The sequence below is a fragment of the Anas acuta genome, chromosome Z (genome assembly GCF_963932015.1).
Source record: "Anas acuta chromosome Z, bAnaAcu1.1, whole genome shotgun sequence".
Classification (NCBI taxonomy): domain Eukaryota; kingdom Metazoa; phylum Chordata; class Aves; order Anseriformes; family Anatidae; genus Anas; species Anas acuta.
Window position 1 is genome coordinate 57779773 of NC_089017.1, and position 72089 is coordinate 57851861.

A 72089-nucleotide genomic window follows, 5' to 3' on the forward strand; every position below is an offset into this window, starting at 1 on the left:
TTCAAACGCACTTGTAGTCTTGCACATCCACCAAGGTCTTGTCTGTGCTCTGCCCCCCAGTTTGGAAGTGCGACAGCACACAAATGTGCACCAACATCTCCGAACAGCACAAAATCCTTGAGACATCATCCTCACCCCACCTCTAGGGAAATGAGGCATGAGGGTACAAACTGCAGAGCTGAGAAGAGGTGGCCCCGTGCAATGGCTCAGTGAGCTGAGGTGACCACAGAACCCAAAGCTCTCCCTGCTGCCGCTCTCCCTGGAGCGCAGTTGCCTTCTCCCTCATGTGAGGCACTGCCACACCTCTGTCCAGGCTCAGCTCCCCTGGCACGCTGCCACGCAGGCTAAAGGGCACTCGTCCACCTCTGACTGGTTACTCATTCGCTCCTATAATTATTCTGTTCGCTCATGGCTAGCGATAAGCCTGCCCAAGGGCTTAGCCGGCCTGCTTTACATAAGGTAAATGTCAAATATTACCTGTCTCCCCGATGTTTTCCTAGAGAAAGGCACATCCTTGCTGATGTAATGGAGTAAAAGGCTAATTCAGCTCAGCTGATGGATGTGATCAAGTTTCCGTGAAGTTCCTTTGACAAGGTGACTCGTGGCTTCGTTTTAAAGCCCCATAAATGGAACTACAGCCTTGTTACTCAAACTGACTTTACAGGTAAGCAAGCAGAGAAGGGAAAGAGGTAAGAGTCCAAGATATTGCATAAGCTGCAGAACTGTGGAGAAGAGGAGGGGGCAGGGAAAAAGGAGAAGAAAAGAAAATAAAACTGAAAAATAAAACCCTTTTACAACAGTTGCCTCATGAAAATAAGTTTTACAATAAGCCCATGCTGACTAAGGAAGGAAAGGCAGAGGTTGCAACAGGCCGAACAGTCAAATCTCACAGATTTCTGACCAAGCATACTCAGATGTAAACTTGAGCCAGGCAGGCACAATTACAGATTACATAACACTGTCAGCTGCCTCCGCATTACATTATTCATCTGTCATCCCTCAACAAGGAACCACTTGAGAAAATTATTAATGTTTCCTTACAAGAGGTAACTGAAATGTGAGAGGTTCCATCTGAACAACAGAAGTTTTTTACTGCTCAGCTGACAGCACTGGTACAGGCTGCCCACAGATGTTGTGGTCTTCCTCCTCGGAGATACTTAAAAGCCACCTGGACGTGGTCCTGGGCAACCTGCTTGAGCATGGAGATGACCTCCAGAGGTCCATGCCAACCACTCTATGCTACTGCAATTCCTACACACGCTGGGGGGGCAATTTTCTTCTACTTGTTTTGTCTTCCCACACGGGGAAGACCTTGGGTAAAACTGAGTAAGTGGAAGCACACAGGCAGGATACATCAGTACTTGGTACTACATTCTGCATGAACTTTGTGTGGTGAGGTATGAGCCTACTCAGATCATAAGCCTTGTGTTTGACTAAAACTGATGGATGGAATTGGGATGATCCAAATTATAGTACTGAGGCATTTGTTTTTAAAAAAATTTATTTAAACAAAGTAAGGTACATTTCACAGAAATGGTCATAAAATGCATAGCATATATAAACAATACTGTTACTTTACATATACTAGTTGTTATTATTTTAAGTATTGCTTTTTTAAAACCAACCAGCCTGCTTGATAAATCAGAAAGCTAAAAAAAGTTATCCCCACTTCAGGACACTGGATAAAATAATGATATGACAAAGCAGATGTTCACTTCTTCATTCAGTCTACTGGAATTATTTTTATTGCTGCTTTACTAATTTGTCAGTTTCTGTTATGTGGAAACATGGCATCCCTGGAGTCACATACCAAGACAAGACTTCTATCAACTGGAACATGAATTGCACTTGCTCAGACAACCAAGACTCCATGCAACCACAAGGAAAGGTGACTGAGGTCTTCATGTTGATTAACTTAATAGACAGAGACTTTATGTGTGGACAGAAAAATCATCATTTTTTCCAAGTTGTGCACACTTGTCACACCCATACTGCTGTTCATAAGCAACTTGATTGTAAGTTGGCAAGTCCATACATATTTCAAGCTTTACTTTGATGTAAAATTAATGCCCGGTAGAAACAGACCTTACCCTCAGCATTAATGCAATGCGGAACTGAGCCTATTTACAGCACCTTAGAGCCTGAGCACACATCAAACATTCAGAACTTCATAAAATCAAATCCAGAGGTGTCTGCTTTTTGATCTTTGGGATGCAAGGGCAGAAAAAAAAAAACAGCACTGATTCATTACACAGCTGCATGCCAGATACCAACTCATTCACACAACACTTCAGAATATGAATTATAACTGAAATTCTTCCCATTCATACATGACAATAGACAGAAAATAAATGCTGAGGTAAGAGGAGTTGCACCGGGTTTGCACTGGTATAAGGAAGTCTAAAATCAAACAAGCTGTAAAATTCATTAATTGCTTCACACAGAATAGAGAAGGAAAAAACCTCTTATTTTCAAAACATACAGATACATGTATTTGCTCAAGAATAGAATGACTTTCTGTATTGTGACATAAGCTTTACAGTAGTTTAACCTTGGCTTGGACTGAAAACAAAGAAGTTTGAACTCTGGCCAGCGGAGCTCCTTTGGAACTGTTTGTCAAGCGAAATAAATGAAGGCTCAGGCAGTCCAAGAACATCAACATTTTATTCACCATCTTCAAGTAGTTTTTGTAAGTTGTTCTGTATCTAAAAAAAGAGACAAAAATTAACTGGGCAACAAGAAGTGTTATACTGCATTTTTAATAAAAATCTAGACATTCTTCAATATACTTTATGTGTGCCCGTTAATTCTGCCACAGCTATTTATACCACTGGTATTCATGTTAAGTGCTTTCTACACTAGTCAGAGGAACAACTAGATATGATCAGCCAGCAGCAAACCTAGCTGACCAACTGAAATCAGGCTGATAAAATCATCTCCTCCCATGGATTCTCTTCTTCATTAGGTCTGAGAAAACAAGAGAACAATACCAGAGCTAGAAAGAATGGACAAGAAATGCAATTATTTTGAACTTGAGCAAAATCTACTAAAAGCCTCAAACTTACAAGTCACAGCTTCTAGGTATCAGTGGGTTATTGAAAGAGCTTTATAACAGCTTAAGCTACATAGACTGCTGATGTGCACAGAAAAATAAAGTTTTCTGAACAAAAACAGTTATGTCCCATGTTCCAGATTTAGTGTAGTGCTTGTGGGATACATTCTGTCAATTACACTGAAGGCAATTTCAAGTCAGTCACATCCTCAAGATTACTTATGCAGATCAATTTTACACAGCCTATTTATCTACCTTCCATCTCACTGTCCTTAAAAGCAGCAAAGGGGGAATACACTGGGACACACCCTATCCACACGCGTCCTATACATCTTAGTAGTCACCGGCCAGATTTAGTCACAGCTACTTTCAGACTTCAATTTGAGGATCAGTTTGAGGAGACATTGTACTTCCTGTTCTAGATACCACTTCTTAATCCTACCTCGTGATCTTCTGGCCCAGAAGCACACCTTTTCCAAGAACAGTAAGAAGCAGGTAGTTTTATAAGAGCCTTACACATGAATTTCCATTCATCAAGCTACATTAGAATAAGGGAATGAGTAACAACATTTTCCCTTCCCTTCTATCCTAATAGACATGGTGCATTTTTAACAACTTGTTAAAAACATTAAAAAACAAAACAAAACAAAAAACAAAGCCAACTTCCACTAGGCCATGGAAATTTTGTGACTCCAAGTATAAAGTGGAACTGGTAAAAATCACAGGGTTGCATTGAAAAAGTCATTGCAACATACTTTTGTGCTTAACATTTGCTAACTGAAGAGTAATTTTTAGTTTTTAACCTAGTTTCTGCAGTGTATCTTACAATGCTGCAGTCCCACAGGAAGGGAGGGGAAGAGATGAGAATTTGCACAGAAATTTTTATGCTAGTTTTGCTTCTGAAGCCAGCTGCAGTCAATTACTAGCACTTTTCACCAAGACATAAAACAAACAAGCAAACAAACAAACCCCAGTTGAACAGTTACAGAAACTTTGCTAGGAGGACATGGAGCTATTAGACTTCCACCCGTTGTGCAGTACATGAGTAGGGTCAAACACTGTTCTAACAACTGCTGATCTGGGTTAGGGACGTGGCGATACGCAGCTGCAGGCAACGCTCAACTTGTATGAGAAGCAAGTAATAGTGTCTTGAGTATTTTGCAAAGACAAAGTAAGGCTTCAATTCTGCAGGCACTAACTGAAAAAAGCACATGACTTAAGACTCTAATTCAGGACAGAGGGTCACTTCTCTGGGAATAGCTGAATGCTCTGACCATCCGGCTGCCTTTTACCATGGCTCCTAGCTCAGACTATATAAGGGACTGTGAAAGTGCCTAGGCCTGCTACAAAAGACTGGCTGGCTTCCCACTGAAATGAAATGAGGTCTCCCATGAACCATCTCGCCAGCCGAAAGCCTGCCCCGGACAGCTGGAAGGCAGTAACCTCTAAAATGGCCTAATATGGCTAAAGATTGTAACTAGTAATCATCTGGTAAGCATTTTTCTCTTGTATTCATAATGCTATCACCCAGAGCATACAAAGGGGTTATGCTGGTATTACTCTAGATTTCTACAGACAAGGGGGTGGCCGTGTATGGGGGAAAATCTGATTTTGGCAGAGGCTCTATGAATCCTATGCCACACAGGTAACAGTGATATTATATAAACGTAGCTTTAAGCTATTTGGGAAACCTACTTTGGGGATAAAAAGGCACTGAAAGACTTTGGCAAACACCCAGTTTTAGAACAGAGGCAAAAGTATTCCATGTGACTTAAGCATGTAGGAATTTCAAAAAGTTTTGTTTTCACTAATCCTTTTTTTCTGTGTTTGGTGAGTGATACTGACTTCTTCCCAATATACATGTTTCATATGCTTATACTAGGCATAGGTGTCAAGATTTTGGTGGTGGTAGGTGTCAAGATTTTGGTACTGCGGGGTGACCTCTGTGAAGAGAGGCTGCGGCTGTCCCATGTTAAATGCAGCCATTCCAGCTGACTCCAGTGGACCCACCTCAGGACACTGCTGAGCCCAGCAGAAAAGTTGTCTGCACCTCTGGACAAGCACATTTAATACATGGCAACGGCACTAGACAGAGAGAGTAGGAAAGAAAAAGAGTCCGAAACAACACAGGGAACATCAAGGCTGGAGGAGGGGGTGGAGGAGGAGAAAGGAGAAGAGGAAGGGTGGAGGTGCCCCAGTGGCAGAGCAGATATCCACACTGCAGCTCATGGAGAGCCCACGGCAGAGCAAGTAGGTATTTCCTGAAGGTACTGCTGCCCTTGGACGAGCCTACTCTGGAGCAGAGGGAAAATGAAACAAAGGAGTGGCAGAGACAAAACTGCCTATACACCAACTGTAACCCCCCACTGATCCCCAAGAACAGCTCAGGGGCAGGGAAGGAGGAGTCAGGAGTGAAGATGAGCCTGGGATAGAGGGGTGAAAAAGTGATGTTCCAACATTTGTCTTGGTTTCTTGCTACCCAAATCTATTGTAAACGGCAATAACTTACTCTGATTTTCCTCAAGTTGAGTCTGTTTTGCCTGCAGTAGTAACTGTTTTGCAATTTACCTGTCTTTATTTTGACCCACAGACTTTCTCATCCTATTTTCTTCCCCAGTCCTGCTGAGGAGGGGGAGTGAGAGAGCCGCTGAAATGAGGGGTCTGACTGCTGCCCAAAGTTAACCCACCACAACACCTAAAGCGGAAATAAGGTCTCCCCACCCACTCTTGTTTTGCATAGGATTCCAATTTCAGCAAGGGCATTTAGTCTTGCAATTAGAGAATGGTAAAGTGTAAAGGTCATGTACAGGGAATTACACAGCTGGTGAAGCAGCATTTGTGTTACTGAAGATAAATAGGCAGATTCTAGCCATTCTGTATAAGGAGGATGACTATTTGTGAATGCCAGCATGTTTTTTGTTTGTTTGTTTTTTTAAATCAAAAATACAAAAATGCAAACAAAAGCTACAGACAAGGATCTCCTGTTAAAGAAATTGCCTGAACAAATTCTTAGCCCCAATGGACAAAGGAAAAAAAAAAAAAAGATCCATATATGTAATAATCACCTCCTGAAGTGTCTGGTTTACTAGTGTTCTTTATCGTGGGTCTCAACTCAAGACAAAACACTTTATATATACTAATGTATGTACTTGGGCTAACTTATGATAGAGAAAACCTCAGCCTTTTGTCTAGTAAACATGCCAGTTCTGTGTACCAAATCTGGGAGTGACTTGACATTTTCAAAATAACAGACTATAGAAATTCAGCAAGAACCTGATTAATGTATCAGCATTTGCATCATATCGTATGAATTTACCTTTTCCAATTTTATAAGATTGGCAGTTAATTCATCACAGAGGGCATCAGCATTAATTTGCAGATGAGATCCCAAACCTTGGCGCACTGGATGGCTGTCAAACAGAATGGAGAATTCAGTATAATGGAAGTGAAAAAGTAGAAAACAGAACTGAAAGACACATAGATAGAAATACTTTGAATGGTAACATTGTGAACTGTACTTGTTTACAGAAGCAAAGGCCTAAGTCACTTTTGTACTCTTGACTGCATTCTTTGTATTGTCTCATTCCCCAGAAGCTTGGATGAAAACTTTACAGCTATTTCCACTAGAAGTTAAAGAGTTGCATAAGTTCTGTGCCTTGTGACTTAGAGGAAACCAAAAAGCCCAGCCTATTGACACGGTTGAAGTGCACATTAGGTCATCCTGTATCTTGTACTGTTTTATATCAGAATGACAGAAAACAGGACCTTCCTGTTTAAGAGTGCTTCTGAAGAGGGGAAAGTATCCTGCTAATCAAAATGTGCCAGAAGTGGGAAAATGTTTTTTAACATTGCCTACTATTTGGTAAATTTACCCTTCTCCTCGTATTATTGGTGAAATACAGATTCACGGCCTTTTTATAGGATAAAGCCTTTTTAATACAGCCAAATACAGCCTTTTTAAGATAAAGAACCATTTCCTTTATATTCCTTTTTTTCAAGGACATAAATCTATCTTCTAGCACAAGCATGCCTGTCATGCTGCTTTCCACAGAACACACGTGAAAGCAGCTGGATCCTAAGCAGCAGCGTCACCGTTCAGCATGACCAAGATTGCATTGTCAGTGACATATTTGTCTTGGAGGGGATGTCAAAGAAAGCTGAGTTAACAAGCAACCACACTCAAGGATTTGCTACAAGTCTGAAACACTTTGCAGACAGTTCCATCCAGCCTGGTACAGCTGTCTCAAATTTTATTTTCTTCTGTTTTTCAGGTGGTGCTTCTCTAGTTGTCAGCATTCCTAACTGTGTGTCACTGCAGGCTTTGCAGTGAGATTTACAAATGACTTTAAGTCATGTTTCTCAGAGAAGCTCAGAAAAAAAAATCCATTGTAAGCAGGGGAGAAGAGTTAATGCAAAATGTAATACCAAATAAGCTCATAGCATTCTCAGCATACAGCTGAACTGCCTTCTGTTCTAAGAGAAGAATCGGAAACTACAATGGCATACTGCCATGGTGCATGCCCCTGAACTGCCTGTCCATTTGTTGTTTACAGATTTCCTGTGCATGCAACATGGATAAAAAAATAACATCAGGGGTAGATCACATTCATGACTTTGGTTCTTCCATAGCTATGGAATAAAATTACTGAAGAATTGCTAGGAGAATTCTAATAAAAGATCAGCAGTCCTGCACTAGTCCTTCCCTAAACTTATCATGCAATAACACCACGTTTTCTATTTTTATAAAGTTTGAGTATTTTTTACATGCTACCAGGAAACACGATTTGATGACTATCTTTCTACTTTATATAGAGAGCAGTCCTTGAACCCTTGGCATATCTTTTTGCCATTCCTCTTCAAATAAACAAAGAATGCTTCCTGGTTGCAGATTTTACTATTATTACTATTATTTATTTTAGCAGGACAGGACATCAGTTTCTAAAGATGATCTGGGCAGCCCAAAGCTTTGGAAAACATCCTACAAACAAATCAGATGTATTAGTCCAAACACTATGAAATATGTTCTGTCATCTTAGGCTAATACTATGACATTAAGACTGAAGTCATAGCTTTTTAAGAGAATCATCAATCCAGAAAGAATTTCTCTTTATCTGTTTACACTTAAGTTACTCACAGCTATCTGAAACATGCTGAAAGTAATATTACTTAATGCAAGTGTAATATGTCATGATAACCCTTGAACAGAAACCTGTGAGATGAGGTTTGGCAGATACAAGAACTACAGTACACAAAGAATCCCAAGGGCACTACAATATCACAGGAGTTTCAGAAGAAAACAGATTGAAGCACTGGAAAATAAATATTTTTTTAAATTAAAGTAGCTACAGAGTGTATCTTACTCTTTAACATGTGAATCAAAGGATGTGATGGAAATAAGACGTTCCTCCAGGACATTGATTTTATATCTCATGTAGAAGGTAGAAAATATTAAAACACAGACACTGTAAGAGAGAAAAATAAGGTACATTAGTTAAGTTTGTATGAACATGGAAACTTCAGAAGTACCTGAAAATTTTAATATTAAAAGGCAATTAAATCATTATTTGTACTTGTTGAATAATAATGTCATCTTTTAAAAATCTTTTAAGTTTCTAAAACTCAGGAATACCCAACCAATGGCACTCAGACAGATCTGAAAGTCTATTCCTTGAATATGGCTTTGATAAATGCCCCATAAAATGAACTTGCAAGTTGTTAAACTCCAGCGTTTCCTGAACCAAAACATCCTTTACTTTTATAAGTAAAAGGCACATTAAATAGGTCTGCCCTGGCATTTCTATTTCTGAGAAGGATAAAGGCCAAAATTCACAACAATTTCCTCCTTTTCAAGCAAAGCTTAGAAGATACTAATCTATGTATACATAAGAAAATCCAAGTATTTTGACAATCTTTATATTAATTGTTTACTTACAGAACTGCATAAAATATAAGTATGTGGTTCAGCGATAAGAGCTTCTGGGACTTCATTTTGTGGAAGAATCTGAAAGCTTCAGAGTGACCTGCTAGGAAAAGAACAAAGCGTTATTTTGATCAAAACACAGCAGGGTACACAAATGGTGTTCTGAAGCATGCAACAGACAATATAAATTATATGAACTTAAGTAACTCCAACTGAAGATCTGCCCTTAATTCCTTACCATTTCGAAGGCTGTTTCTGGCTTTTCCATCAGGTACGTGTTTACTGTGTGCATCTGAACGGGCAGACTTTGCTTCGGTCTTTGAAACTTTCAAGTGAGTCTGTGTCTCGACGACATGATAATCTGTCAAAAGCAAGATTTTGAATAAAGCCAAAATATGAAGTCAAAGGAAACTATTAGTATCTTAGGTTTATCAAGAAACAGGAGGATTTTAACAAGCATTTCTGGACATGGATAGAAAGCAGCAGTTGGTTTACTGTCCTTAAAACAGTTTGCATAATAATTCAACATAATGACAAAACAGAAAGAGGCAATTGGACAGGAAGAAGATTGTGTATGGTAAATTTACATTTCCAGATCCTTTGAGAGATGGCAGCCCATGCAAGCTCCACAGATGATCAATGAATTTCCAGTTAGAAGATTAAACAGACCCAGAAGTAATCTCTCAAAAGGACTGAATATACTGTAGTGATGATTCCAAATTACTTTAATAGCAATTTCAAATGGAGATAAAACATTGTTACTTTAAAAGGAAAGACTATAGCTCCCTTTCCTGCCTTTTTTTTTTTTTTTTCCCTAATTGCAGATGATATCTTGAGTGAGATAGGACAGAAAAATCATGTCTCACACAGATTTGCTCATGTTTTAATTGTACATTCTGGACTGATCTAATGATACCAAGAAACAGAATCACAAGGGCCCCTCAAATGATTTTCCTTTAATTCCTGGTGATTCTTTAACTGGATATTGCTTTTTTTCCGCTGTGTAAAAGAAAATTGAAAGGTTTGAAGTAGTTATCAGCTTTAAGGAAGAAAGACAGCAAGTTAGATCATTATCCAGAATCATTCACACTGCAAGTAATGACACTAAAATTTCTGCTCCACAAACACCAAATAATTAAAAATACACACACACTAAATACGAAAGCAAATAACCTCAAATTGTACTACTGAACAAAACTGACATTGGAAGAAAGAAGAGTTAAATAAAACTAACCCAACTGAAAACTACTATTAAAAATATGTATTTATAATGTTTCATTTGAAAGTAAAGGTAAAAATTTCTAATTATACAAATTCACTGAAGTCCAGATGGAACCAGGAATAAAAATGGAACAAAACCACATTAATATGCTAATATATAGTAATTGCATAGCAGACTAATAACCTAGATTTTGCTGTTAATAACATTCAGCATGTGCCACATTAAATGAATTCTGCAATATTTATGAACTTATGCTCATAAAACTATAAAACCAGGGTTTAAAAAAAAAAGGAAAACCATTTCAAAAATATTTTTTTTTTGTTGACCAAAAGCCTGTGAATGACAGAGCACATAATCTTTATTCCTATAATTATACACGTAAGACATTACTGTGTAACCTGAACAACTTCAAAATAGTTCACTAAAAAAAAAAAAAGAAAAAAAAGAAGAAAAAAACAACAAAAGAGAAGAATAAAGGACAAACATCTCCTAAGTTGTAGGTCTGGTAGCATAACTGATAGGGAGTATAGGGAGCAGACAATGCATGCAACTGGAGGCAGTAGTGATAAATCAAGTGTGATGCTTACAAAGTCATTTCTTAACTCACGGGATGACAACGGGATATAATAATGGAAACCCAGTTATTGTGACTTGGAGGAAGACCTTAGATAAAAAGGACTCCACAGGACTGTGGAGAACATAGATACACCTCCACATGGGAAGGGGATTGCAGAAGTAAAAACTGAGAGCTAAGCTCTATCCATTTTCTTGGGGCCCCACAATCCCACTCACCTTGAAAGCATTCAAGCTCTGGGGTCTGTGAGCCTGTGCTACTGGACTCCTCCATCTCTTGTCTTCGTTGCTGCACTATTCTATCCAGATCAGAATAGTCCTCATTGAAATCCTGATGGAAAAAGAATCACAGCAACATTCAGCCCTGTTCTAAGTCTAATTGCTCTTACTTCCCCTGACCTCCCTTTAGAAACCGAATAAGCAATTACAGACTTAAAACTGTCTGACCAGGAACAATTTTTGATACCAAGATGTTAAGATCAATGTCAGCAAAATAAGCCCCTTATCACCAGAATTTAAGCCTCATTTCCTGCCTTTGTTTAAGTGAAGAGATTAAGCCTGTCAGCAAAAGAAATGCTATTAGACAAACACTGAAGTCTAGAACAGGCATTACTAGTTAGAATCTGGTCATCACATGTGGCTAACACAAACCTTTCAGTTGTCTGAGCTGGTTCAACAAAGGAAGAATTGCAACAAGAAACACTTCAAAAATAGCTAATGGCAGAGGAAGTGGCAACTCTAAGTTAGTACTGAGAGTTGTGAAATCTGTCAGCTAGAGAGAAATATATAGGGCATACGCACCTAATCAGATCAAACTGCACCTTTGCTAATCATTTCCATCGCTTCTTAATGTTAAATTAAGGATGTTAAATAATGTTTCTGAAGCTTAGAAGCCTCAGAAACAAATGTCACAAATTCCTTTGGTTTCCTTCCCTCAGAATTTATAAGTAGGACTTGCAGCGAACAGTGCCATGCAACAAAAAGAACAAACACTGAAACTGTTTACCAGGGTCAGAGTTGTAGGACGATCAGCCCTGAAGCTGTTTTCAGCAGAAGATGGATTGGAACTGTTGCCTATACTTGTATCCTGAAAAAAAAGCAGCAGTTTTAACAAGGAACACATTTAACAACTGCCTAGCATTTAAAAGCAGTAAAGCAGTAATAATGAACACAAAGCTACATACTGTTTTCATTCCCATTAGTACTTACCCCAAGATGTCTACAGATAGATTTTAATAGCTTGTAGGTGGTATCTCTGGAGAGTAAGGACACAAACATGTACTGAAAAACAAAATTTCCAAAACTGAGAAAAGACACACAGTACCAGCTTCCTTTCATCTAACTAAAAATAGTAGGTGGTTTTGTTGATCACATAACTATTTTAAAGAACCTTCATATAGCAGGGAAAACGTCTGCTCTTTCTAAACCTATGAACTGAGGTTAATCACATCGAACACAGAGGAGGCACAGAAAATTCACCATGTTCTGCTGCAGGAACCGGAGTATAGCCCAGATCTATTATTCAAAACAAATTTTCTTCTTTGTTTTAAAGACTTTGCATACTGTGTTATCCCTAACTTAAAAAAAAAAAAAGCAAAAAAAAAAGCTCATCGTTTGTACATTCTCCCCTGATGTCCACAAAACTATTCTGTGGTGAAAATGGGTCATTTCTAAAGCTGCTGATAGGACGGATAATCACATTTTCTACTGATTGATGCAATTACTACAGAGAATTACTGGGAGAAATTGTATTTTGTTGCAGCTGGGGTGTTGCTGATCAGATGAGTCACTCTAATCAATGTAGGAATACTGTAAAGAGCTGCCAACAAGGTAGATAACCCTCCCTGCATGCACATTCCGACCCAATTGTTTTAGTTCCCCCAGTGCCACTACAGAGCAGTCTTGGAGAATGAGGAATGACAGATTACAAGCAACAAGTTGCAACTAGAGATTCCCTTTCTCTTCTCCTCATCAAGCTAAATATAACTTTGTTTGCTGCAGGTCCGAAGAAAAAAGACAGGAAGTTAGCAGGAGGGAAAAGATTGTCCTTGCCTGTCACCAGAGAGGAGGCAGAAGCCCAAATTATCCCCTAAGAAACCAGATCCTACAGGGTCAAAACTCTAAATGATGACAGTTTACCAATTCTTCTAGCTGTTTAAATGACCACCTGGCACCTTCAAGAATCCCTCATGGTATTACTGCCTGTAAATAGTGAGGGCAAGAAAGCAAGAAAAAAATGAAAAAGAAAGCAGTGGGGTATGAGAGTGTTGTCCTCTACCAGTACTTACTCTATCTGTGACTGTTGCTATGATCAGAGCATTTGGCACAAGAAGGGCAGTTTTGGTTTTCTTCAGAAGTGTCACTGAGAGCACAGGTATGCTAATCTGAAACAAGACCATTGTAGTGTTAGTCCCAATACATGCACACAAATCTGCGTACACAAGGAGAGAGTCTATCAATTGCAATAAATCAAATCTTCAGTGCTCTACACATAAAGATTTATCTGCTACGTCCCTGATTATTAACAACTCATTTGGGCAGGTATGGTTTCAGAACAACGCTATTTCTTAACTATTTTTATTTTGATCAGATGCTAGTCTAGGTTTTTGCTCCTGTTTTCTTTTTCTTATTCCTTTCAGCTCTTAAAAGACTACAGGTTTAGTTCACTGTAGATCTGCAGAACAAACTAGTCTTAAAGTTAGTCTTCCTGTTTAGGAAAAAAAAAAACACATTTCAGAACACATCAAACAAGAGGCTTGTTGAAGAATGAACCTATAACTCTTCACCACTTACTTTACAGACCCCTTAATTTGCAACAAGCAACTGAGTAAACAGCTTGTCCTTCGGTATCACTGAAAAATTCAATACCCACATACCTACTGTCTCATTTAAATTGATTCTTATGTGTACCATCCAAACTTCAACGTTAATGTTGAAAAGTTCTCAATTTTGCCTCATTTGCATTTATATCCAACTGCATTAGTGATATGCCTGCTACGTTTCAGAGTATTTTGATTCGGATATTCTTTATGGGGTCTTGTAAACCTCATGTAACAAAGGACTGAATAACTGGTTTGAATTGCTGTTGAAAAGCCTAGAGCTTAGGGAGTTAGACAAATTGGTAAATCCAGGATACACAAGAATAGACTACTGTTTCTGTTAAGAATTCCTTTGCTTCAACTACCTGAGAAAGTCAGAATTTAAATTGTCCAAAGATTGATTAATGAGTGATCAGAATGCCAAAATGAAAACATCAGTTCAGGAGAATTAAGTTAACTCCGTGCAGTTTCATAAAACCTTGTTAACTTTTTTTTCAGAATAACAAATGCAAAGCAACATCAAGTCATGAAATGAAAAATTATCATTTTTTCCAGGTAAAAAAAATGCCCTTGTGTACATGTATCTGGATGCAAGATTTCCAGACAGTGTTTAAGCACAGCTAATCACTTCCCTGATTGTCATCTAAAGGCCAGAAGGTCACTCAATTACTCAGTAATTTAGTTTCATTTAAAAAATCTGTGCTAGAGGGGAAGGGGTGAGGGCGTAAGACTACCAAAACAAAACCCAATTTCTGTAATTTCATATTTTTAGGCCTAGGCCCGTAAGTCTGGACAACATTTTTCTATCAATTCTTGATATGTCAAGTCTATTTGTCCTGCTTCAGAGGTCAAGTCTTTTGAAAAGCAGTTATTAAGCAGGTACTCCACTATACTCTTTCCTGAAGTGGATATTTTCTTGTTCCACAAAGTTTTTGTAACGCTTTCATTCCAAAAACTCTTTTTCTGGGTGGAAAGAAGGGAGTAGCTATGATGTGTGTTTGACTGGAAAAAAAACAACTGCCACGTAGTCAGAAAAGAATTTGCATCACTTTTAAAAAGCAAACAAAGCCAAACTAAACAAAATCCAAAACCAATACAGATTTTCCAACAGTAATTCTGCTAACAGTAACAATAAAAAAATGTGTTTTAGAAGTTTTTGAATTGGTTCAGTCCACCTCAAAGATCTTTAAATAAGAGATGTTAATGGCATTCTGCTGCATGCAATTTTGATGGATAATGTTACTGTAATCAAGACTAAAGAGTACTTAAGTGGGATTAAGTACTTGCTTACTGCACTCTTACTTCAGCATTAGATTAAAATGGGAAAATCACTGCAAAGTATTTTATTTCTGTCTGGAGCAATAATTCTTTCATGAAACAAAGTTTTCCTGCAGGCATCTTGGAAAGCAACTAAAACACTATGATGATGCTTAGCTCCAGGAAAGATCGCAGGCCCATACATATAGGCAAAACAGAATGATGTGGAAAGAGCGAAGTCTTTCAATGCCTATTAAGTCCTGCGGAAGGAATCTGTTTTTCGAACATGCGAAGTGTTTGTATTGCAGATTCAAGTCTCCTGACCTGCATAGCTATTTTACCCACCAAAGATTTTAACAAAGATTCTGTAGGTAGAAAACTAGTGTTGAAAAATTAAATAGAACATGTAGACCTGCTACTTCTCAAAACAGATGGGTTCTGAATACGTTTAGATGGTTCCAAGCAATAGAGATCTTGCATCTTGGCAACTATGTCAGTATGCGTGACTGCTATGAAGGTGGTTCTTCCTGTCAGGCTTGATTTCCTCCTCCCTCTTTTACATTATTCTTTATTATATCCCTGATTTCCCTGTTGTTTTGTTGGTGGTATTACTAAAAGTCAGTGCATGCTCTACGTGACTGAACCTAGCTTTAAAGTGTGTGTGTTGCGGGGGCTGAGGAAGACATACGGAAGTGAATGATCAGGCCCATCTCTTTCACTCTTCATTTTTTCCCCTCAATATTTTCTAAAAAATATTCTACAAACATTATTTTCTAGTACTACATGATTATAATTTTGCACCTTTTTAAAGGTCTTCCAATTCTACTTGGCAGACTCTTACTAGGTTTTAGTCATAAACATTTAGCTTAGCTTGAATTTTAGAAAGCTGTCCCTCAGCTTGGAATAGACCCATGCACATTTCATTTGTGCTGAGCAGGAGATTACTTACACAATGACTTTAACGACAGGATAGGTGCTACTAACTATGAATGAAAAGAGTAAATGATGAGCTAGTGCCCAACCCTTTGTTAATTTTGATTTCCTTGTAGTGCTACACAGCTTTCACTAACATGCACACTATTCACGTTAACATACTACCTATAACTAATACAATCCATCAACTAGGGAACAACCATAGCTCAGTTCTTGGGCCAAGCAGTAATATGCAATAAGCCATGAAGTCACTCTCAGCAGTGTGTTGTTAATCATTTTAATCATTTTGTAAACCTATTCTACCGTCATAAAAGCCATTTCAAAGACATACTGTGTTCCATCACAATGTTTGACAGAAGAGAAATAAGATATTGCAACTACTAAACTGGTTTCAGCACCTAAATTCACTGAGAAGGGGCTGGATCAGAACAGGAAATCATTCAAGGAAGTACTTGAGAAAGAAGGAAGCAAAAATCAAGCTGTTTCCCAATAAAAGCTCAAAGACAGAGCAGAGATTACATAAACAAAGAAAAAGAGCCCCAAACCTCCAAACCAATAAAAACAGAACACACTTCCTCTTCGACACAGTTTTTGATCTGTATAAATAACATTTGCCACAGGGGCCGGCCTAAAACCTTATGTGGGTCATATCTATACCGAGGAAGGAGTAAATGATGAACTAGTAAATTAGGATCTTCCCAAGGGTTCATGTCCTATTTCTGTTCTTCACATTAGACTCGCAAGTAAAAACCTTGCAGCCTGTTTTTTCTTTCCTACTCATCTGTTCATGCAAAACCAGAAGGATCAGCTAGAAGAGCACCTTTGCCACTCCACTCTGAAGACAGGTTTAGTTTCTTCTTTAATTGTTACTGAGCATGCTTGATCCTTCCCTACATTTTCCCAATGTAGTCGTTAAACTTTTCAACCTTGCCTCCTCCTCCTCTTTTTCAAGTGTTTTCAAACCCAAAAGACACATTTTTTTACAGTTTCTATTAAGTCAGCTTGGCATCATTACATTTCATATCCTTTCCTTGCATTGTTTCTTTTTTTTTCCATACAGGAAATACTTGACAGACACTCAATTCTAGAGTGATTTTTGGGCTTAGATTCTGAACAGTCCATGTATCCAGTCAGTGTTTTCTAGCCTTACATAATAGATTGAATTTCTAGTGATGACCAAATTCCTAAGGAACGGCATTACTATTTCATACATAATGATTTTACAAACCTTAGTGTCTTTACCAAAAACCTTGGAATGGAAGCAAATCCAGTTTTCAGAAAGGAATAGCTTTCCTTGGTACAGAATTTCTTTCTGCAGAGCACAGGTAAAACCTAAAACACAAAGATATTCTATAACATTTAAGGTAGCCACAACCCACACTAAAACTCTGGCATCTTTTTTTGCTTTTTTTTTTTTTTTTTCAAGCCATAATTTGTTTGGGTATATGCCTTTTGATAAACATTGTCAAACCCTGAAATATTCAAAAAGTTTTAAGAATATAAAGAAGCTCAGAAGATTTCACAAACCTAAATTTAATTCAAAACATCTGAAAAAAGACTGAAATGCGTAACTTGGCTCCCGTAAGCCGAGAATCTTTTCTGAAAGAGTATCAGCTAGGCTCCTACAAAATTTTAGACTAGCTTTCTGTAACTGTATTATGTAAATATAAAAAACATAAATTAAATGTTTAAACTTTAAAATCTTGTAGGTCGTCAGCAGTTGTCTGGACCAGATGACCAACAGAGGTAGAACACATGAAAATAATCCTGCTTTTACTTCACAGCCACTGAGCAAAGCAATTCTCATTCATGAACTGCTATCCTTGTATTCCTTTCAAGAAACATTTGCTCTTCATCTCTATGTAGAATTCTCTTGTTAAAACTATCACAGGAAACAGCAGAATCTTTTAAGTCTTCCTCCTAACAGTGCTTTTAAATTTCAGAGCACCATCAACAAGAAAGGCCCAAGCACCTGACTGGTGCTGTCTCAATTAGGCAGTGCCTTTAGTGAGGGAGTTTCAGTACTAAAAAATGTTGCACTAGGTTACTTTGTGAAGAAGTGCAAAGTAAACTACAACTCCAAAACATGCCCAACACCTGAAGAATAAAGAAATTATGTTTTGCAAACACCCACTGCATTATGTTTTGGAAACGCCCACTGCATGCAGGTGAAGGCCTCGAAGCTACAGGCAGCTGTAGTTTAAGGATTTTAAATGTAGGTAGTGCCTTTTATATGTTGCCACAGTTGGCAGGTAACAAGAGTATTTTGGTCCACAGCCGGCAGTGACAAGGGTCTTAATACTTACTTTGTTTCAGTGGCTCATCAATGGGAACATCCAGAAACAGCTTATGAAAGTGTGCATTTGCCTTCAGCTAAAAAACAAAAAGCCCCACCACCAAAGATACATGCCTTATTAGATATTCTTATGATCAAGTGACCCATTCCACTGCATATTCTCCCAGTACCTTCTCATTTTGCCCATTTGCTTTTAGTAAATCCTCACTTTCACTATGTGGTTATAAAATCATTACCCTACACATATGAATAAAGGAAGCTGTATTCTTATATAACTGTGAACTATAATACTAGTAAACAAGGGTGCTCTTGTGGCAGTTATGCATTTATTCTTATTAGTCATAAACAAAGAAGTCCATCCTCTGCCCTACCTGATTTGAGGCACGTTTTTTCCTTTCAATCTTGGAATCATTCTTGATATCTGTTGTCAGGACTGGACTATCCGAACTGCTTTTTGTCCTGAAAAAAAAAAAAGAAGACGTGAGATACTTGATCTCATTTCATGTGTCTTTATAAGTTATCAACAGGACATGCTTGTCTACAAAACACATTAATCCTTCAGTAACAATTATCCAATTCTTCAAGGACTGTACAGCAATGAAGAGGAGTCTGTCTTAGTCTTAAACCATGCCAGTCCTCACTGAAGGTCTTTTTTTAATTTGGAAGGAATATTCTAAATTACTAATTGTAACAAAAAAAAAAAAAAGAAAGAAAAAGGCATTTTTACAAACTTAATCAGAGTGTATAGCTCCACATTTGTTTGTTTCTGGTCAACACATAAAATACTAAGCATGTTACTTAGTAATGTATGAAAAATAAGGCAAAAAATAGTAGTAGAGCATGCAAGGCTAGAACTGAGGTCTCCAATAAATGGAGTTATGATTGACAGTTGGATACAAAATTGTTCCTGTACACCTTTAGCCACCCACACTGGAAAAAGAGAAAACAACTATTTCTGAGTTGTTGGGTTTTTAGAATGAATACAGAGGAAAATCTCTGAGGATGAATGGGAAAATAAGTTCTGTTTGTTTGTTTTAAACAGGAGAAATTAATGACATGAACTGTTTAGAAAAACAAAACCAGAGGTGGGATAACACTGCAGAAATGAGAAAGAGAACATTATCCCTGAGCTACACTGCACGCAGAAGAAAAGTGCATAAACAGGCTATAAAAGAAGATAGCTCTTTTTAGAGGCCTTCAGATGCAGACTGGTGAAGATCATCAGGAAGGATAAAACACAATACAGCAACTTTGCTGAATGACTGGAAGAATGTGTTGTGCTGAGCAATGCTAATACCCTAGGGAAAAAAAGATGCTACAAGTTTCCACTACTGCACTGCATCTTGCATGGTAAGTCTTCACTATTTCCTAAACCTGTGAGGTTCACGGTTTCCAGTCAAAACTGTAAGGCTTTCTCCTGAAAAGGAGAGATCCCCACAGGTACTAGAAGTATAGCTAGGTTTAGGAAAGATTACACAGCAGGACTGATTTAGTCAGCAGGAGAACTGGCTGCATTTATCAGCTGGTCCCTAATAGCAGAAACAATACACACGGATAACCCCATATATGTTTCCATGCAATGTACCAGTCAAAATGAACAGCCAGCCTTACACAAAACCTATGCCAGCCCCTCTGCAGCACACAGTTAAATTGTATGAGAGAGATAAAACTAAGGAAGGTTTACATAACCAAGTAATCATTAATTTCTTTGTATTACTTCAAATACCTTCTCCTTAAAGATGCTTGAGGAAATTAAGCGATGCTTTGCAACTATCTGACCAGGTATCAGATATCTGAACAGATATGACCAACTATCTGCGACCAGAACCACGGTGGCAGGTTGACTGCTGCCTTTCGCACTGGCTGCTCAGCTGAGAGTGAAAGGGATGCAAAATCTGTATTTAAGTCCACCATGTGGTGGACTTCTGCTTGTCAAACTGACTGTGAAAGCGATGTAACCAGCAGAGGCACTGAAGAGTGCAATGTATTTGTTGTGGTTTAGCCCGGCCGGCAGCTAAACACCACGCAGCTATTTGCTCACCATCCCCCCTCCCTCTCTGGGATGGGGGAGAGAAACGGGAAAGTGAAGCCCGTGAGTTGAGATGAAGACAGTTTATTAAGACAGAAATAATAATAATAATAATAATAATAATAATAATAATAAACAATAATAATAATAAACAATAATGATGATAATAGTACTACTTCTAATAATGTGTACAAACAAGTGATGCACAATGCAATTGCTCACCACCCACTGACCGATGCCCAGCCTAACCCCAAGCAGTCCGGCCCCCCCACCCTGGCTAGCCACCCCTATATATTATTCAGCATGACCCCATAAGGTATGGAATACCCCTTTGGCCAATTTGGGTCAGCTGTCCAGGGTCTGTCCCCTCCCAGCTCCTACTGCATCCCCAGCCTGCCCGTTAGCAGGACAGAGCAAGAAGCTGGAATGTCCTTGGCTTGGTGTAAGCACTGCTCTGCAAGAATTAAAACATTGGGGTGCTATTGGCACTCTTCTTATCCTAAGCCAAAACGTAGCATTCTACCAGCTACTAGGAAGAAAGTTAACTCTGTCCTAACTGAAACCAGGATAGTATTTTTCCCTAGAACAGGAAAACTGAGACACAGCCCAAAAGTTCATATTCCCACTATTTTGGCTGCTTCTGGGGAATGACGTATCAGACCCTGGACATAGGCTCTGATCCCTGTTTGCTCACATCGTGTGCAAGGTAACCCACAACCGAGATGTCTGATGAATCTCGCCGTTCAGTTTAGCTTCTTGAATAGATGGTAAACATTCTGATTATCTCACTAGCAGAAACCTGACAATGCTCCTGACCATTACCTAGCAACATCAACTTTCTTCCGGTCATCAATATGTTCCACTTCACCAGTAGGAGTCTGAAGCAACAGAGTAGGTGATTTTCCTGGCTTTCTTCTTTCATCTGTTCCATTTTCTCCATCTGAACTGCAGAGGGGGAAAAAAAAAAGAAAGCAATGTGTTTTGCAGGATTCATAACAATGTCAAATGCCACTTCAACATGTTGACATTATTGCATATACTAAAGAACAAAATTATGACATATTTTGCACTACGGTCCTGGAAAGTGTTCATCTACTGACTTGACAGTGTTATACATCTGAACAGGTATGAGCTCCCGTACTGGAATTTCAGCAATGAGTAGAGACTCAAAAAACTGAAATACTGCCAAGGATATTTCAGTGCTTATAACATTTGCAGCTCTAGCTTCCTTTCCAAAGATAACATACCGTTTTGGAAAAATGCATTCCATGTTCAGTACTTAGAGTCAATGACTAATGGAAATTGATTTGATTGGCACTTTGGGAGAAAAACATCCTGCATAACAATACGCAGTGCTTAACAGAGAATTGGTGGTTCCATGCTCCAAGAGGAAGCTGGATCCTATTTTGCCTCTTTACCTTTTCCACGAGAATTGACTGGCATGTTTTTCACAAATGAAGGGTCCTCTCAAAGTGTCAAAAGCACTGACTTTACCAAGGCAAAACTTCTGTCACAGTGTGCTGTCCTTTCAGGGCACGTGGCACTGCCTCACATAGACTAAGCAACGAGAGTGAGCGCTAACAGATGTGTCATCAAAACACATCAAAGCACTTTCTCAGAATCCCCTTTTAATCATTTTCAAATACAATTTTTCCTCTAGATTTTCTTGAAATAAACATCATTAATAGCAGAGTATGAAGAACGGCAATACTTTAAAATAAGACATCACATGTATGGACATACAGACACACACACACCCTCTTTTGGCAGACGAATGCCTCAGCAAGATTATAGGATGATATCCACATTAGAGACAGACAAACTATGTTACCCATTAACTAAATGCCTGGTCTGAATGAGCCCATTTGCAGAAGTCTTCCATTGCAGTTTTTAATTTCTGCAATTTTACAGCAACAACACAGCCACTGCCATTAAGGGACAATGTCGTGACAACAAACAATTTATTCTTCCTACTAAGACAAAAGTTTTGCTGACACAGGTTTCGAGAGTAATTTAATTTACTTTGAAGGATGGGCATAATAAAATCCATTGCTTAGATTATACTTTGGTAAAAAAAAGATCAGAAGACACTCCTCGCATGGTCTTAGTGGAGATCTAGTGAGTTCAGTAATATCCTACTTAACAGCTACACTGGGGTTAAAGCAACAGGACCAAAGCTAGGCAAATTTTGCCTCGTTAGTCCCAGGATTTGTTCTCAAGGGGTCTTAAACTTACGTACAGCAATTATTCTCCTTCCTAATCCTTCCCCACCACTTACCCCTCCTCACAACAGGGAGACTGAGTTGACACATGCTAAGTCACATTTTTATATACTTGAAAAGGTTACAGCACTAATAAAAATCTATGAGGAAAAAAAGAAATAGTTTCCCTGTTGCTTCACTCCTGGATTGGACCTGCCTGACCACCAGGCACCAGCTTTAGTCTCAGCCAACATCAACTAGAATTAAATGGGGTGATTTTAAGTGGAATGCAGTCTTTTGCCTGAAAAACCCAAATAAAGAGATTTTACATCATTTGAGATTTTAAATGGATGGACCTGTCAAGCCTACATAGCAAAAACTTGCAAATCCTACAAATGTCTTAGCTAAGGTCTTGCTGTCTGTTATTTTTCTGTTCCCCAAATTTGTAGGATTCAAGGAAGGCCAGAGAATACCAGGCATTAGTGCTACGAGGAACAAGGTGAGGCAAATTTGTCAGGTTCAATCCCACCTGTGTTTGAAAAGAGCAGTGCAGCACGGAAAATCCCATGTGAATAAGGCTATGACACAGTGATATTCTTAAGAGGTGGCTGCTTGAGCCTAGAGCCCGACCAGCATCCTTCATCATTGCCATGGACAGCTGGCCTTTCTGACCTGGCAATACTCCTGGCAGGTCAGAGCAGCCTGTGTCACACCCACAGTTGCCTCCGAAACATCTCAAAGGTGAGGAGACTCACCCTCCTAAACACATTTGGCTAGTAGTAGCAATTGGGTACATTCCTACCAGCCGACAGTCTTGCTGTATCTATCCTTCACCCCTCTCCCGTGTGCCCACTTCAAAAACTACATAAGGATTTGTCCTCCTATTTCTGATATTTGTAGCTCCACATAGCAGCTGATTCCCTAATAGCTATTTTTAAAATATCAGAAGAATCTTATTTTAGTTGACCTTCTGGAGGAGGCAAGATCATAGGTATGACCTAAAAAACAGCACACTATCTTTTGTCAAGCCACAAGCAAATTAAAGCACTCCTTACATTTTTCGCGTCTAAGTCTGGATTCATAAACGCTTTCTGAAAAGACCACGGAAGTCAGCAATCCATGCAAAAATGAAGATCAAGGGCACTTAAGAAATCATATGGTGCTTAATACAACTGTTGTTGTAAATGAATACATGCAAATATCAGAGCAAAGCATGTAAGCTTTGAAACACTGGACTTTGCTGATATGAAAATAAACATTTTTCAAATTGAATATGTATCGTAGACTTGACACTACTACTAAACCTATTTAAAATAACAGCCGAAAGAAAAAAGTTGTCTCCAGTGTAAAGGAAGTTTGTCACAGGGAGTATTTTCAAGCCCAAGGGCTTGTGCTTACTATGGGATCATAACTTTGCTTAGATACAAGGATAAAATAAACACTAGTTATAAGCAGTGTAGTTAAACTCCTTGTAAAAATGTCTCTTTTAAGAACATACACCAGTAACTGACATAGGTAGTTTAAGATTAAATCACATAAAAAGGAAAATGGGAAGAAATAAATTAACCAAGGCAAACAGAAAATGTTTCATTCTACCGAAGTGCTCAGAGGTACGCTATCAGTCGCTGTATTTCAAAAGTCAGAGGAACTTCACCTCGTCTGATTTGAATTGTTTCTGTGAAACAAAAGCTTTCTGACAGACTGGTGTATCAAGCTCTTGGCACTACAGGAAGCTTTCTGAACTTCAAGTGCTTTTCTTGCTTGGAGCTAATCTTCCACAGCACCTGGAAAATTCAGAACTCCTACGAAAATATGCTGTGTCCCATTAATTCAGTGGGAATTTTTCAAGAAATCAAAAATTAAAGATAGGATGTATTTTTTTCCTTGTCCTTTTCAAAACTTGTTTGAATAAGAAACACTGAACAAAATAATACAAGAGATGTAGCAATAGGCCACAGTTTGGAAAGCAAGCCTTAAGGAATAACCCAGAACAATTGCTGTTTTTGAAAGCCAGATACAGTCTTACCAAACACTCCTCAGACATATGTAAAAGACCTCAAAAACTTGAGGACTGTTTAGTGGTTACTGTTTTCCAAATGCCCACATCCACACACACCTGTGCACAAAGCTTCCTCAGATCTGTCACAAAGACAACCCCGGGCTACTTGGTCTGTGTGATAACAGGTCTCAGAGAAGTTTGAAAGCCACGGAAAGTTGTTACAAACCAGTCCCTCAGTCCACAGATTACACAGCAGCTATGGAAAAGAAAAAGGCATCTTGAATACCCGGGGGCTGCAATTTCGATTGTCTGCAAAACCACAGACAAAACAGTATTTTCCTAGGGTTTAAGAGGAGTCAGTCAGCATTGCTCAACCCTGCCTCTGTGGACGAGGCATACATATTGGATTGTCATGTCACCCTGTTACCTTCTTCGTCTCTTTTATATGAAAAGGATTAATTTTGCAGCAGCAGCTAGACTGCTGCATTGTTGCAAAAGGTCGACCCAAAGAGCATGGAGCAACTTCACCTCTATTGTCCATGGCCAGGCTTGGTACAAATGGTCCGTGGAAATATTTATCATGAATACAAAGATATTCTGTATATTTCAGCTCATTTAGGTAGCTACTGGATTTACTGGGTAGATGTTAACAGATCAAAAAGACTTGTCAAAGAAATTGAAGCCGTGCAAAAGGCCAAAATAATAACAGTAGTGTTACCTAAGCTATTCTTACTGGCAGACATGAGTCTGTTCAGACAAAGGAACTGCTTATTCTTTCCGAAACTAAAAATTAAAGGGAGATGCTAAAAATGTCCCAGCAACCTGCTTCAAGCAGAGGTGACTGCAAGTGGGCAAGACAAAGCGTGCTGATGTCTGAAAGGACACTGCTAAGCACATCGCAGGCTGCCACCACTGCCTCAGCACAGACATCCCCGAAGGAGCAATCATCGCAGCCTTCCCTTCACCAGGCCTAACCATGCTGCAGTCTTAAATCTTCTTTCAGAAGCTATGTTCACTAAACATCTTTTCTACCCCAAGTAAGCCTGGACAAACCTTTTTTGGTCATGTAATCAGACTCTGGAGTGCTTCATCTGGTAAGTCTGCATTCATTCATACCTTTTATAGTTGAATTATTTCACCCCTGGACAGAAGAAAATACCTTTTTTTTTTTTTTTTCTTCGTAAACTCTCCTGTTGTCCTCTTCATAGAGCAGTACTGCACAAACCATCAACAGAGCTCAAGTCAATGATTTTAGAGCCATCTATTCCTACAAAATTTGGTTGCTCGGAGGCGAAACACCTGCATAGCCTGCAGTGGCTGTGCAGCCATGCTCCAGCTCTACATGGCACCCGGCACTGTTTATGGGGGAAAGTACATCTCCTGGAGAAATATGGCTCACAGTAATAAGTTTTAACCTCTTTCTAAGACAAAGTATCACTTTTACTGTGCAACTAGACAGCCAAACATTGTCACAGATCATCAAAAGGGGAAGAAAATGAGCTACAGTTACCTTACTCACAAAGGAATAGCAATCTGCTTTAACAGTGCTGTAATAGATGTTAAGGAGAGCCACAACGTATCCCAGCAGAGTATCTTTGGTATTTGTGTAATTTGACATCATACTTAGTATATAGCCTGTACTCAAGGCTGAAAAGTAAACGGGTAAAGCAGCTGTATGGCGCTTCTTACTCAAGTATTTTTATGACAGATATACAGCCAGCAGAGGTATTTGTACCCAAGATGGAAAAGAGCAGGAAAGCATTAAATGAAGAAGCAGAGGTGTAAAATCCTGCACAAGGGAAAGGGTCAATTTATTAATACAAATAAGCATGAACCAGGCTGAGATTCAGTTGCTTCAGGTTGTTTGAGGTGCAGGCTAATTCTCTTCTCATTAGATCATGGTCAAATATGGCGTAATGGAGGCAAAATCATACAGCAGCATGTTAGCCGAATATCATACACAAGTGGATGGAAGCACAGACCTATATACCACGTCCATGTGCTCCTTCATGCATTTCTTTGATGAAACTGGTCTGTGAACACAGGTGCAATCTTGACATCAGCTAGCATTGCCTCTCAGTGGCTAACAGCTTTTTAATTATTATTGTCTTATTTTTATATAAGTACTGAATTTCAGAATTATTATTTCAGAACAATTTACTGTGTTCTATTTCACACTTATCTCTAAGAACAGAATTACCTGTGAGTGTTACAAGTGTCTGTGAAACTATATTAAAAGGGTGAATGAAATTTTTGAGTTAATACTGAGCAATAAAGCTTCCAACACTGTGAAGGATAGAGGAAGTAATTTTTTTTTTCCCCTCCACTGACCAGACATTTCACATAATAATCAGATCAGGTTTCACACCACCTTACCACTTGGACATCAGCAAGATCACTGTGACACCACAGACGTCATTAGCAGGTATGTAAATTCTCTGCTCTAAATACCATCTATTATTAACTGGCTGTATTCCCTGTCTAATCAAAACCAGACTGCTATCAAGTTCCCCAGAAAGAAAAAAAAAAAAAAAGAAAAAGAATTCCCTGTGCTCTGAAACGTGATACACTATAACAAGATATTTTATTAGGTTAACACTAGCACAGGAACATAAGCCATTTAGCTCTCTTGTCTTGTCAGGAGTTTCCGTTTCAGATATCCACTTCAAAAAGCAAAAGCCCGCTCACACACATCTTCGCTCAACCCCACAAGATCCCCACGATGCAGTTTTTGTGGGAGTCTCAGCAGGGTGCCCAACAAATATTCATCTGAATGTAGGCATAGACAAGTCAAACACAAGACACAAATCTTAATAGACACATTTCTGGGAAAAAAAAAAAAAAAAGGTAAAAGGTCTCTGGGGAAGATACTCCTTCATTTCTACTTTGGACAGGAGCATGTGCTCTTTTCATTCTCCAGCTGGCTGGCAGCCTTTAGGTGGGAAGTTTTTTTCTACTTCCTAGCTCTAGCCTACCTTATCTTGTAACCCAGAAGCAGATAAAAAGCAGAACCATAATTCCTATTGAAGTAGTGTGCAGCCTTTTACTAAACCACATTTTTGTCTTTAGCTGCCACAAGTGACAGGAAAAAGGGAAGAGAAAGAAGAAAGAATTCCTGATCTATGGTTTGTTCAGGGAGCAGAAAAAAAAAAAAAAGAGCACAAAGGCACTTAGGTGCCCGGGCTACCAACTGTTCTACACCATATTAAATTAAAATAAATACTGCAACTGTACACAATCCTTGTGTTCAATATGACCGCACAGGGCTATATCAACTACATCTGCTACATAACTCAGGCAAAGGTGATACAGATCTCCCTCTGTACCTGCACAACTGAGGCACAATCACCAGAGCATACACACAAAGGTTTGGCCTCACTACTTGAAGTTACATCTCTGTTTTGGAGGAAGAACTCCAGAGCAACATGCCTCCACATGATAAAAGACTTGGCTGACAGCAATAACTGTATTTCTGAAAAAAAAAAAAGAATTAAGTAGTTATATCAGACTGCATTAGGATTAAAAAAAGAAAAAAAAAAGCAGCAGACACCAGCTACTGCAATTAACAATGCAGAACAGTTAGAGATCACAGGAGGGGTTTGGGAGCATTCCTACTGACACCTTTGTGTTTCCTAAGTGGCAGGGGAAGGAATAAAGCCATAAATCGGGAATCACTTGATCAGAACATTGTTTCATGGCTCTTTTAGAAATATTGACTCAATATCCTGCATATAAGCTATTTCAATCAATGTAAGGTGATAAAAAAAAATCATTTTCTTTCTTTAATCAGGGTTGATCATGTAGCAGTTTCTTTCATACCTGGCATTGACAACAATAATCCAGAATCATCAATGAGATTTCTCCGTGAAAAAGGTAACACTATATTAGCACAGAAAGTGTAAAAAAGTTATTTCATGGGATGCTTATCTACAACTTCTGTTCCTGTAGGATTCCCAGCAAGAACCATACACAACAAGGCTTAATGCCTAACTGAGATGAACATGATTATCTAATTGTGTCCATCTATCCTGTTTCATCATGCTTTGATCAGTTTCCACCCTTGATGGAAGGTGAAATAACTACTGGAGGCTTCCTGCTCGCCAAGGGTCTCGCAATGCTGAATTTCCCATAATTATATCTGCAATCTATGATGATGATCATCATCATTATGATTTTTTACTTGGGTATATCTCTTCCTCTACTTTGTGGAGCATTTCCACAGTCCATACGCTGTCCTCCATCACCATGCATTTGCTGGCCTTCATCAAATTTACATGGATTCTAAAATTCCCCATAGTTGAACGGACTTATAATATAAAAGTCCAGTGTATAATAAAATAATATTCCTTCTTGTCCAGAAAAATGTTGAACAAACCTAAATGGTTCTTCTTGAACTACTGTAACATAAATGGTAACTGCAAAACTACTATCAAGATTGTAGGCGGTCTATCTTTAGAAAGCCTAAACTAGCAGGAAAACAAAAAACAAAAACACACCACCTACCAGTAAGGAGAAAGGGTGTATTAGGAAACCTAGCAAGGGGGAGGGAAGCAGAAGGTAGACAGCCACTAGACAGTCTGATGGGGCACACATTAATAGTCTGCAGGTTTACCTTTTAAAGGGAGTTAAAATCACCCTTTAACAAATTAAAAAAAAAAAAAGTCAAAGTTAATGCAGCTCATTTTTCTGGGAAAAGACTTCATCATTTTCCCAGGGTATCTAACTGCAGCATTTCATCTGCCAGTATCTCCCCAGCACTCTCAAACTTAGAGATTCTTCTATGGCAAGATTCCCAGAGGGCTAAATCAATGAAGTGGCCACAAGAATGGATCTTTGTAATGGACACACCTAGATAGGATTGATTCCTGGGGGGCATCAGGAATTGCTGTTTCATAGTAAAGTAACTAGAAGGCTTCCCCCATCCATGCACAGAGGAAGAAGGCTTCAGACTGCCTCTACCTCCTCTGTCCTGATGAGTTTCTCTGCTGCCTATCTGCAACTTGCACATTATTTCCTGCCACTATTTCAGGAAAGTTTATTAACATTTCTCACCTTGGTGTGATTATTTTTCAAGGATGTAGGCAGAAGCCTGTTAGTGCCAGGTAGAAGACTGAGTTAAAGGAAGCGAGTATTTTGGTGTAGAACTGACGGCCAGTTGCTGGGTAATTAAGAAGAGGAAAACGTGTTCTCTTCGTACATACACTACAGTCCTGGTTCTCCCTTTTATTCAGGTGTCCCACATACCTGCACTTAATTCCATTACTGTACCAGGCAGCAAGCTACACCGTTTTACAAAGAAGAGGCAAGGGCTCTGTGCAGAGGGCTGTGTGGGAACAGCTTCCCATGTCCTCCTGCAGTCTCCCACTGACCCTCCTTCCACTGTCAGGAAGGAAAAACAGATGTTTTAAATATTTGTTTGCAATTTTCTGGCAAGAAAACATGAAAATGTCTCTAATTTTGGGTAACTCAGAGATGATCTAGAAAAAGCAAGATATTTATTTCCAAATAAAAATGGAGGAACAGGAACGAACAGGTTGTCCTACTCTCCTGTTATGTTCAGAGAAGGAACTTTCTGCGTGATGACAGTATTTGAAGAGACTGCTGCTAAGCATCCTAGCTGGATCCACACCTTCCTATCAATTTTGGTTAGAATAAAGAATATCTAAAGAATATCACCATGTGTCTCAGGTGTAACAGTAACACAAGTTTAAAAAGGCATGCGAGGTACATACAAACAGCAGCAATAACAAAAACAGCAGAAATTTAGCTGCTGGAAAAAGGTTGATCTGTATCAGATGTTACAGCTTTTAATGAGTAATAAATAACCTCCACTTACCTCTGTGCATATTCTATTTATCTTAAGTAATACTGTTAAGGACAAAAGTTAGTGTGCTGTGATTACGTGCAGGTCAGCCAAACAATTATCTTTTAACTTCACTCATAATTATTTGTCAATTGATATTACAGCATAACAAAAAGAAAAGAATGATAAAAATTGCGTTCTGCCTTTTACCCGAAGTACATAATTTGCTTGTAAGCATTTTCTACTGCTTTCAGTAGCACATTTTCCCCAGGATCTACAACCTATTTTAGCTCAAAAAAAAAAAAGATTCTACACCTTTCAAAGCCTCAGCCTGTCATTTCTTTGTTATACTCAGTAACTGGACATTACCTTGTGCCTGCAACTGTAAGAGGACAGAACATGCCACTTAATGTTAGCACTATCTTACCATTCAGTCACTCAGTGCCCTCACACAGACAGACTTAATGGTTTCAGGACAAATCCTGCCTGTAGTGGAAAACAGAAAATGCTATCCTAACTCACCAGAAACAAGTTATGTGTGAGAGGAGAAGCATGCTGACATTGAATATGAAGTGCTTTTTATTACATCTCTGCCACTTCTCCTTAATACACAGCATTTTGTTTTCAGAGATACAACTTCTTTTCCACCAGCAGTCCCTGCCGTAGGTTTAACAGCTCCTTAGACAGGTTGAGCACCACCATAAACGTCCCAAATAACACACCGCAAGTCAGAGAAATAAATGTCTTCTGAAGACAACACAATGGTTAAATCCCTTTTGGTTCCAGGCCATCCTCGTTGTCATTGAAGACCACTTGGAAAGTGCTATCTGACCAGGAACTTTTGGCTCACTTCGGAGGAACTCCATTTAATGATGAAATTTCCACACACCACTGTTTTGGATGTGGATAATGACAGCACACATCTTCCGTTCAGTGATACCTCTGGGGTTGCTCAAGCCCCTGAGATTAACTGCAGGCTTTGCAAAGAAGACATGCCTGTCACCAAATTTGCTAGAGGAGTCCATTTTCTAAATCTATATGAATGTATTTAACTCCGTGTAAAGTTTCCTGAATCACTAGCAGATAATCTCCTCAGATTTAACCTTGAAATAAAAATAAATAAATAAATAAATAAATAAATAAATAAATGGATACTTGTACAGCTTCAATCCGTCACAGGCACCTATCCCTCAGGGAACTGTTGTGCTGGCAGAAGGTTATGAAGCCATAAAGTCCATCTCTAAACTGAATATTTTAGGCATTCCTTCAGGAAGTACAGATTAGCATACACATAAATCTCTCTCCCCTGTGCACTGGAAAATGCTAAAAGATTCCATGAGCCTCCACAACTCTGCAAGGATTTTTTTTCAAGCAGAAGCCAGCACGAGCCCTGTTGGTTGCACACTGTTTCCAGAAAGTACATGGAGGGAAAGAACACCCCACCCTCCCACCCTGACATGCACACGCTTATTTAAGATATTAAAAAAAAAAAAAAAAAAAAAAAAAAAGCACGCACACACACAAAAATTTCAGTGATTCAACTTTTTGCTAACTCAGCTCCGAGTGCATCAAAACCAAGTCACAGCCCTTGTTCTTCAGCTGAACAATCCCGCCTGCAGACTCACTTCAGCCAAACCGAAGTTACTTAGCCTCTGACGTTAAGTCACGGTCAAATAAGCACAATGCTTCTTCAGGGATCCACTTCTCGGTTAAGGCAGGATTGGCAAATAAATTCTAGCTTTGTTTCCAGCTATGAAACGTGTAAGTGATTCTCTAGCTTATGACAAAGCATTTCACAACATCTTCCGCTGTGTTCCGCAACACCCAGCCTTTTTACCCCCCTGCTGCCCAGGTTAGGATTGCTGAAAACTTTGTAGCCAAAGACCACCAGGCTGCCCCCCACACCACACCTACCTTCTCCTGAGCAGCAAAAACGGAGGGCTAGGAAAAGGGCTGTAATTAAGGAGACTTTTCCATTTGTCACACTGGTCAGGACTAACCTCACTCCTGAAAGCACACTAGATCCAACTCTGAAGGATTAAACGCTCGGGGACAAAAGAGAGCATCGTGTAAAATCTCTCTGATGATAAATTTTATCATCAGGCTCCCGGCCCCATTCTTAAGCACTGAATCAGATATGGATCTTGCATACCTGAAAAGCTTCATTAGGTTTGGCACAGTTCTGTGGGGGGATCAGGACCCAAGGCTGGAAGTCAGAGGGCTCTGAAGTTTGGGGAGCTACACCTCCCTTGTTTCGTGAACTCTCTGATGTGACTACACCAGATGGGACGAAGGACGTTTAGAAGAAACCTGGGTTATTGCTGCTTTCCAACCAGAAAGTTATTTCTGGCAACAGATTTCACCGTGATACTTATTTTGGGGATACAGCTGCTTGGGGATCAGGGACACAAGAGAAAAAATAATGACCACAGACCCCCACAGACTTTCTTTTCAGAAAAGGCGCCAGTGGCTGGTAAGTTGCTCTCCTGGAGCCTGCTTCAGATTAAATCTTTGTGCGGAGTTTCCCTCCGGGGAGGAAAGCCCCCGAAGAGAGGCAGAAAGCGACTCTCGGGGAGAAGCTGCGGCTTTCCCAGCGCCGTCCTTCCCCGGCGCCAAACTCCTCGCACATCGACGGCCACCACGGCGGGGTGGCAAATGGCCAGGGGCACTCGCCACCTCCCTCCCCGGCTAGCCAGGGACCCGTCCCGCTTCCCCGACCCCTCCCGTCCCGAGCAGAGGCCGGGGCTCCCCGCTACTCACAGCCGCAGGGCGCCCCGGCATTCCCGCCTGCCGCCGGCCCGCCCAGCCTTCGGCTCCTCCGCCTCGCAGCGCTGCTCTGTCATGAGCACCATGGGCACGGCGCTGCCTCACGGCCGCCACACACCGCCGGGTGCCCGGGACAGGCCGGGCAGGGCCGGGCCGGGCCGGGCCGTGCTGCCCCCGCCCCGGGGCGGGCGCTGGGGAGGCGGATCCGGAGCTATGGAGGCTGAACGAGCAAATGGCCTCCGAGCGGCTTCGTAGGCGGGTGGGGGCGCTGAGGCGAGGTGCTGAGGGGCAGCCCCCCACATACACAGCTCGGTCTCCCCCCCAACCCCGCCTGGATATTCCTTCCACCTGCCAGCTCCCCCCAGGATTGTCGTTTTCCTTTCTTTTCGGGCTGGTTTGTCAGCCCCGGTAAATCACAGAGTTGTGTAAAATCAGACAAAAAGTAACAGCCCCCCCCCCCCCCCCCCCCCCCCACACACACACCCGGTGCTCGTCAGGTCGAGGGGGCATTTGCTCGCAGCCCGGCAGAGTTTGGCGCAAGCCACCCTACCTGGCACGAAAGGTGAGCACACACATAGGGAGGAAAATGCTCTCCTTATCTGGTTAACACCGGACAAATAGTTCAGTTTGGGGAACTAGTGTTTTCACGAAGCACCGCAACGCAGAAGGACGGAGTCTGTGGCTTTAGGGACGCAATCTAAAAAAGGCCAACCTTGGGATGAAAGTTTGAAAAGAAAAGAAAGAAAGAAAAAATGAAGTCTCTAGGAAAAGGTCGATTTTCATGGCTTAATGCATTAGAATATATCAATGAAATTAATAGTAGTTTTATCACATTTTCTTCTTCTACACTCATCTCAGCCACCAGACTCACGGGAGGTAAGGGCAAAACACATAGAAAACTCCTTGTGGATATCAGAGTAGGATATAGATGCTAATGTATCTTCCAGTGGCATTGATAAGATTCAGAGATGCTTGACACTTGCACAGTATTTTGAAAAGTGAAAGAACTAAGCATTAGGTAATGTTGCAATATATTCAGGAAATGGCTAAAGAGAAACAAGTGTTAAAGGTTAAAAGGATCAGGACTGCCAAAACTGGTTGGACATCCTGCAGAAAATGTGAGATTAATTTCTGGTCTTAACTAGACCGGATGGGTTTTGCTAGCTCCAGTCCTATAAAATGTAAACTCTATGCACCAAGCTGGGTGGGAAGTAAGAATTTTTAAATAGCTGTACTTCTGGGAGAAACCATTAACTAATGTTTATGTATAAGAATGTGAAAACCAAGGCAAGCGCAGAAAAACAAATGAGCTGTAGTTTTAGGAAACATTACCCTAACCTGTTAGGTCCTGTATCTGTGAGACTTTGCTGCCTTATCCTCCCCTGTGCAGCACCTGAGCTGGTTTGTCATTCCCTCCGTCACCACTGTATGCCAGACACAACCAGTGGCTGTACAGCGGCGTCCTGGTTATGGAAAGGAAAACAGAATAGGCCCCAATTCAGGTGTATGGGCTGTGAGTAGAGCTGGAGCTGAAAGGCAGTGCTGTCTTCCTGTGTCTGTTAGGATCCAGGACCCTTGGTTGGGATGCAGCAACCTGTGTGAGGCTTTGGGTTCCCTGGGAGCTATTCTCACTGACAGTGTGCATTACCGTGGCATGCACAGTATGTCTAGAACCAGCAGAAAAAGTAACTGGCTTCCCTTTGTTCTGTTTTTGAAGGCCTTTCATTACTGGGATGCACTGCAAATGTATCAGTTACTATTTTACTTTTCTTGTGTAGCGCTGCTCCCTCCAGCAGAATAATGCTGATTTACAGTAGGTGAGAGTCTAGCATTTAGATATTTGAACAAAATCATTTGCCTTTTGAACACTTTGGCTTTCAAGCTCTGACTACAAGCTCTAGCTACAGCAGAGAAATGCTACTGCTGCCTGTTTTGCTCACTCCTCTCCAGAGATTTCTGCCTCGACCACAGTGGTGAAAAAATTGGGAAGAAGCTGCTTGGCCCCTGGAGCTTAGTCTCTGCAGCTGTAGTTTCAGCCAGCTCCATTCTCAAGGTATGCAAAACATTCTGCACTGAATAGTCAAGGTATTTGCTGTAAAAAGAAAGTGACATTCAAATAAATTGATTCCTGCAGCATAGACACTAAAAGTGAATCCTTACTAGATACTTTATTCCATATCATGGTATCTTAACCCTTGTCAGAGACTTGGTTCTGGCAAGTTTTCGATATTGATTCCTCCAAATTTTGTTATTTTCCTTTAATATCAGTGGAAGTAATAAGCCATGGCTCTAGCTTGTTGTTTTTGGAGGATTTGGAAAAGAAACTCTGTGGACAACCTTTGTCAAAATGTGCACAGTGCAGCAGCTCCAGAGCAAACGACAGATTCCAGAGTGATAAAAACTGTGAATGCCAGAATTCACAGTAGTAAAGAGAGAGAGAGTAGTAGTACAAGAGGTGTTATATTAAACTATCAAATGTGCAGCTGGTCATGTGGGTGGAATATTCTCAAAAGCTTTATGCTTTTATTTTTATATGCTACAGCAAGTCTTAAATATGCAAAAAATCACACAGGAGCCTTTACTGTACAGGTATAATTGCTGGTGTATAATAGATATGGTAAAGTGAGTATGTCAAGATGAAGCCATCAACAACAGAGAGAGACCTGTTGTGTGAAAATCTGAACTGTATTTTTCTAGCTGGTGAAGTTCAGACTGGGGAGAGAAAAATAAATTAGTGTGTTAAAATTTCAGATTACTATTTAATACCTGCAGTACTAGTGATGCCAGGTAGGCAAAAATTGACAAGCTTTTGCTCTGAAGAGTCTCAACTAAAGGGTCAAAATTTCAAAAGAGGTCAGGAATACCTTTTTCAATAAGTAGGACCTTAAAATTATGTATAACACAGTGAGTGAAGAAAAACTAGAGCTGAAATACTATGAAAAGCTTTTGTTTAAAAAAAAAAAAAAAAGATACATATGAAAACAGTAAAATTGAACAGGGAGAGACTCACCAAGTCATCAAGTTCATTCCCTATCCCTATTCTAGTGTTTGCTATCATCCAGAGGAAGTCCTTAATCTCCACTTGTCTTGAATAACATGAGGAAGGGAAGGGTAAAGGGGCCCAATGAGACACACCTAGAAAGTCAGTATAAAACAGCAGTAGGACTACCACTCATGCCTAGGGATTCTTGGATATAATATGGCCAATGAAAGATTTTTTTTTTTTTTAAAAAAAAGGCAATCTAGCTGGAAATAAACTGGGTCAGAAGAGATTGTGATAATCAGCATTATTTAACTTGTATTTTTATTTCAGTACAGTAATTAAGGATATTCATAACGTATTTCTCAGTTTATATGGTGGATATCAGCATGCCTAATGTGAGCAAACTTCCTTGGGACAGAACAAAGCAGGAAGTGACTACAGTGACATACAGGGATGTATATACATGACTACAGTATATATTGAGCACATATCTATCTACTCAGTAGAGAATTATTCTGTAATTGTTTGTGCCATTCCTCCTCCTAAGTCCGCAAGTTTTGCTCTGAAAGGTAAAAGCCAGAAGTACTCTTCCATCTGTTCCTCTCAGTGTTACAGCTGATTTCCATGTTAAGAAAATTTTGAGTTTAAGACTGCGTAAAACAACTTTCTAGGAGATGGATGTCCCTATGTTGAAGATGAATTTGAGTACCTAAAGCTTGGTCTGGTGTCTTCTGCATAATTAATGAAGTCTGCTATCTGAAAGACTGTACTTTAATGTTTCATTTGCAATACTAGATGCAGAACAAAAGCTTTTCTACTTTAAACTGAAAGCAAATCTGATCTAAAAGAGAAGCCTCTACTACAGTAAGTGATGATTAAAATAAAGTCATTGAGTTTTATCTCTCACAGCATATATTATTCTTTCATATCCTTTGTCTGTTACAAATTTCAGTACAAAGTCAAATAGTAGAGAACTTGTAGGTAAATTTGGCTATTATATTCAGTACAATGAATTTCTAAACCATAGTGTTACAGTCTAAATGCTTTCCATGAATGAGGTGATTTTTATCAGAAATGTCAATTGGAAAGGTTTCTCAAAAATGACAAAATCAGGTGCAATCAAAAAAAAAAAAAAAAAAAGATACAAAAAGGTACAGCCTTTATAGTGCCTCAATACTATTACTTTTGAATGGCAGACCACATCTCAAGTTATATCTTTTCTTCAGTTTCCTATATGATATTCTGCATTGTTAGGATTCTGTAAAAGATACTCAAATGTCTTGGGAGCCATTAAGTGATGAAAAAAACATTAAATAAATCCTTATATTGCTCTGTGGAAATACAATAGGAAAGCAGATGTATGATAAATAGCATACGACTGGGAGCTGTGATAGTACCAGACACAAGTTAGACGCATTTGAGAAGATGTAAGTTAGTAAGAAAAATTAATTTCCAGAATGTATGTAAAGCACCCACAGGTCACAGTGAAATGACTTACAGCTTGGGAGGTGCAGACTGCAAAAGAGAAAAAAAAAATATGCTAAAAGAGTGGTCCAGCACTGTAGAAGGTTACCCAGAGAGGCTGTAGACTGTATCTTTGGAGGTTTTGAGTCTCAGCTATATAAAACCACACCTGACCTGATTTAGTGTTGGTGATACTCCTACCTCAAGCAGGAATGCTCAGAAACATCTGCAAATCACTCAGCATACTTGAAGTGTGCTCAAAACGAATGGAATAAATCAACATTGTAAACAGTCAGTAGAAGATAACTAGTGCCAGAACGCAGTGAGAGTTTTGGCAGTTTTGGTTAGGTGATCCCCATTCCCTGCCTGGATTAATATTTTCATAATTTATTCCTTTCTAAAAGCGTGAGATTGCTTTATAGAGACCTCTGGCAAGTGATAGGTTTCATCTGATCATTTTGCTAGAAGTCCTATCAACTTATCCATCCCTGTTTTGGTTTAAAGGAGCCTAGATTACTGTGTTGGTAGTACGGCCCTTCAGACAGGGAAGTGCCTGGGGCACGTGAACTAGGCTGGCTTTACAGCTAGCTGGAGCATTTCTCACCATAGACAGTGAGGGATGCTGAGGCTGTTCGTTGTGGCTGAATACTGAAGGAAGTGGATGCAGCAGACCACACTGAAAGTATGCATTGTAGCAGCCAGCAGGAAAAAGCAGAAACATTTTCACAGAAAATTTATGGGGTATTAGTAATATGGCATCAGCCTCCCTCATGGTGAATGTATAATAACATTGCACATGTATTCCATCAGCACATTCACTGTCATTTCAATACCAATGCCCTTCACACAACTTACTGTGTAAAGTCATTGAAGACACACTGCATACTTACACAATGCATCAAAAGAAAAATATGACAAAGGGGGGTTAATGGCAATATGCAGCCTCAGCAAAGCACAGTGGAAGTGGTGAGGCAAAGGAACATTCTTCTCTCCCCAAATCATTCATGGCAATTTTCTCATATTCTTAACACAGCAGCCTTGGTACATGTAGTAGTTCATTCTTGCTCTCTACGAGATGGCATTCAGCCAGCTGGCACTGCTGAAAAGCACAAGTCACTGTCTCCTCATATTTCATGAGGAAAAAAAGCAGTCATAGCATATTTCCCAAGCAATACATTGCCCTGGATGCTTCACGGATGGCACTGTTATAGAATGTGGTGATGCCTAGATCTTGTCCCTAATAATGAAAGTACCAAATCCCATGGCAGTAAAATTCATTTATTTTCTGCATTTATGACCATCATTTAATGCTTTGGCCAGCTAGGCAGCAAGAGCTAAGTAAAAATATTCCTTGTTCTGCTGTGGTGGATCAGCTTAGCTTGATTTGTTTGTAAATGTCCAAAGGAAATCCTGGGTGTCATCCACGTGTCACTTTTCTTTGTGCAGATTATATGGACAAAATTTTCAATCCAGGTGCACCAGTATGTTACGGCATCAAACAGATTACATGTCTAATGAATAATGATGAATAACGTGCATGCATGTATGCAGTTTTTTGATCTGTGTGTGGTACAGGAGTGTATATATACATACACCTTCTTGGACCACATATACATGCATTTACACATTCATTGTACATCTAAATTTGGTGATCATGTTGTGAAGAGAATCATTCAGTCTCTGAGGAACAGCAGTATATTAAGTACGTAAGAAAGTGAAAGCTAGCACAGCTTCTTTGAGGATACACTGAATCTTCCAAAAATATATATATGCATATGAATAATTATATATATATATAATAATATATCTATTGTCCAGACTCTCCGGGAGCTTAGAAAGGTATTGCTCTTATCCTGAGGACAGCAAGCTTAAAGTGAGGGGCACAAGAGAACAAGATGACATGAAAAAAATCACGATGCTATGGGTTCTCACAATCTACACTGGAGGTGGTTGTGAACAATAAGCTGGATGATAATAATTACTGGATGGACTTGTGAATTATAAACTGGATGGATTTACTGTTTCATCTCACTCAGAACCAGGAGTTATATTATTCTGAGGAAAATATTACCTAGGTACATCCTGGATAGGAAGGCCATACAGCATGAGCACCAAATCCCAGATACAAACCACTGAACTGTGAAGTGTTTGCTGGTGTTTCAAGTACTTGTAATTAAGCTATAAAGACAATGTAATATGCCTTTCGGAGTGTGGTAGGTATGTACTTATCTCTTTAACTTTACTGCTTGGACTTGTCTGAACTAAGCCTCAGCCTCACAACAGTACATTGAATATGTTTCTGAGGTCTGTAATTTTAACATACAAGAAATTTTGCTAAAAAAAAGTTCACAATCCCATATAAAAATTTTCAGCAAGAAAGCCTAAGTGTATGGATCCTTTGTTGTATCCAAACAAAAATGCAACTGCAATAAAAGTCATTACAATTTATGTTACACATTGTGTTACAAATATGTATATATATTTCTCTTATTCTGTTGTAGGAAAAATATTAGTGGCAGATCGGAGATAAAAAAAACTAGTATTTAATTAACTGGTTTTTGGTGCATCACATTGAAAAATCTCTGAAGATGACAAGTCAAGAGGACCCTTTTGACTTCCATTCCCATGACTATGCCTTTAGAAAACATAATTCTATAATTCGTTCATATTATTATTATTATTATTTTTTCTTTCTGATTTTTTAGTGTTACCTAGTATCAATGAATGCCAATGGCCAATGCTGAACCCCCGCTTCCCCTTCCTGCCCAATCCCTCCATGCCTTTTTTTTTAAGGTATCTGATATACTTAGATCTTTTATGCCTGCAGTTGATTGCTGCTAAGGTTGATCTTAACATATTTAGAAGTATGACATTCACAGACCTTCTGGTCTAAATCTGATCTAGTCACTAGTTCTGAATCTAAATTGCTGAAAAAACATATTTCCTTGTGTTCAAAGTATTTTATTTTATTATTTATTTTTTCAGATTTGTTCTGGAGGTTGGTCAAAACCAGAAGGCTTGAAGTTTATCTAAAGTTTAGGAGATCTGGATGCAGGATATTGACTCACATTATAAAGATGAGTTCCAGTGGGGGAGTTGAAATCCCCATTTTCTGGCCAATATTTTGAGACTACTGGAAAATGTTTCATTTTGATGTCAGAGTAACTCAATACATTCATACTGATAAAATGCTTAATATACATGTGTCCACATCTCTCTCTGATCTATTATGCATGGGTGACACCTCAGCTATAGCTTCAGAATCATAATTTGCTTCTGAAATCAGTTCTGCTCTGTGTCAGGAATAACATGCTGCCATGGTGATAAACTGTGAGCTCCCTAGTCTGAAATGTTAATAACCCCATGGATGCTGGAAAATTTGTGCTCATCTGCATGGTGCCAATTACAGTGAGGTGCAAACGGAAGTGTATAAAAACTTGGGTATATTGGCAGTTTTGTGCCTCAGGCATGAATAATTAGGATGAACAGGAGCAATCATTAATACAGTTAAATTGTCTCTGTGGATACATCTTCATTAATGGGAAATATCCTTTCAGAAAATAGGATGGTATTGAAAACAGCATGTGAAACCGCAGAGTCTGCATTTCTTTTTCCCAAGAGTTGTTCCCTTGATTTTTCACGTGCCTCATTTTAGATAAGCATATCATGACTGCATCAAACACACGAAAAGCAAGTTCAGTGAGAACAAGCCCAGTCCAGCTGCTAAGCTCACCGTGTGCTATCATGCATGCTTCTTATTAGATTGTCTTGTATTTACAGCCTGTTATTCTGTATTTTCTGCTGATGGAGGTATAGTTTCATGCAGAGCTTTATGATCATACGATTCCTTCTTACTGGAGAAGCAGTTGAATAAACTCTATTTCTGGAAGGCCTGCCCCCTGCCACTTGCTACTTGGCAGGGAGGTCGATTATTGAGAAACACAAGGCAAAGGACTCTGTTCTTTGTAAGGGCTGATCATGTTGCTATCAGAGTGTATATGGTAGCTTTTTGTGTACAAGTTATCTAGCGGTAAATAAAAAGTGGGTAAATCTGTCTGCTCAGAGTTCCAGGCTGGAGAGAGAAAAGAGGGCAAACTTCTTGTTGCCCAAATTACAAGTGGTTAAACATAACCTACTTGCGTTGAACCCTCCGTCCACCACTGTATTTACTCTGTACTTACTTGCCTAACTGGAAAAGATTAAGAGAAGCATAAAAATACATGTGTGGATGCTGTTTTAAAAAACAAGCTCTGACTAACTACTTCTGGGTAAAAGCCCCTGAGAGTTCTAATTAAAACTTTACATTTGTCGTTCCTTATTGTGTTCAGACTGTTGGACATTAACTCTCTGACATTTGAGTTGTAAGAAAATACGTTATACAGGTATAGTATTAAAAAGCCCAAATAACATTTCACAAGGGGAAAAAGGAGGCCAGCAGACTTATTTATACTTGTGACCCAATTAGTGATACAAGCCATCACCCAGCTACAAAGAAATTTAATTTAGTCACACAGAGAATAAATAGAGGTGCTCCCTGCAAATCAGTCTTCAAGGTGGACATGAGCAGATATGAAAGACAGAGCTTACTAACGAATTTTAATGTTGGTTAAGGAACAATAAATATTTAATATTACTTTGAATAGCTTTTTAAAGATAATTTATTCATAATGGGTTGACATAGATAGTGGTGATGTTTACCTGTCCCTCTCCTGCAGTAGATGGGAAGGAATAAATGCGGAGTGCCAGCAACCCTCTGACTCTGCATTTCCTCATTTATCCATGCTGTCTAAAATGTGCATGATTTGTCCAGAACTCTTCCCTACAATGAATTCTACCTCATTATAACTTCACAACCCAAGTCCACACTTCTAAAGAAAAGAGATTTCACCTTGACAATCATTTGCAATTGCTCTATCAGAAAAGCCATTAAAAATCTCAACTTGCATGAATACTCCTTTTTCTGATGGTAGAATTTCTCTTGAAACATAACTTAATAAGCATTGTAAAGTTTCCTATAGGCCAAAACATACACCAAAATATTTTGTCAAATTCCCTGTTCTAACCCAGTTTAAATTTGTTTTGTACAGAGATAGTAGATAGTATTTGATGACCTTGCAGAGGTCATTTAAAGACTTGAGTTTATATACTAGCATACACACTCAAAGACCTGCTTCAGTCTAAAAGTTACACGAAAAGAGAACAACGCCTTCCTGTCCCCCCCCCCCCAACAAATTCCTCCTTCACACTCCCCTTCCCAGTGCAATCAGTAATGCAAGATAAATTATCATCTCTGTGTGCATTGCCTTCAAAAATTAAGCTTCCCCATCAGGGTATTTCCACCATTGTGTCTGTACCAGTGCCCTCCTACACTGCTCCCCTGTCCCTCCCTGCATCAAGTATGTACAGAGCACCCAAACGCCCCTGAATTTACCTTATAAATACTGATCCAGAACTCTCTGTAGGGCTGACTGGAGGAGGGTCATTACTTGACTTTCTGAAGCTGCTCTGACTTTCAAAATGAAAAACTGAATCTTCCAAGGAATTCCCTTTTCTCATCATGTTAATGGTGCTAACTGCAGAGTTAGGTAAGTTTGGGTCTGGAGCGATCCTTCAAGCGCACAGCCTTTCACTGCTGTAGGAAATGCATTCTTGGTGTGACTCCAGCTCGGGCTGGTTTTAAAATCAGTTAATCAGTAACACATTGATGTGACATCACAAGTTTTTTTTTTTTTCTTTTTTTTTTTTTTTTTTCTTTTATACCTGCAGCACTTCATAGATACACTTTGAAACAAATTTCACCAAATTTATGTCTTTGGAAAGTTGGTACAAATAGCAATAAATTGTTTGGATGAATTTAAGAAAAAAAAAAAGGCAAGAACTCTTAATTCAAATGACGTTGCATTGCCAGGCTTGTGCTGAAAGTAGTAATATGATCTGTCAGAAATTCTACTTTGTGAATTATCTGCTGGTCTCTAATTTTCCAAGTTTGAACAACATGAGTATATGTTTCAGAGGTGACTATATCCACCTGTTCTGACATGCCAAAGTCATTATATTGCATTTCTGCAGTAACATATTTGTGCACATGCATGAAGGTAGTTGCCATGAAATAAAGTAATCACAGTTTATCTTAAACATGGAAAATCTTTTTAAATCTCAGTGCACCAAACACCAACTGAACAAAGCCAGTTTGCCTAATCATTTTTATTTATTCATTTTCCATAGGAAAGGGCAAACATTAACTACAAAATTGCTTGGTTTTCTGTTTGTTGAAGATGACTATAATGATTAGGTTAGTAAAAGAAGTGATAAGGAGGATTTATTTAAATTGTGAACCCTCCTATAAAACTGAAGCAACACCCCAAGATCTCCAGAACTTCAGCTAATCTTCATTTAGGGTCTGCATGATAATAAGCCCTAGTCTGTGAGACTGAATAAACATGCGGAGTGTAGCTCTCTCTTTCTCTTGTCAGTATCTATAAATAGATCGTGAAACAATACAAATGCATTTGGACTGTTCTCATATTTTGCTGCTAAGCTGAATGAAATCTAGTCAAACTATTCTGTTTTTCTGAATGTGTCATTCCCTGTTCAACCCTCCCTCCCCCCAAGTCCCACCTTCCTAAATACTTAAAACCCAGTCTTTGCATTTTTAAAGATAAAATTCATTTTGCAGACAGTACTAGACAAACTGTAATGAACTTTGCAAATGACAGAAACAACAGGAAGAACAGTACCTATTAAAATACAGGATTAGCATAACAGTCAAGAAGTAAAGGTAAAGATGAAACAACCATTTTCTTGGAAGTGAAAATTCCAAATAGATGTGACTCTTTCTTTTCTTGAAAGGAAAAAAAGAAAGAAGAAATACACACTCTTGATCCTCTTAGATATTCCCTGTGAAACAGAACAAATGAAACAATCTGTATTTTGGAGCAGTGTTCAAGCTGCTCAAAATTTTCCTGAGTTAATTTTTCAGAATGAATGCATCTTTCAGTAGCTATGCTATACGTCTTTGGTTCCTGCCGTCTGAGCCTTTCTGTTACTTTGTTTCTGCTTGATTCTGTGTGATCATAGACTACAGACACAGGGATGGTAAGGTATGCAGTCTTTCTTTACTCTATTCCTATTCTATAAAACAAGTGATATAACCTTCAACCCATACAACAAAGAAAAGCTGTTTTCTTCCTCCAGTCATAGGGAGAATTTGCCTTGGCTCTCTTGTTTTGTTGACATCTACCCACTTGTGATACTAAGTCCTTATTCTTTTTAAAGAAACAAATGTCCTTGTAACTGATTTGAAAACTTAAGTGACATAGGAGAGGCTGAGAGAACTGAGGTTACTTAGTCTGGAGAAGAAGAGACTCAGGGGAGACCGTATTGCTCTCTGCAACTACCTGAAAGGAAGGTGTGGGGAGCTGGGGGTCAGCTTCTGCTTGCAGATGACACGTGATAGGACCAGAGGGAATGGCCTCAAGTTGTTCCAGGGGAGGTTCAGGTTGGAAATTAAGAGGCATTTGTTCTCAGAAAGAGCAGTCAGGCACTGGGACGGGTTGCCCAGGGAGGTGGTGGAGTCACCGTCCCTGGGGGTGTTCAAGGAAAGGTTAGACTTAGTGCTTAGGGACATGGTTTAGTGGGTGACATTGGTGGTAGGGGGGTGGTTGGACCAGATGATCTTGGAGGTCCTTATTGATTCTATGATTCTATGATACAGAGCTTGTAAATTAGTAGTATGAAATATTTATCTTTGAAAACACACTATTAGTATATCAAAAAGTAATGAAAACCTTTCATGACAACTCTATTCCCTCTGGACATTAAAGAGCAAGTATAAGAGAGAGGGCAGTTGAATTTTTTTCCTGAATGGGTAACAGCAGGAATTTTTTCAGCAAGGAGCAACTACTACATAGTTTCCTTCCTTAAAGTTTATGTATCCATGTGGTTGTCCACAAAACAGTTTAGTTCTCTTATTGAGCACCCTGACCCTCTCTAAATTACCATTTTTTGTCATATGCTAACACACGTTAAGTGTATGCTTTCCAGCCTGCAATAACATGACCATGTTGAGTATGCTTATAGAACCACAGGATCATAGCATGGTTTGGGTTGGAAGGGACCTTAAAGACCACCCAATTCCAACCCCCTGCCATGGGCAGGGACACCTCCCTCCAGACCAAGTAGCCCAAAGCCCCATCCAGCCTGGCCTTGAGCACCTCCAGGGATGGGGCATCCACAGCTTCTCTGGGCAGCCTGTGCCAGGGCCTCACCACCCTCTGAGTGAAGAATTTCTTCTTGTGCTTGTACTGAAGAGCTTCCAGGTTTCCCAGTGTTGGTGCTAAACTAGCCAGATCATGTACTTGCCTAGTGAGTTAAATGCTCTTGTGGCTACAGAGCTGATATTATCTGACTATGTGAACTTTGTTGCAGCAACACTGGCATTATCCACAGCCATGAGAAACGAAACTAGAGAGTGGGATAGTGACCTCGGATGTGTTGCTGCTGCTTGTTAAGAATGCTCTCATTTGTTGGATGTTGACAGCACTAGCACTAGCTGCCACTAGAAGGAAGGGAAGCAGGCCCTAAAGGATTTTTTTTTCTGGTGGAAAGAATGAAGGTGCAGTGGTGGTACTGATGTACTGATGCTGTTATATGCCCAAGACATGGACCTTTCCTCTCCTTACTCTTAGTGTCAGACAAACTGAACTTATGATGGATTTCTAATGCCTCTGCACAACTGTGAGTGTGGTATGTTTTGCAGATTGTTTTGGGGCTGGAAAAGAAGAAGATGGTAGTTTATAGTTAGGAGTCCACACAGCTGTATAAGAATCTTGAATGGCTTGAATTCATGCTGTTTTACAGGAAGGGATTCTCAACAGTATGATCTGCCTGGGGATTGTCCTGTTCTGATGCATGTATGTGCAAGCATTTTAGTTTGTGATTAGTCTGCCAATTTTTAAGACAGACACTCTCTCTTTTGGATATTGGTATCCATAAAATTTTCTATGCTCAGATAAACTTCATCTATAGAGGCATGTGGCAGAGACAGTGCTTACTTTTCTTGCTGCTTGTTTCAGATCTCTTAGCAGTAGTTAACAGAAACCAATTTTGTCAGTGTATCTTTTCTCGTTCTGATGTGGTGGATCAGGTGTGGAGAGAAGCTGATACTCCTGATGGTGTAGCTATCTGCTGTACACTGACTTCTCCCCAGAGAATTGTTCATCATGTTCTGCAGAAATTGGTAGCTCAGTGATGTGTAAGCTTAAATGCATTTTTCTGACTGTTTCTCGGTGGCCCTTATGACAAAAACAGGTTTCCCCCTTTTACTTACTATTTCTCTTCCTCTCTTTTATTTTTCTCCAACACCATACTCATATCTGGCTGCTTATTTTCCTCAGTTGTTGAACTATACCCTTTAATTCTTACCTTTGACCCTGACATTTTATCGCTCACCTGCTAGGCTATATCTTCTGGAGTCTAGCGGTGTTGCAACTGTTTTTGATAGGCAGGTAGAGGAAATTAAAGAAATGATTGGTGCCCTTGAACTTCATACAACTTTATTCTCAGTCACAGCCACCACTGAGAGGTTAGAATTTATTCTGAAAAAATTACAATTCTCTCTCTCTCTTTTTTTCTTGTTTTGTTTTGTTTTAATCCTCATGACTGCTGGGAATTTTTTTCAAAGCAAGTTACTCCAGTAAAAGAAATGGTGGTTTGTTTTCACTTTCTCCTGAAGAATTTGTTCTGGGGAAAGACATACCATGACATATATTAGCAACACATGGAATTGTGTTGCATTTGTTTTAACTCACTGTATCCTGATGAAGTGATCCCATGTTATCAGATAAGAAGAAAAAAGTGGAAAATTCTGGGTATTAGAGTAAGATCTTTGGTTGCTGAGAAATCATTTGTGCCTTGTGATAGGTGGCTGATAAACTGCAGAAAGATTGTAAGTTGAAGTGATGATAAAGGAAGACTATTAAAAAAAGAAAAAAAAAGTAAAGAGATGGCTGGAAATACATTCTGAAGGAAACATTCATTCTTGTTACTCACCCAAGAATGAATCCAATCAACACTAAACCAGCTGTTGTACTCATGGCAGAATGTAATACCTATGATTTGAGATCATAGTGAATATTTTTACATACAGCTTCAAAACAGTTTCCATCTTGTCTGGAATTTAGCCACAAAACCTTACAGATTTTATAAAAAAGAGCAGGGAGGTGCATGACTGAGTGTTTCATCAGTTTGTTCTGAGTCTAAGAAGTTACGGTCTTGTAAGATTATGGAATAAGCCTGCGCATAATTAGTATGTTATAAACCCTAAAATAATGGGGAATGGGGACAGAGCAACACTTATCAAATAGCCTAAAGCTCTGGGTTCTTGCTTTGTTGATTTGGCTCAAATCATTTTCATTTTCTGTGTTACCTAAAACAGCAGCTGCTCTGATTCAGATCTGACATTGTCCTTGATGGTTAGGAATGCCTTTATTTATTTATTTTTCTTTCACTGCCTTGTCCAAGCCTGTGCATTTTCTCTCCATTGTTTCTGTTCAGAAAGTGCACCTTTCTTGTCTTTCTGTGGTCACTGTGAGGATTACAGCCAAGGCCTGCAGTAAAATGTTGCTAAGAATGAGAATTGGCATTAGCTTACCATGCTGGTGATGTGAAAGGCAGTGTAAGTTCAGTAAGCAGCACTGTGATATGCTGAAAAATTCTGCTTACTTGTGGAATTATCATCATCTCTGAGGTGAGCTTGTGCTAGCTGTCTTCCATCTAGACTGCTGTATCAAACTCTTCACTTTGTAAATGAGGTACTGGTTTGCACAGCGTGGAGTACCAACACTGGCTATGCATTGGCACCCCTTCTCGAGGGTAGTGTGGCTGAAGACATTAGTGAATAAAAAAAGAAATTCCAGCAGCATTTATCTAGTGTAACAGTGCCAGAAAGACATGTGAGCCAATAATAACATGTGGGACATACAGCGAGATAACAGCTAGTAATGCAGTTATCAGAAAAATCAGCAACAAGGTCAAAATAGGAATAGTAGTCCAGCAAGGCCGGCTGTAATATGTCAGTACACTAAATCGTTAAACGGGATGGGCATTTGAGGTATTATGTAAAACACCACTGAAATGAATAGAAGCTTCATATACTTTGTCAGACTTACAGTGAGATCACTGTCAGACAACCCTGTGCTGCAACACTGAACTTAATTTATAGATAAGAGTTATGGAAAAAACTCACTTGATAGAAGCTTGCCGACGGTAATCAATAAACACACTCTGAACAAATCATGGATGTGGTTGCTCTGATTTTCTCTGAAAGTTGTTAGACTAGCCCATGAGGAATATAAACATGTCCAGGAAACGTAACCATATTTTCAAACCCGTTTTTCTGTTCTTTATCAGGAAGGTGGCAAATTACTGCTCTGATGCCTAGCAGTCCTGTCAGAATACGGGTTCAACAGTTACATTCCCATCCTACCTCCTATCGTATATATTTTGATGTGCTTAAAACAAACAATATGAGGAAGAATCAGACAGACTGATTTAATCTATATGATTGTACAGGAGGTAGTTTCCTGAAAGCAAAATAAAATACATTTAAAAAACAAAACAAACCTTTTCCTTTTGACTGCCTTTCCAGAAATAAACTGCAGTCCCTGCATATAAAAATCTATTTTAATCTGCTGTATTTCTCTGTGCAAGTATGTTAAAAGAAAAGCTTTATTTATTTATCTATTTATTTATTTTACCAGAGTAGGATAATTAGAGAGAGACATGTTGGGGCAAAAGAGAAACTAAAGTTCAGGTGTGGCTCTTTGTCCTTGAACATTACATTATGTTTAGCTATGTACAGGATTTAAATTATATAAGCCTACAGTCCAGTACCGGTATTTATCACTTCAGAGAATTTGCCCCACTTTAGCTGCTAGTAAAGACACTGGAATTATGCAGTGATAGGTTATAACAACAGGGCCTCGTTGGTCAAAAATACCTCTGTGGGTGTTCTAATGAGGAGGTTAAACCATTGTACAAACACCACCCTTAAAAGCTGAATAGCATTAGACCGTTTTTTTTACAATGACATTATGTGAAACTTGAAGATATGAAGGTATTTGAGGAAGGCTAAGGGCTAAAGCTGAGGCTAAAGGCTGATTTTGATCTAGTCTCTGTTACCAATAAATGCTGAGTGAAAAGCCTATTGAAGCTGCCCACGTCACTCAAATAAGGTGGAGAGAACCTTCAAAATTTCTGCTCTTCACTTTGACCAACATTACAGGATCATGCCCTTCGGACAATACTTCAGATAAATTACTTAAAACTATTGTTTGTCTTGATTTGCAGTAGATAATGTTACTTAAAGGAGATGATCCATGGTAATTCTTGTTTGTTTGTCTCTGTATAAATTCCTCCAGTGGTGGTGACTGTGGTCATTTTTAAGCAACCTTTTTTACATATACACTTTAATGTTCTAGTAGCATTTTTTTTTTTTTTTTTTGATGAGACTAGACAAAGCATATGTATAAAAAATAACAAAGCTGGCAAGACTTTCAAGAAAATGTTAGCATAAATCTTGATTAAATTAAAAAGATGTGTTTGAAAGTACAAGGAAAAGCTTCAAAAATCTTTGTACTAAGATCTGGCTTTATGCATCAAGCATTCTGTACTTTCCAGGGGTTACATAGGTTATAACTTAAAATTCTATGACTTAGAATTTCGGTACAGACCATTATGATGTGTGGAAAAATACCTTCTATGGTGAACGAAACACATAAGAAACTATCTAGTAAGCTAATAGCAGACGAAGCACCATAAGAAGACTATATCCTTACAAACACTGTTCAAACTTACCATTTTATACATGGTTCTTTGGTGTGGTGGTAATTTTGCATGTGCAATAGCAGTTTTTATCAACATATTTCTTTCAGAACAACACAGGATTTGTTCTTTGCCTAATATATTTTCATCGTAACTTTTGGTTTCAGCCTTGTTTCTGAACTTTCTGTTTGGAACTAGGAAAGATAGATGGTAATGTGCTTCTTGCAATCACTGTCTTGAATTCTCCTCTAACTTTATGCAGGCCTTCAGCAACAAGGTGCCTATTTTCTGAACTCGATTGAAAGTAAAACTGGATAATTCTCCACTTTTTGTTGTTGTTGTTTTGTTATGACTTTTTTTCCTGCTTGTTTAATGGCTTAGTATTTTTCACACCTTTCTTCCCATCCCCTTTAGAAAAGTTTCCCTACAACTATATATGATACCCTTTGTAATCTTTTAAAACTTTTTTCCTTAGTAAAGTTATTAACTCATGTTGCTCAAGTCACACTTTTACACCATTTTTTTTTTCTGAAAATTCTATCTTTTATTATCATTTACTCTTTTCTCCATCTGGCCAGGACATCATTTGTCCCCTCTGATCAGTGAATTTATTTTCCTGGTATGCCCTCAGGAGGTATGGAAGCCCATAGATTATTACTTTGAAATGAAGACAAAATGAAATAGGTCATCTAGAAAAAAGAGTCTTTGTGTTCACTGAACATGTGACTTATACACACCAGTATAAAACTGCAAAAAAGTCAGGTTATATTACCTGCAATTTAAATTAAACTTTTATTTTATTTTATTTTATTTTATTTTATTTTATTTTATTTTATTTTATTTTATTTTATTTTATTTTATTTTATTTTATTTTATTTTATTTTATTTTATTTTATTTTATTTTATTTTATTACTTACAAAGGCAATTTGTACTTTCCACATACATTCTTTTCTAACGTTGACTATTTCTTTGAGTTAGTAAAGTAAGAAGACTCCCTCATGGTATAATTTAGGATTTGGTTGAATAATAGAAAACATCACTAGAGTAGTCTAAGTAATAAATTATTGTAGACCACAAGTTTAAAAAAATAGGAAAAAAGAAAACACCTCCTAATAGCAGGGCAAATTGTAATTTTCTGATCCAACATTGCCTCAAGCAAAAGATGTGATATAGATACATTCAGAGAGGAAGCTGATAAAATATTCTTCCGGAGCTTTCTCCACTTTTCTCCTTAAAAAATAAACAAACAAATACCACCAAGACGTTTAGATGTAGAGCTTAGGGATATGGTTTAGTGGGGACTGTTAGTGTTAGGTTAGAGGTTGGACTCGATGATCTTGAGGTCTCTTCCAACCTAGAAATTCTGTGATTCTGTGATTCACCCCACAATTTATAAAAAAAGAAAAAAAAAAAAAGAAAAAAAAAAGAAACCTACAGCACGCCCCCTAGTGAATATTTTCCCATTCTTGCTTTTGAGTTGAAAGGCACAGTTCTAAATTTGTGGGAGAACAGCTCCATCTGCTGGATCCTGGCACCGCGAGGGCTGGCAGGAGGCGTTTGCTCTCCTCCACCTGGGCCATGGTCAAGGGCCACTGTGAACGGTAGCTAACAGCAGTGAGACAAAATTCAGGTCCTGAAGTCAACATGGAACAGTACTGCAAATTTTTTTTTTTTCTTTTCTCTTTCTTCACAGACTGGGGGACATTTAGCATATTCCATTTATCGTGCAAAAACTATTATCACATCATTTCAGTTAAAGAGCATCCCCTACAAATATTTCCTGCTTGACTACTCAATGGTCTAGGAACTTCTTGATTACCTCAGCAGTGCACTTATTAAAAGTTAATCTAACACTTCATCGGTAGCCTTTCTTCCAAAGTAAACTTTTTGCAGTATGATCCATCAGTCCTTCTGACTCATAAAATGATGTGCAAGGGATGTTTATTTTTGTAAGATGAAAAATAAAAGCTACTTTAAGGGGTTGATTCAGGAATCATAGAACAAATGAGGAAGTTCTATTCTGAAAGCAGCCAGATATCAAGACAAGTTCTTAGTAATTTTTTGTTGTATTTGCTGTTTTTAATGGAAAATGATAGAAAGTAAGGAATTTTTTAGTAGAAGAAAGTCATATATTTTCTCTATGAGAAAAAAAAAAAAAAAAAGATGTTTTATGCTGTTTTTACTCAACATTGTCTAGCCTCTGTGACATATTGCATTTTATGTGCCAGAGATTACCAAAGAACAGAGTAGAAGGTGTCCACCTGATATGAGCGAGTACCAGTGAGGTCCTGCTGCCTCATCTGTAGCTCATTTGTGATGTGGATGTTTGTAGTTTGTTAATTATAAGGGAAGCTATAAAAATTATGGTGAATAAATCAAGCATTGCAGAGTGATTGAGATGAAAGATAACTAGCATTTGTGAATTAATATCTTGAGCCTTCAATAAAAGAAAAGGAAAAGAGGGGGCTATGTGTAGTTCTGAGAAGGCTAGTTAGCTGCAGAACTGCTGAGTCTGTTCTCTGCATTAGCTTTATCTGTTTAATATTGTTTGCTGTTGGATTTTTTTTTTTTTTTTTTTTTTGGTTTGTTTTCTCCACTGACCTCCAGGTGGGAATTTCTCAGCATCTAATTTTTATGCAAGAGCTTTAAAATATCAGGTCTTAGGTGTTTTAAATGATATATCTGAAATGAGTTATGGAGAGTGGCAAATACCAGATCCTAATTGATCTGACTGTCAAATGCAAACCTTGAATATATCCTGAAAATGATGGGGCAAAAATATTATCCAAGGAGGTTTAGCTATGGAATCTAGATTTAGAAAGATGAATTGTTTTTGTGTTTGCCAGTAATTTATGCTCAGTCAGAAACCGTTGTAGATACCTGTGTAATCCATAGTTTGTCTGCTCTCAGGAATACACTTGTTAAAATGATGAACACTAATCCAGACTGCCTATTCTACAGTATAAGCTTGTAGATGCAGATAATGTAGTAATCTGACAGGGGATCAAAGCTGGTGTGAAAGCTGTTGCCAAGCTAGTGCTGGAGAGGTTGTGTTGATGACAGTGCTTCATTTGGTAGGACAGAGCACAGAAATGTGAACAGGATATGGTACTTCTGTAGCTGAGAGGTCTCTGGGAACAGTTCAGTGATTTTCTGACTTGTGCTGCTTTTTTTCCCTGTAGCAATACACTTATCTGTGTGAAGCTCTTCATCTGTTTCACATGGAATGTCCACCTCCTATGCCTTTTTATCCTCAAATGCACTCGTGGTTATTGCTTATTTCCTTCCTAGTTCCCCACACTGCTAAAAGATACAGGAGTGCCATGGTGGTAGAACATGCTCACAGACTGAATCTCTGGCTCTAGACCTGGGTGGCAATCTTGTAATAATATTCTGATGGAAATATTGAGCTTCCTGGGATGAATTATAAGTGGTAGTCCTGAGCCTGATACAGAAGTGCATGCAGTGCTGGTTGGCCAATTCATGAGGAGGCTTCACCACTGAAATTATTTGTGGACTTGAGTATTCATCTTCAGTTCTAAAAAAAAACAACACAGTGGAAAGTAGAACTGGAATTATTTTTTTGGGGGGAAAAATGAGTCTTTGTGATTTGTTTGTTTGATATCTGTGGTTTTAAAACACAAACTCCCACCCCTGGAGAAAAGCAAAAAACAACCCAGATTTGTTTTTGTCACCTTTGGACAAACAGGTTTCTGAAAAAAAACATTTTTGCAGATTATACTTGCTAAAAGAAGATGGGTAGAAGATGAATCAGGAATATCAACTTTACCATGAAATGCGCTGACATATTTTAGCTCACTTTTAGTTCATCTACATCTAACTATTTATGAATCTGAGGCTTTTGAAGACTTTTGCAGTATCTGGTTTTCCTGACCTGGGAGACTGAATTTTTCTGCCCAATAGTTAGTATCTCTGCCTGTTGCACACAGGTATCTGCACAGTTTGTGGGCAATGTTGTCTGTGGGCAACGGTCTAGGTAGCTAGAATTGCTAACCCCCTGTATCTCTTTTATTATTTTATATTATTACCCCCCTGTATTTTTGTTTTTAATTGATACACCCTTGTATTTTGTATTATATTTACATAAAACCTTTTATAGTTTTGCTCTTACTGCACAAGCTATGCTATGTACTCAAGCTCTATTACATCATAAGCACGAAATTTCCTAGTTGGTTGCACAGATATGGGACCAAGCATCACTGTAGACACATTATGTGTGTCCTGACATTATTTATTTGACTGCATCCACAGCAAGAGGCTTGTGAGTGCAGGCAACTTTGCTGAATATTTTCCTAATATATATTCCTATTCCATTAATATATTTTTTCTCTTGGTTAAACTGAATCCTCATTCTTGTACGTTTATTTCTCTGAGGTGTTGGTTTTGTTTTGTTTTGTTTTGTTTTCCCTTATGTTGTGTTGGAAAGCATAATGTGATGAGAGACCTGTACTTACGAATGTGCTTAAAGTATTGAGACAAGCAAGTACTGTGCTGATCAAGAAAACCAAACATGTGTGTCAGTGAATTATAACAGCAACTTGAAACAGTAAAAAGGAGCATTCTTCTGTCCTCAGCACATCCATATATAACTTCTGTGGAAGGTGAAGAAGCTCTAAAATCATTCTAAACTGCTTCTGTGGACGTTTTTTTCTTTTAAACTATCTAGTTGATGAAATATTCTATCAGCTGGATACTCATCCTAATTTGCTTTGGAAATCAACTTGGTCTTGAGTATTACATTAGAGATATAAGTAATGTGTTCTGTTTGTTAATGCACTAAAATGAATATCTGGAATTCCTGGCTTGCACTTTGGCTAAACTTTAATAACAAATTAATTTTCTGGTTGGATTACATTGAAAAAAGTGTTTATTTAATAGCTTACCCCCTGAAAGCTTGTACAGCACTTAATTTGACAGCTGTTTGTTACAAGTGCCTGAGGAAAAAACAAGCAAACCAAAAAAACAAGTGAAGAACAATTCAGATGTTGTATCAAGTAAACTTAGACAGCTTTAATTGTTTCAATTCTTTAGGATTATGATTTATATACTTATTGTCTTTCTGTCTGAGCTAGCTAAAACTACACAGGAACACTTTGAAAGCATGTTTTTAGCTTGCAGGAGCTTGTAATCTTTATACAATTGAAGAAGAGGGTATTTAGTGCCTTTTGATTATTTTCCTGAAGAACGCAGTTCTTCAGATATTCCAGGTTGAGAATAACTTCTCATCCGCTGCATCTTTTGTTGTTGTTATGGTAACAAGTGAATGAGCTGTTGCACACTAAGAAAGATCCAGGGGTGTTTTGATTTCATCGTATGCTTGATTTTATTGTACAAAGACTCTGTGTGCAGGAAAGCAGAAGGGTGTCAGCACACTCTGCAACAATCAACACCCCTGGCAAGAAGGGACTATTGATTTAGTAATGCTTCCCATGTTACTTATTGAACCGACTTCATTCTAATAAATACAAAGCTCTTCCCTCAGTTGGTTGTCAATCAAAGTGTAGGCATTTGTGTACTATTGGAAAATTAGCCTTTCATCTTATCCCAAACCATGGGAAGTAAATCTGAAGTGTGCAGGTGGTGATATGTGATCTCCAAGGCCTGTTATAAAGCTAGATAAAGCTGCTAGCTGAATATGTCTGTATGTATTTCTTCTCAGAGGAACTTCAGCTGGATATTAAATTTGTGATACCTTATTTTCCTTCCAGGATTCAGACTACCCGGTTTATAAAAGGATAGAGGCTGTTGATTAAATGACAAAGAGTACAGCAACCCAAGAAAAGTCATCCTGACCTCCCCATGGTGGAAATTGTATTGGGTCCCATGTTGCCTTTAGGGACTGCATCATCAGAACGCGTGTGTGCTCTGTGGGCCTTCAGCTTTTATGCTTAACATCTCATTCAGACTCTGCATAGCTGTTTTAGTTCCTTTTGAGAAAAAATCTTTTGCTCTTGTATTTTTCAGAACAACTGTCTTTGCAGCTTCACATGAATAGCTTCAAATAACATCCCAATTATACATAAACCAATCAAACAAATTGGGAGCTATTTGGCACTTCTTTGACACAGGAGTGGAAAATCAAACAAAACAAAAGCTATTGCTGTGTAGATTAAAATTTAGGGCTGACATGTGATCAGACAGTGATGGTATCAGGATTCAATGAATTGCTGCTTTTCATTGGTAATTGTTGATTTCTGAAATCAGCTCAGCCTCTAGTTGAAGTACCAGGAGCTCCCAAAATGCAGATCACTTGTGAACAGGTGTTAGGGCGTAGAGCAAGGGAATGCATGATTTGAGTACCTGGAACCTGACTACCTGACTGCAGCTAATGCTCATTGAAACAAAAACTAGAGGAGTAACGGCCCATGTGAAGCAAATTCTTGATTCTGCTCAAGAATTGTCTTACCTGACTCTTTTAGTGCTATAGCCTGAAAGCAGTTAAGAGCTCTTTTTTTTTTTTTTTTTTTTTAACAGTGTAAATGCGGTCCATAATGAAAGACAGAAGCACTATGAATTAGTGGGCAGAAAGTGGGCTGTTCATCAGCTGGGGTTGTCTCTGTCCACCTTTCCTGCATCTTGCCCCAGTGTGCAGGTCCCAGGCTGAGGAGCTGTATGTTGATAATGGTATCTCCAGGACTTGGCTATGCATGCCATTTTTTCAGTGTATGCTGTTAAAGGATTTAAGCTATAGCATTGGTAATTAGTAGCTGTAGCTAAGATTATATTTGTTTATTAAGTAGTTACATACTTCCAGTATTTGAAATTTTGGGTTGGACTGTTGCTCTTTTCTGAACTTCTGACATCTTTTTTTTTTTTTTTAACCCATTTCTTGCGGCAACTTTCTTCAGGATCATGATCCAATTGCACTGAAAACCCTCATGTCTGTCAGTTTTAACTGTCTGACCTCCACTTATAACACTACTGTGAATTTAAGTAGACAGACTTATGAAAAATGAGTTGCCTGCTGAGGTAAACAAATTTTTCTTTTGAAAAGCAATTACTTTCTCATTCATTGTTAAAAGGTCACCTTCACTTTGAAGGGATACCTTAAGTCTGTTTATTTTTCTGAGAATGTCTGCTAGGCACCATACTACTGGTGTTCATTTGACTTCACAGTGCAAGTCAGTAAAATTGGAAGGCTCTTCTTTTTGTAAAAGGAAAATGCATAATTCCTTTTTAATTTTGACATTTTGTTAAAGCCCTTTGCCATGAGGTAACCAGCAAATCTCTGTGAGGAACATAAGATTTTCATGGTCATTCCTCATCTCATTACAGAGTATTGTGAAGGTTGTACTGTTTAAAGGTCTTGTTTTTAAAAAATGAACTACGTCAATGACATCTTGTAGCTCTTCTGGCTCCAGCTTCCTTGCTCCATAGGTTGTCTATGGACAATGCAGTGAATGTGCATGCAGTAATGAGTGGTGTTAAACCTGGCAACACTGTAGGTCTCTTTTGATACCAGTCGACATAGCTGCTTGAGCAGTGGTTATGCTGACAGGGTTTTGCCATAAAATATGAATATATATATGTATACATATATGTTTTTATTAACAAAATCAGGTACTGTTAAGAGTATATTATTCCAATACTCATTTCCTTTAGTGACTCAGAAAAAAAGGTAGTTCCTTATCATTTTCAAAGCATAACCTAGCAAACACCATAAGCTGAGATGTATTAGAAACTGGGCTGGCTAATCATACCCTTTAGAAGCTCCTAGAACTCATTAGATACCTTTAGAGCTTCTTTGGACCCTACCTATCTTTCCTATGTCTCTCTTTGCCCAACAGCAGCAGGCAAACTTAAATTCATCAGAGGGCTGCTAGGCATTCTCCAGTGCTCCTGGACACTGATGCCAGAAGGTCCTGAAGTTTCCCAAAGCAAAGCCAAAGACTGTTGTGAAAGCTGCTACATGTTGGCTGCTTCTGTTTGCTGTGCTGTAGATATAAACATGTATAGATAGATACAAATAAAACATGTATATACAAAATGTATATATACAGATAGAAACAAACAAACAAAAAATCATTGCAAAAATAGAATGGTTACATAGAGCCAGGAAGAGATTTTCAAGCCTGGAGTCCTTCCTGGCAAAATCTTGCGTAAGTAGATCTACCCCTTTCCTGCTGTAGGAGAAAGATCTAGAGATTATGAAAATGGGGAGGAGGGAGTGATGTTTCTGTCTGCCTGACCTTACAATGAAAACATCATATTGTCACAAGGTCTTCAGAAATTAAGCTTCAATTATAGAAAAGCTTCTAGACAAAATTCCTGCATCCTTTGCCTAAATGAGGGAATGCAGTGGTAAAGGTGGCTGGAAAAAGATGGAGAAAGGATGATCTGGGATTCTAAAGAGGTTAGTGTTATCTGATAGAGACGCTGATATCCCTAGATGCTATGTCATGTTTCAGGAGTTTGAGGATACCTTCCTTGTTCATTTACTTTTACTTTTCAAAGCCTGCAGTACAATCCAGTGAATGAGAATCATTTGAACAAGTAATGCTGATATATGTTGGAGAGTTTATTCTGCAGTCTATAAAGATCAAAGTACATTGCAAGACAACATGCTTCTTGAAACATTCTTATGTACAAAGGAAAAAAGCACCAGGCAATTCAGTTTTCTTTAAGGTATTGCTGACTCCTGCTGGTAGGGGAAGCTTAGTTTTACTGCTGCCTGTACTTCTGAAGTTGTTATATTATATTCTTTATGGCAATTTCACAGAATCACAGAATTTCTAGGTTGGAAGAGACATGCTGTAATATCCATTCATCACTTTGACATCATTATCTGAAAGGCACCGAGGGCTTTTACTGATAATTTAAAACAACTTCAGGTGAAATTTCTGAAGACCTATGATAGCTGAGATAGTAAAGGGAAAAATTCTGATATACACTTATTTATTATTATGACATTGATTACTTAAAACAACAACAGAAAAACAAAGCAAAGGCAGAACTGTAGCATTTAAGTAAACCAACCTTACAGAATCACAGAATGGGAAGGTTGGAAGGGACCTCTGAAGATCACCCAATCCAACCCCCTTGGTGAGGAGGATCACCTACAGCACGTTGCACAGGATGGCATCCAGGCGGGGTTTGAATATCTCCAGAGAAGGAGACTCCATAACCTCTCTGGGCAGCCTATCCCAGTGCTCTGTCACCCTCACAGTACTCAAGTACCCCCTCATATTGAGCTGGAACCTCCTGTGCTTCAGTTTCTGCCTGTTGCCGCTCATCCTGTCACTGAATGCAACTGAAAAGAGACTGGCTCCATCCTCTTGACACTCTCCCCTTAGATATTTATACAGATTGATGAGGTCTCCCCTCAGTCTCCTCTTTTCCAGGCTAAACAGGCCCAGCTCTCTCAGCCTGTCCTCATACGACTGGTGCTCCAGGCCTCTCATCATCTTTGTAGCCCTCCTCTGGACTCGCTCCAGTAGCTCCATGTCCCTCTTGTACTGGGGAGCCCAGAATAGCACTCCAGGTGTGACCTCACCGGGGCTGACCAGAGAGGGAGGATCACCACCCCTGGCCTGCTGGCTGCGCTCTTCCTAATGCAGTCAGGATCCTGTTGGCCTTCTTGGCCACAAGGCCATAATGCTGGCTCATGGTCAGCCTGCTGTCCTCCAGGACTCCCAAGTCCCTCCCTGCAGAGCTGCTTTCCAGCAGGTCAGCCACCAGTCTGTACTGGTGCTTGGGGTTATTCCTCCCTAGGTGCAGGACCCTGCATTTGCCCTTGTTGAACTTCATGAGGTTCATCACGGCCCAACCCTCCAGCCTGTTGGGGTCCCTCTGAATGGCAGCATGGCCCTCTGTGGTATCAGCCACTCCTCCCAGCTTTGTGTCATCAGCAAACTTGCTAAGGGTGCTCTCTGTTCCATTGTTCAGGTTGTTGATGAGTAAGTTGAACACTGGACCCAGTACTGACACCTGGGGGACACCACTAGTTACCAGCCTCCAACTAGACTTCACCACACTGAACTTACTTTAAAACCTGCATGGAAAAAAAATAATAATCTAAAGTAATGGTTAGTAACATTAATGATATCTATATATCTACATAAGAATACAATGAGTATCTTTTCTGAAAGTTTTGTAAAACAAAATTGCAAGTAGTAAATTTAAACACTGAGATCCAGTTTGGTTCTGGCTCCTGTTACAAAAAAATGGGGTTGGAACACAACTTTCTCTAACATGAAAACAGATGTATATTTTCCCTTACATTGTTTCTGTTTTTACAGTTCATCAGTGAGCTTCATCCTTCCTCAGTTTTGAGGAAAATGTTAGATAGAGGCACATATTTATTTATTTATGTATTTTAAATTAATGATTTAAGCAAAAGAGATTTTTGAGAAAAGTGGACCTGGAATTTCCAGTAGATCACAGTGTAATTATGCCATCTACTGCTGCATTTCTGGTATCACATTTGAGTTGTCTGCCCAGGTAACAAATACCACGGTGGGCAATATATAATCTCCCTAGACACGGTGGTTTGGTGTGAGAAAATGTTCTATGGTTTCAGTGTTGAATACCTTTCAATGAGACACTGAACATCAATCAGTTGTTTGTTGTTTCTTTAGTCCCATGAGGATTAATCCCATTTGCAAAGTTTACAGACACTAATGTAGAATGAGATCATTACTTTCTACCTTTTCATGATTCAGCTCCTGAAATAATATCAGATTTGCAAATATTATGTATCATAAATTGACAATCTAGAGAGATTTAAAGGCAATACAATGTGAAGTTTGGATGCAGTAGTCACTGATAATTGGAAGAAAAGGAAGGGGATACCTACTTGAAGTACAATATCCTTAATGTAATTCAAATAATTCAGATGCATACCATCTATAGGACAGTCACTCACCTCTTTCCACAACTCCAGACTTTTTTACTCGAATATTTGAATTCATCTTGAAGTTCATTAAAGATTTAAAACATTTAGTATGTTTCTACTATCTGTCATAGTGATTTGTCTAGTCTGATCTCAAAAGAGTAATGGTAAGTGCTCTCTTCCATTTCCAAAAGACCTGGATGTTAAGATTTTTTATTTTATTTTTATTTATTTATTGTTTCCTTGGGATGTAGTGTAAAACTTTCAGCCTTTAAGATCACTGAGGTTTATAGGGGACCTTAAGAATTTATTCCAATATATGTTTTTCAGCTAACTCTTCCACAATGGAAGATTTTTACCACATCCTTCAAGACTGAATAACCCTAGTTCTTTCAGCTCTTCCAGTTTTCCAACCCCCTGATTATTCTTATTGGTCTTTCCAGATTGCTTACATCTTTTTTTGAATTAGTGCCCAAAACCAGGCATAACATTCAAGCTGAGGGCAATTCCATTGCTTAAATGTGTGAAGAAATTCTCATGGGTGATAAAGCCTGTTCTATTATGCTTTTTCCCTTGGATCACAAACAACCCACTTAACTCCTGGATCTCTTTCTACAGCACAGCTGCATGTGCAGTCATCTGTTACCCTCTGACTGTGCAACTGATTATCTCTAGCATGAAAATTTGCATTTGCTCTTACTGAGTACTGCCTAACCTCTGCTGTAGTGAGTTAGAATTCAGTTAATCGGGATTTTCATACTAATACATTCTTTCAGCTTGGTCTCTTCCAGGTTGGTATTGTCTATAAATTTACTAAACATACCTCTTATTTCTTTCATCCAAGCTAGCAATGAAGTACCAAATAGATCTGGACATGGGAAAGACTTCTATAAAAAGTCAGTCTGTATCCTGTTATAATTTGTCCCAAAACTGCTGATAAATTTGCTATTTAGCTTGTCTTATATGTTTCTCTCTCTTGATACCATATTTCTTACAAGAATGTAATCTGAAACAGCTTTATAATCAAGGCTTAAAGATGAGAAGTTGAGCTACTAATGCTTCCCATGTCTCCCCTATCTGGAAGGGTCTATAGCTTGTTAGAAGAAGGGAGGAAGTGAGATTAACTTGATACTGCTCTATGTGCTACTTTTGTGGTACAGAAATTTTCTTGTTCTACTGTTTGTTTTTTTTTTTTTTTTTTTTTTTTTTTTTTTTTTTTTATGAAGTGGAGGTAAGCTAACAGACCTCTGATTCCCAGGTTCTTTTTCCTTTTTCAATGGCAGACACCATTATTGTTATTGTTGTTGTTGTACAATTCGCAGTTGTCTGGGCTCCTCCAGGTCATTTATGAATTGTGAGAGATAGCTGTTAACAGTTCTGGAGTTGCTTCCTTTGGCTCTTTGAAGGCACTGTCCTCTTCCCTACTCAGACCTAATGCACTATTAGACTGTCTCCATTGTTCATGGGGACTCTGGTCTCAGTATGTTCAAAGATGAATTTCAAAACACTGCCAGCTTGAAAACATCCAACATGCTCTTTAACCTGTGATAGCTGGAGATCTTACCACTCTGTCACTAGGGCTGGTCACACAATCTGTCTGATGATATACTGGGTAAAGAAGGAGGCAAATTGATACTGAATGTGGCAGTCACTGAGGACTGCAAGGCAGCACTTCCTCTCCATTGTGTATCAAACCAACCTGTTTGGTGGTTGTCTTCTCATTAAGTTATTTACAAAATAACTTTACTTTCTCCTTAACTCTTCAAGAATTGGTCTTTCTAGACTTAGTTCTCTTGTGTGTTTAAATTACAAATGGCATTAAAAATAATCTAACTTAATTTCTAAATATAAATTTCTTTTTGAATTCATGGAAAAGCTGAATTAACCAAGTTGGTGTCTTCCAAGCCTTCCTTATCTTTTCATTGCACTGTGAGAACTTGCACTTGTGCCCTTACCATTGTTCCCTTTAAAGGTTACAAGATCTTATTCCCTTCTCTTCTTTTAGACATTCATCCCGTGAGACCTCTGTGACCACGTCTGTAAGGTTATAAAAGTCTACTTTCCTGAAAGCTATTGATTTTTTCCTCTGCCCCTCCCCCCCTTCCCCCCCCCCCCCCCCCCCAGTTTCCTTCCTAAGAACCAGGAGTGTTATTTTTTATTGCTGTTCTTACCTCAGTTACTTTATGCCTTTACTTTCTATCACTTCCAAATTGTGCTGCTGTCCTGTATTTGTAATTAAATGATGTCACTATGTGTAAAAGAACTAGTTTATATCCTGCTCTGTTTCAGTGTTAAACATGCCCATTATCATAAAATTCTGGTGCCTAGATGACGCTGGTGCCTAGTGCCCCACAGAAAGGGATGTGCAGACTGATCTCGCCATCTGAATTTATGTTAGTTTTGTGCTCTGCCACCTTTCTTGTTTTTCTATTCTGTTATTTAGCAGTTTCCAGTTGCCTTATGCCTCCATATAATTTGGATGTAACAGCAAGTATGCTTGAGACATTTTTTCTTAGTTGATTTTCTGCAACAGGATATATTGTTCTAGATTTCCTGTTAAACTTATACAAACTATTTTCCAGCAAGTAAAAAATCATAACTTAAATTATGAATAGTATGCTCTATGTCACTGTGCTTCTTCCCCACTATTCTTGCAACATAACATTGTAAGTAGAGTTGCCCTTTAATTCTTTTAGGGCCTAACGGCAGACTTTTTTTGTAACAGTGATATATGAATGTGAACAAAAGTTGCACTGGAAAAGTGAAAATATATTACTGAATTTTTTCTTTGTGTTTGCTTGCAAAGAGTGTTACAAGTGTTGTCTGCCCTGTACTGACTAAACATATAGGAATGGTGGTGATCAGAAGGGCAGAAAAATAAATATTCACGTTCTTTGTAAATTCCACTGGAGAAATAAGAAAGAAGTAATGGAATTTTCAACTCTTATACCTTCTTCATAGTTTTAACTTAAGCTAATTATATTAGAAAAGTAAGATTTATAGAAAGAATTTGGAAATCTTAATTCATTGCCAGAACAAAAATGAAGTAAACCAAGCTCTGTGGGTGCCAAAGTCACAACGAAGATAAAGATGAAAAAAGTATTAAAACATGGTATTTACACATGATCTCTGATGGGCTGTCTAATAAATGGCAAACCAGTAGATATAAATCAAAGTCAATACCACCTTTTCAATGCAGTTGAGTTGTATATAGCTGTGGGTATAAGTAAATTTATTTATTATATAAATAAATACAGACCTATCTCAACTACATTAGAAGATAGTATTGTATTTGTTATATATCAACTGATTTTCCATATCTGTGAAGGGCCTGGATTCAAATATTCAAAAGGAGTGAATATCCACTCCTTTGCTCTACAGATTCCAGTACAATCTTAAAAAGGAAACAAACAAACAAACAAACAAACAAAAGGTGTTACAAGCAGAAAGAGTGTTTATTTCTTAGGAACACTTCCTCTTAAAACTCTCCCATTTTGAAAATATTTTAATTTCTTGAAAAATCCTAGGAGTATTTTTATATGGGAATACAGTTAGATAAATTGTACTGGAATCTGTAGAGCAAAGGAGTGGATATTCACTTGTGTAGCAATGGAAGCATGGCAGAAAAGGAAGAGTCAATCAATGAACACTGGAGCTTTACTTAAGTATTATGTGTGAATGTGTTTGTGCATTATGTTTGTATGTATGTTAAATGCTTCTGTAGCTGCTGGGACCTGTCATCTCAGAATCCCTAAGACATAGGAAGAAATCTGCAGTCTTAAGAGTGGAGAGGTATGTTCTCATTTTAATATGTTAAATTCATATTAATTTTAACTGTAACTCCTGTAAATACGTAACTGTAGAAAATCATCAAGACACATACACATAGGAAAAAAAAACATAGAAGAAAAAGTTTCTTTAGACATTGATCTCAGTTTTTCTGTAGCCTTAAATTGCTTTTTCCCCTTCCTCCTGAAATACCATGCTATATTGTTGTTTCCATTGACAACCAGGATATGTATTGAAGTAGAGAAAATCTGGAAGAGGCTCATTTGAATGTATCTAATAAACTGTTAGTGGCTTTGGCAGATATGGGATTTATTATTACTATTATTATTATTCATGTAGGTAAAATAAAACTAGTACATTTTCTGTCCAACATAAAACAAACGTGGAAACCCACTGCATATGAAGACATGAGCATCTCTCTTCTAACTGGTGCTAGAAACTATTTTTTAAACGAGCCATTAAATTTTTATTTATTTATTTATTTATTTAAGTAGAAAAGGTTTGGGCTGCTATTATAAAGAGTCACTTACTAGGGTTTATTTTAATTCTTGTTTATGTTTACCTAATTGTTAATTTCATTCCTTTTTAACATGGTGGTGAAGTTTGGATAATGTGAGCTTAGTTTCCTTTAACACTTACTCTACATGATGTTTAGTTCCTCAGTCTGTTCTCTCCTAACCACCTCCTTCATTTCAAAGAAATACATCAGAAAGTATATGATAGTACGCTTTCAAAATAGTGAGGAACGTACCTATTCCCCATGCCTCCTTTTCAAATGAATGTTGAGTGGGTTTGCACATGCATGTTTATATATGTGTTTCTGGATGCACCTTTCAGTGAGAATTGAATTCCACAGTTTATAAAACTCTCCAGGCAGCTACTGGTACTAGTAGTTACTACTAGTAGCTACTAGTACTGAATACAATTAGTACCTACTAGTAGCTACTAGTACTGTTAATACTCAGATATAGAGAATCTATTGCTCTTGAATGGTTTTGATAAATACAGTCTGTGCTTCTCTTGCATGGGAGTTTAATTTGGTGTACCAAGCTAATCCTCTCATTATCTTCAGTTCAGTCCCATGCTAAAGAGACATTCTCAAAGAAGACAAAGCAGTTACTAATTAGCTTTTATGAAGCAACTGACATATCATGAAGAGCAGGTCATTGACTTCAAGATACAAGATCAAGATACAAGAACTTCAATAAATACACTAAGGTGGTAGGTGTGTGGTTGAAGACAATGCATTTTTCTTTTGTTTAAGCAATAGTTTCTTACACCATCAACCTAGTGCTGGAAGGCTGGGAACTGAGAAATGTTTTGTTTGATCTGTTGGTCAAGTTGCCCTCCAATCATATGGGAATTAATCTAGTTGGTCTATAAGCTGAAAACAGTTTACAAGTCCAAAGACAAGTGGTACTGTGATATAAACATTAAACCACTTAAAGATAAAGCTATTATTATTATTATTATTATTATTATTATTATTATTATTATTATTATTATTATTATTATTATTATTATTATTTATTTACTTTTTTTTTGAGTTACATATGTTAAAATTTTAAAATCCAACTTGTCACTTACGTATACGCAAATCTTTTCAGCTGCCCTCAGGAATTTTGGTGGGTCTTTGTTGATGCAGCAGGATTCACAGCAGCATGAACAGCCCTGGCTTAAAAGAAATTTTCAGAGCTGGTCTCCAGTAAGCTGTTTTGGGATCTGTTTCATGGGAAAGGTTGGTCTTGAAGGGAAAGACACTGTTTCTTTGCATTTTCAAAGAATTCAGATGAAATTTTGCTCTAGTTTACATTGTGCTGGAAACTTTGAAAGTAAAATAGTCAGCCAGTTGTGTTTTGCATCTCTTGTTTATAACAAAATGCATCTTATTAGAAAGCAGGGAAGTGTCAGATATAAATGGCAGAAGACTGAGGTAGTAGGGTTGAGTGCTTTAAAGAACAGAGGTGGAGAGCTTGTGTATAAGGAACAGGAGAGAATTAGAAACATTGATAAGGGTCTCCTGTGAACTGAGGGGCTGTACCTAGCCCACTCTGAGGGCACTGACACTGTCACTTCAGCACAGTAGTGCTGCTTAAATTGAGCCAGTGGTTGCAGGTCATGGCAGAAGGGGAAAGAATCTAACTCACTGAGCCAGTACCTCCCCAAGGAGAAGACGACAAATGTAATTCTTGCATAATTCAGTAATTAATTATCTACCATGTTAGAGCTTTCTTTTTCATGCTGATAGATATGGTTAAGCCAGTTGATTGTTGTTTGTGGGTGTTAGGGGAAATGTAGTTACAGAAGACAGTAGCACAGCTTTCCTTGTTTTCTGGATGTACAACTGACCTAATTATTTTATTCTTAGATGCTGGTTATTTTTATATCTGAGTCTGGCTTCTGCTGCTGACAGTCAAAGACTGACAGGATCAAATCCTGAGATATTAAGCCAAATGTTCTGTCAAAGCTGGTAGACCTCTGAGCAGGGTATGAGTGCTGTCCACTTACTGTCTGTTTACTTATCTGATCTGTCTCCAATTCAGTTAAAAAGCAGCTTAGCTGAACACCTGTATATCAGCTAGTTGTTCACATAATCCTCTTCTGATCATGCCTGGAGATGAAACCAGGGTAGAAATGGAGAAAGTCATATGTCTTAAAGGCACTAATAACTAACTGAAGTTGACTGAGTTTAGAAGAAAGTACTCTTTTAATTAAAGTAATTGTACTGGCTTTTTTAAACAGTCAGTTTAAATAAAACTCCCCTTTTACATCCTGAATAGGGAAAAAAAGAGTACGTCCTTTTGTTTGTTTTTATGAAGTATGTTTATTTTTATAAAGTATGTTTATTTTTATAAAGTAAAGTATGTTTATTTTATTTTATTTTATTTTATTTTATTTTATTTTATTTTATTTTATTTTATTTTATTTTATTTTATTTTATTTTATTTTATTTTATTTTATTTTATTTTATTTTATTTTATTTTATTTTATTTTATTTTATTTGTAGTATGAAAAAAGGAAGTGCAATTCCACTGGTAGGAAAGTGAGATGTTGTTCTCCATACGGTAAAAGTGGCCAGAACACAGAAAAACTTGGAAAAGAAATAAGGGAAAGAAGGCATGGCCATGCAAATTAGCTGCTATATTATTCTAAACTTATTTAAGCACTGTGGAGTATTAACAGACAATTTGCACTCCATCTAAAACAGCCTGATGACCTGTAATGACTAGGTTTTGAATCCTGTAATCTGAATTTACTTAACAAGGTAATTAAATATTTAAAGTCAGTTCATTTAGAGGCTAGAATGAATTATCTTTCCACATTGGCAAATTTCTGCCTTTCTATTAGTATGCATGGCTGTACATTTTCAAATTTTTTGTTATAGCTTTTCTTTCAAATCTGTATCTTAGCTTTTGCCATAGCAATTAGGACTGTGAAGAGCTTTTCGTTGTCCTAGGAATTGAGGGAAAAGAAATTACGAAATGCTGAATAAGACAAAACGGGTTTTGTCCTCCTTGTAGCATAGAAAAGCACTAAGGAAAGTTAATTAAGTTCAGGAAATAGACAGCAAGATAATTAAGATTAGGCCTAATTCTACACGGCAGGCATTCTGTGCTGTTTTTGAAGAGACTAAAGGGACATCATGTAGAGAAACTCCAGGCTTTCAGTCAGACTCTTGAAAGATCATTACAGCTGATGTTAAACAGTGAGACAGACTAATGTGATAGGGCATATGTTTTCTTTTACCTTTCTTTAAAAGCGAAATTGTGCCATAAATGTAAACAGGGACTAAATAGACAGTTTATTATAACTGGCAGTGAGATATGTAAGCAAATCTGCTGCTGAAAAACAATAGGTGTTGCTATTTTCGCAACTTCTTCCACCAGACTACAGTGCCATGCTGTACTGCAGTTTATTATGTTCTAGAAAACCACTGAGAAGGATCTTTTGTTTAAATCAGGCATACGGTGTTTGTTTTCCTACTACTGGAGACCTCCAACATTCCTTGTATGATACTATGCACTACCAATGTAGCTTCCTATAACTGTTAGAAAAAGAAAATCCACACAGAGGCTGACATGAAACCTAATTACACTCTTATCCACTTCAAATTTTTATTACTAGGTACATCTTGGAATTTAAAATGATAAATAAATTAAATGGAAATGTGGATTCTAGTTATTTGTTCTTTGAAATGCTTCTGCATTTGCAATGGCAAATCAGTCTCTATTCTTATTAAGCAAATTCAGGTACCAACACTTTATTCTGTATGCTTGTTTTCATACACCAAAACCATCAAAACTTTCTGGGCAATCAGTCCTAGGAAATATTCTATGCTTTCTTGAACATTTTTTCAGTCACTATTATTCGATAGTTTTGATTTTATGCTTTCCTTTGTAAATGGAATTTAAGGTTTATTTTGTATTTATGAGCTGTTAGAAAATGTTGTGTGGTTGTTGCTGTTATTCTACTACCTAATTTCTCTAAAGCCTCCACATAACTGTAAAGTTCTGTTGGATGAGAAGTAAAAGAGCTGGAAAACACTGTATGCTATAAGGTATTTTCCCCTGTATCTCCACACTTACTAACAATAAAAGAGCAAATACGGTATATAAAAATTAGTTTTGTTAATACATTTAAATATATATGAGGCTAAAGAAATAGTAAGATGAGGATGAAAAATAAGCACATGAAATATCTGGTGCATCTGTGTCAAAAACCCAACCCAAACCGATCAAAGAAAAAAATACCGCCCAAACCAAACTAACCCGCAGGCTAATGAAATCATCTCTGTGGTGCTACTGTTGTGGTGTGGAATTAGATTAAATAATAAAATAATCTAATATATTTTGAGTGTGCATCACACATCTCAAATGTGGCAATTTCATATTCTTTTTCTTATATATCATGTGCCTGGACTCATAGCTATATTTAAGCTTTAGCTGTCATCCTAAAAGTGTTTATAGTCATCAATCTGTAGAGAAAACTGATACTATTTCATAAAGGAAACAAGTGCTTCTTTGGAAAAATGTAACCACATATTTAAAATCTTCTTACTCTAACTTAATTTCAATATATTTTTTAAAAACACTCAATTCTACTCTATTTAAGATTGACTACTCTATTTAATATTGGTGATACAAAAACACAGTGATTACTTGGGAGTAATTGAATTTCATATACAGATAAGTAAATGGAGAGTTGTAGCACATAGTTTGTTCATTGTGGGTGATCAACTAAGTAAAACTGGAAAAGATCGGGGAAAGATTGAGGAATTACTGGAAATGAGTTGAAACAGTGGTTTATTTTGAAAACTACTTACCTTAATGACACTGCAACATATCCAGTTGCTGAAACTTTGTGCAGAGGCTGTCCATTGATTATAATTAAAAACTGTCTTCTTTCAATATTACAGTAGATTGTATTTAGTTTCAGTCTAATACAGAATGTTTGAAGAACTCTCTTCTTCTCAGCTTGTCTGATAGTCATCAGACAGAATATGATAGTCATCAGATTCTCTATTTCTAAAAGAACCCAAACCTTAAGCTATTTTAACCTGTAAAATAAAAACTTGTACCAGCAAGCTCACTGAAAATTCTTTTGCTGCCTTGAGTGTCAGTGCTGCCATTTTTTATAGGATGAACTATAGTGTTCATATAAAATGAAATTAATGGACTTCATTACTAGAAACTGAACCTTAAGTGTGTTACTGAACCAGTGTCTCAATAAAAGATTTTTTTTATATGTTACCAGCTGTGCATCGAAGAAGACAAACCTCTCTGCTTGCTATCTGCCTTAACATCCTGATGAAGCCTTGGATTCTTTTCCTCACTCCTGCCATTTGTAACATTCACCATTCTCTTTGACACCCTCTGTACTTTGGATATTATAAGTAGACTCGTTTAGGAAGGGACATTATGATTCTCTGGAGAAGTGGTGTTGAAAGCCAAAACATCTTTGTCTTCAGAAAAGGGGCTCCTAAGGTAAAAGTGCACACTGTTAAAGTGAGAAATTATTGTATAAAGTTTGTGCAGCGGTTCTAATACTTTAAGGTCCTTTATACATTCATATTACACACCTTCTCATCAGATATCTTAATATCTCTACTGTCCTATGTAACAGGACACAAATAAATTCAGCTAATGTAGCTTGTTTGCATACATTGTATTTTCTCTTCATGGTGAAACTTACATTGTTGTCATCACTATCGTTATTTTAAAGTCAGCATTCAACCTCCCCTCTCTGCTTGGAAACTAATTTATTCCCTTCTGAATTTGAAAGTGTTTCTTTTTAGCACTGTAGTTTGTGGGCAATTTGAATTTGGACTCTTCTCTCAGTTAAATAGTTTGTCTTGCTCTTTTGTGTGTGTCTGTGTGTAAGTAGTGTTTCATAGAATCATAGAATGGTTTGGGTTCAAAGGGACTTCAGAGATCATCAAAGATTTCTGAGGATGTCTCCAAAGATGTTTTTGTTACTTTCAGTAGTGCAAGTTGTTTCCTTGGGTTTCTGATCAAATCTTGGACTCTCACATATTTAATGAATGCTTATGTTCACACTGGGTAGATATATTTCTGGTTTTGAAGAAATATGTATCCATTTACTTAAACTAAACCACCCTCACCCCCAAAATAGAATGAAACAACCTCCTGCCTCCCCCCCCCCCCAAAAAAAAAAGAACAAGAAAAAGAAAATCCAACCAACCAACAAAAGCAAAAATAACAACAAGAAACAACCAAACAACCATACAACAACAGCAAACAGAATTTTCTATTTTGTAAATGCATTTTTTTTTTCCCCAGGACATGATTTATCCTGAGAAGATGTTCTGCTGCCCACAGGGTCCCTGGCAGATTCTGTATCATCATTATGGTGCATTCTCTATGCCTGACAGATTTTGTTTGCTGTTGCAGATATCAAGGCCTGCATCTCAGACCTGAATGTTTTATTGAGACAATGTTAATGAGATTTCTTGTGGAGTTATTTCTTTCAAGGGTGACTTGACATATTTATTTGCTTCATGCAGTTGTTGGAAAGCTAAAATTTTAGCTGCTGGCCCAGCTTTGGCTTTTGATTGGCCGTTGTCCCTTGATAGAGTGATGGAAATTAATTCCTGCCTCGGTGGTGTAAACATTCTGCTAGTGAACCACAGAATCACAGAATATCCTGAATTGGAAGGGACCCACAAAGATCATTGGATCAAGCTCCAGACTCCAAGCAGGACCACCCAAAGCTCAGACCCTATGTCTAGGAGTGTTGTTCAAATGCTTTTTGAACTCTGGCAGGCTAAGTGCCAGGACAACTGCCCTG

General features: G+C 38.3%; 1 protein-coding gene across 4 annotated transcripts; it reads right to left on the bottom strand.

The window, feature by feature from the left end:
* Window positions 1-1483: 1483 nt before the first annotated feature.
* On the bottom strand, window positions 1484-42974 carry GRAMD2B (GRAM domain containing 2B). Of its 4 annotated transcripts, XM_068666665.1 has the most exons (15): window positions 42749-42865; window positions 33421-33582; window positions 20924-21046; window positions 18444-18531; window positions 18083-18149; window positions 17005-17108; window positions 13056-13151; window positions 11977-12048; window positions 11774-11854; window positions 10987-11098; window positions 9211-9333; window positions 8985-9075; window positions 8413-8514; window positions 6369-6462; window positions 1484-2705 (listed from the first exon to the last, which is right to left on the bottom strand). In XM_068666665.1, the coding sequence occupies exons 2-15, from the start codon at window positions 33444-33446 to the stop codon at window positions 2664-2666; spliced, it is 1221 nt and encodes a 406-aa protein (XP_068522766.1). In that variant the 5' UTR covers window positions 33447-33582; window positions 42749-42865; the 3' UTR covers window positions 1484-2663. The 4 variants fall into 4 exon arrangements, with proteins under 4 accessions (XP_068522766.1, XP_068522764.1, XP_068522763.1 ...); XM_068666663.1 differs by lacking the exon at window positions 33421-33582 and having other exon boundaries at window positions 8985-9072; window positions 42749-42974; XM_068666662.1 differs by lacking the exon at window positions 33421-33582 and having other exon boundaries at window positions 42749-42974.
* Window positions 42975-72089: the final 29115 nt, after the last annotated feature.

Bases quoted from the DNA above. Each gene is read 5' to 3' on its own strand.
- GRAMD2B (XM_068666662.1), bottom strand. From the start codon at position 42,876: ATGATGAGAAAAGGGAATTCCTTGGAAGATTCAGTTTTTCATTTTGAA. The intron at 11,099-11,773 runs GTAAACAGTTTC...TTTTTCCATCAG, and splicing joins GTCCTACAACTCTGACCCTG to GATTTCAATGAGGACTATTC. The intron at 2,706-6,368 runs GTAAATTCATAC...CTCTTTTTTTAG, and splicing joins ATCTTATAAAATTGGAAAAG to ATACAGAACAACTTACAAAA.